Source organism: Hibiscus syriacus, unplaced genomic scaffold (assembly GCF_006381635.1).
Source record: "Hibiscus syriacus cultivar Baekdansim isolate YM2019G1 unplaced genomic scaffold, ASM638163v2 tig00005377_pilon, whole genome shotgun sequence".
Classification (NCBI taxonomy): domain Eukaryota; kingdom Viridiplantae; phylum Streptophyta; class Magnoliopsida; order Malvales; family Malvaceae; genus Hibiscus; species Hibiscus syriacus.
In genome coordinates this window covers 939,326-1,011,414 of record NW_024062054.1, presented here as the reverse complement: position 1 = coordinate 1,011,414, position 72,089 = coordinate 939,326, and the positions used below count along the sequence as shown (strand labels likewise).

Below are 72,089 nucleotides of genomic sequence, written 5' to 3'. Positions count from 1 at the left end.
AAATTTAAATTATTAAGTAATTGAAATTTTGGAGACCTGTTTAAAAGATCCTAAAATTTTAGGGTAGTTTTCAAATTTCCAAGCAGTTTAAGGACTTAACACCAAAATTTCCCATCATTTTCAAGTAAATAAAAAAAAGGAAATTGTGGTTATAGTGTTTGAACCTGTGTCAAAAGAATGGTGCCTTATACCCCTTCCATCTAAGCTAGGGCATTGTTTGTGCCTTAAAATAATAAAAAAAATCTTTTGAACTATTTAAGATTAGATTTTTGAATCACCAAAGATCCTACTAGTTGGAAATCAAATCAAACCCTAAATTAAAATCCCCAAATTATGTTCAAGCTTTTCCATCCACCATTGAACCACCACCGTCTAGCCAACCATGATCGACACCGCTATCATCGGAGGGTTTGCCGTCGTCTACCGACCAAAACCCTACCGAGAGTTAATTGAGAATCGATGTCGTTAACAGTGAAATGCTACTCGAAGCCTTGCGCAATGTCTAATTGATCTTGATGACCTTGGGTCTAATTGTAATCATTGTTAGAGTCCTCACATCGTTTCGATCAAAACACAACGGAACACGTCGCCTCGTCATTACTGCTCTATCATCCATTGCTGAGGTAAGCTTCTAGCTACTTTTTTCGATCATTTTCGTGATTTGGCTAGTTATTTGAGCTATTTAATGTTATTTGTGTTGAATTATTGGCTGAGATACAACCAACTTACTCTCATTATCTGTAAGGAAACAACACGGTCCTCTACACGTTGCCCTGTACGTGGGGCTTCTCGGCTGACAAGAAATATTCTAGAACTGGTTGGACCAGTATGAACAACCTGAGCCATCAGGAGCCAGTCCGAGCCAAGCCATCCAAGCCGAGCCGTTGACTGAAAATTGACTTTTTTTTAGACCACCTATCCTAATATTTTTCAACATTTTAAGTTCATTTTTGGGATTCGTTTTGCGAAATCCGAACTCAATAAGTTATTTTTAGCATTTTATCTTTCGATTTGATCTAATTTTTGTGTTTAAATCCAGTTTCTGATGTAATTCGTTTTGCTATGTATCTGAGATACTATTGGACATTGAATTCAAGTCAATCGTGATTGAATGTATTTGAAATTATCGACCAATATAGCTTAAAAATTGAGGTAATACTCTACTACCTTTTGTATGCTTTATGGAACTAGTTGGCAATTGGTAAATTCAAGAATAAAAATGTTTAATCATGTGCTTATCGTTGATTATTCTAAAACTAGTACTGAGTATGGAAAAATGGTAATATATTGGATACTACTCGAATGACTCAGATAGGAAATTAGATGACCAATAGGAAATCCCAAAACCAGTGATTCGTTGATGAATCAGTTAACCTCAAAATTATCATCTATGATTATTATTGTAGGAAGATTTAATTCTAGAAATAAATGGGTATGCAATTGCAAAAATACTCGTGTAGTGTAAAAATGACAAGAATTTCTTAGATATTGAAATTTACTTGAGAACTCAAAATTGATCCGATAAGACTATTGATTCACTTGTTAAATTCTTGATATGTTTGGTAAGATTTTAATAATCGGTTTCTAACCTCTAAGATAGTGAAAGTCTTAGAATTTTTAATTTCCTAAACAACATCTGAAGACCAATTTATCAGACGTGATGCATATGAATGAGTTGAAAGAAATGACCAAAATACCTCGTACTCCAAAATGACCAAAATATCCTCAGGTTTTAGAATAGCTTAAAAACTCTCTTAACTAAGATTAAGTGAATGTCTTTGGATAAGTTATGAAATACTGATAAAGATTAAATGTTTTAATGTCTCTAAAGATTTTGGTACATAGACCAAATATGTCAGTTATCCTTAATTTTTGTACAATACAAGAATAATATCACCTGAATATTTGTTCATCTTCTTAAGTTGTGTTTAGTGATGATTCTAAAGGTTTATTATACAAGGCAGTCAATATTAAGAAATATATATACATGAGGTTTATTGCTTTTATACTTTGTAAGTATCTCAGTGTTGGGATATTTTCAATTTGATTAGACTCGAAAGCCTGAAAGCCATATGGAATTCAGAGTACTATAAATCTCTATTTACCCTCGTTATATTGAATTGCCAAATTTCCTAAGAATCATATGCCTATAATGTCCTTATAAGTTTGATTGATGGAATCACTCAAGGATTATTCGAATTCATAAATAACTCCAATATAAAGGTTCTTGAATACCTTGAGATATATTTTAATCCTAAATGATCTTAAGGTACATATTTTTAGAATCCCTGATTAGTTCCATCAGATAATGTATCCCTTTCAATATGGATTTCATTTCTGAAAGTAGTCCAATACTATCTAGAATTTGGTGTTTCCTTCTTGGTAATTATCAAATACCCCTGATATATATATTAGATCCTATAGTGTGTTCTATATTTATCTAGGTATTTTTTAGGATTCAAAACTGTGAATATTACTGTGATTTAAAATTATGACTTTGTTATCGAAAATGACTGTATGTTATATGATTTCTATTTCCTATACAAAAATATATATGATTCATGATTCTTGATATTACCGATGTTCGTTTGAAAGTTGATTTTACTTAGGGAACTTTCTAGGATGCGATATGGATTTCTGCATGTTCAGCTCCTATCAAGCTGGTAATTTCTTATAGACCTAAGACTATCCTTGGATGGGCTCTTGGGCCAATGGGCCTTGGGTAAGTCCTTATGGATCCTAAGGTACTCCCTTAAGATGGTCGCTTTGCTTTGTTCTTAGGGAAAGTCTTTATGAAACCTAAGGCACCCCATCAAGTGGCTTCTATGCCTCGGCTAAGGTAAGTCCTTATGGATACAGAATTATGGAATTGTATATCGATGTTAGAGTGGAGGGTACTACAGTGATTTTAAAATTTGTTTTCGTAAAATAAACTACTATTATTTTAAACTATATGCGCACTTATTTCTAGTTTTGTGAGAACACAATAGACATTCATTTTCCATCTCCTGGATTTGTCTCTCCGAATGCTTCCTCTAAACTATATATTCTTGATTATTACTTGAAGATTTAATTAATGAACCATAACTCACCACTATAACATGTATAAGCTTGGATCGATAAGAAAGTTTAATGCTTTTCCAAATATCTACTTGTCAGTTAGTATCATCTCATAGTTCTGTATTACTGAGTTTTACAAAAGCTCACTTTGTTACTCACTATTTCATGTTAAAATAATTGATCTTGTGCAGTATCGACACTAGCTTTGGGAGTTTTTATGGTGTTGCTCACAGAGTACGGTACATGTGTGTAATTAAGGAACTTGTAGGTCACATTTGTTTTTATATTAAGTTTGTAACCTATTTCGGTATTTGACATTTTTGAATTCTTTTTTAACATTAGAACGATTCTTGAACTTATGTCTTTATGCATAAACCATTTTACAATTTTAAATGATATAATAAGAAATTTTATTTTCCCTAAGTATTTTGTGGGGGTCACTCCAGTGGCCCTAATATGACAAATCAAATTGGATTGGGTTACCTGTATCAATATAAGGTTGTTACATTTAGTGGTATTAGAGATTAAGAAGCGTCTTTTTGGGTATATTGATCGATCGACTATCCTAGGATGTCTGGTGAGTACATGCCCCTAGATTATAATCGTACTCCTCTAAGCCATAACTCTGAGGTCAAGTACCTTCTTTATAATAAGCTACCAAATGAATATGTCTATAAGGTCTCGACCTCCACAAGAAATCAATATCATTAACATTTGTCCAGACTCTTGAAAATCACATTGTGAGTAATGTAAAAGTTGCTTGTTCGAGAATTCTATGTCGGATCTCAACATGAATTTGTGTTTTTACCCCAAATGTTCTACGATGATAAGTTCATAGCTAAACTTTATAAGTAATATTTTGAGATTAATAACTGCTACCCAAGTGGATTGAAGAGCAACATACTTTGTTTAAGTTTTGACATGGTGATCCCCCTAAAGTTCTGCATCGATGAACCAAATTGAAGAATTTTTAGAATCATACTGATTTGATTAGTATGAGATTCAAGGGAAGTGCCCATATACTTAGTAAAACTGTAAATATCGACGTGGTTTTTTATTTCTGAAAGAAAGAATTAGGTTCATATGTTGCACTAAAGGTAAGAAAGCATCATCTGGCCAAAACTCCAGTTAAATATTTTGATACTCATGAATGATAACTTTGCATTGCAAAATGAAGTTTATAATTCATTTTCTGTAAATGTATTCATGGGTAGAAGAGTAACTCTTTTCTTTCTATCTAAATGGAAGTTTTAATGGTGATGGTACAAGTGAGGCTTTGAACGAACAAGAATCTCAGGTTAATCTGAAAGATTATGGTATCAAGGTTTTACGTTGAATATTAGATTTTATCCAAGTATATTTGTGGAAGAAAGTGGTGAGATTTAGAGAATATGGGCAAACTGGGTCATGGATTCTCTAAAATATGTTAGATACTTAAGATAATATGATTAGTTGCATACCACCTTAAGTTAACTCTGAAACTTGAATGCATCATGAATGTCTTCTATGTGATTACGAAATGGTACGATTCCGAACCCCTCCTCACTCATGTTATTATGATTAAGGATATTGAATTAAGATCGGTTTTTTTTTGTGAATACCGTTTAGATTATGAAACTGTAGTGAACCTATTCTGATGGTTAAGGTTCGATGGAAGAATCATGGTCATGTAAAAGCTACACGAGGGACTGGAGAATTGATGAAAGCTCAGTTTTTTCATTTCTTTGAATTGGGTAAATTTCAAGGATGAAATTTCTTTTAAGGAAGAGAGAGTTGTAACACCTTGCTTTTATTTATTTTTAGCTTTAATTTAAATTATTAATTCATTAGGATTTCGAGGACCTTTTTGCATAATTCTAAAATTTTATGACAAATTCCAATGTTGTTCAAAGACTTAATCCCAAAATTTCCCATCACTTTCAGGCAAAAAAAAGGAAATTATGGTTGTGGTAATTGAACCCACATCACAAGCATGGTGCCCCATGCCTTAACCATTTAGGCAAGGCATTGTTTGTGCCTTAAAATAATAAAAATATCCTTTAAACCTTTTAAGATCAGTTTTTTAAATCCTCAAAGGCCTTTTCAGTTGGAAATCAAATTCAACCATAAAATTTAAAATCTCCAAATTATATTAAATCTCGTCGTCTCCTTCCACAAATAAACAACCGTCGTCCAACGAATTGTGATCGTCATTACTGCCACTAGAGGGTCCCTCGTCATCTCCCAACAAAAGCCCTATTGAGATTTCATCAAGAATTAGTACTATTAGTCCTGGAAAGCTACTCAAAGCCTCGTCGGAGTTCTAAGTCATCACATCAATTTTTAGTGATTTTTAACCGACCCCGATAACCTTGGGCCTCAATGATAACCCCATAAAAGGCTATGTTTTATTCCTTTTTTACTTAGGTCATTGATTGTCTGAAAGCACATTTAGTTACATGTAGTTGCATTTAGGCTCATATAGTTGTATATGGTGGTATGTTTTGCTACAATATTTTTTATTTGAAAAATTGGAGCCACTTAATAGGAAAGGTTGTACTCGGGTGATGATGTGCAGGTGAATAAGGCTAAAGGAGAAGTGGTGAATTTCCATAGCATACTTGATGAGGAGACTTGCTGAAATGTTATAGCATTCTAGATGACATTTATGGGTAGAGAGAGACAGAATATATTTATATGAAAGTTGTCAGTTGTCCATGCTCACACGTGAATTCCTCTGCTACCTACCCTTGTAAGTCCCACTACCAGCCTAACCCTTCATGTGAAGGGAATGATATATAGGGTACAAAGGGAATTTCGGCTCAAAACCCTAGGGATTCCCTTAGTATAAATAGAAAAGGATGCCCTACATTTAAGAGAGTTTTTAGGAAAGAATGAGATGAAAGAGAGAGACAGAAAGGCAACTGTAAAAACTTTTCATTTTTCTTTTCTCTTCTTCTTCCTTTCATGGTGTCCTCCATATACAAGCTTTAAGGGGATAGCATATTAGGCCTTTGAGATAAGCTAGCTTGCTAAGGTGATTTACAATGGTTCAAGGAAGCGCACGGCAACACACTTGGGAGTTTTCTTCTCCTTATTGATTTTTAAACTTATTTATTTATAGCTTTTGTAATGGAACGAATGATATTCGTGGATGATTTGTATCTCACCATGAACTAACTTATTTTGTGTGGGTTTTCTTTGGATGATTATGTGTTTTTTTAAATGAATGTTTTTATGTTTTCATGTTATTTACTTGCTTTGTTCATTGTTTTTATTTACATATAATTGTAAGATCTTTCGATAGTTAGCCATTTTCTACGTTTGATGCCTAACATTGAGAGAGTTAGGTTAGATCAACATGAACAATGGGGTTGAGCTGGGAAGAAAAACCTTAATCTACCTTAGATACAAGGAAAAGATTTCAACAACTAAAAGAAGTATGACTTAGTCGATAGGATCTTGCAGTTGTTTACGCTGAGAGGTATTGCCGTAGAATTTCAATATCAGGTTCCTTACTAGAGATAACCTAGGAACGTTTTTAGCAACTTTTTCAAGCATTATATACATGGAAGACGTGAACCATTTTAGAATACAAGGCATATGATTCCTTAGTAAACCCTAACAGTTATCCATATTGTAGCTTGTTTGTGCGAGGTTGTCAGGTTATTTTATTTCATACCTAAATTCTCAATCATTTTGCCTTGGCATTCTTAACTTTACTTCACTATTTTCCACAACATTTCATCTTCATACTTGCTATTTTGATACAACATTCCCATCAAGTGTTCATACCACCATAAACCTATACATTAAAGTTTATAGTTTAAGGCATTAACTTAACTTGGAATCCCTCTAATCCATTTGGAAACGATACTCACTCATCATTATATTACTTGTTCGATGTGTATACTTGTACAATTTGCGTGCCATATTACAGTACACTTACACACGTATATAACTTTTTGGCTCCGTTGTCAGAGATTGGAAATTAATGATTTTACTTTTGGTTATTGCATAATTTTATTTTTTTTTTTGTCTATACCAACTTGTTATTTTTACTTTTTTGTATTGTTACATGGCCTATAACAGACTTGAGAAACCATTACTTCTTTTGGTACCTAAAATTGAAAGACATTTTTGACAAATAAATCATGTTTAACGTGTTCAAAGAACCATGTACGGAGTTCAAAATCCAACTAAAGATCCTACAGATGGAAATGTTGTAGCATTTCGTAATGATGGAGTTGTAGCTCACCTAGAGCTATTCAAGATCACTTAACTCCCATCTTGGATGATCTAAGCCCTGATATTGTAGCTCCCACCATTTAGGCAGTACACCTTGAGCTCAAACCGGTGATGTTTAACATGTTGAAATTTATTGGACAGTTTGGTGGCATACTTTATGAAAATGCAAGGCAACACATTCATGCTTTCTTGGAAGTTTGTGATTCATTTCAGCAGCAAAGAATGCATAAAGATGTATTGAAGCTCAAGTTATTCCCATATTCTTTACATGATCAAACAAGAGCTTGGTTTAATGGGGTTCCATCCGGCTCGATAAATTCATGGTTAAACTTATGCAAAAGTTTTTTTGCCGCTATATAATCCACCCAACATGAATACTCAACTAAGAAATGGCATTGCTTCCTTTCATCAAGATAATGATAAGTCTATGTATGAGTGTTGGGATAGGTACAAGGGATTTCTATGTAAGTGCGCGAACCATGGATTTGGACACAATAAGTAATATTCTACAATAGTCTCAATGCTCCCACAAGGATGATGCTAGATGCTTCAACAAATAAAAATTTCCTAGATAAGTCACCTGAAGAAGCCTTTGATATCCTAGATAGGATAGTTAATAATGATTATCAATTCTTTTCTTTGAGGCTAGGAACGGGGAAGAGAATTCAAGGAACCTTTGAGTTTGATTCTAAAGACTCAGTTTTATCCCAACTCTCTGCCATTACCAACATGCTTAAGAATCTCCGTCCTAGTGAGGTTAATGAGGTCAAGGCTGTAAGCGCTTCAAGTGAGTCTACCAACTACGTAAGGAACTTCAATTGAGGCAATAATAACTCCTACTCAAATACATATAACCTAGTATGGAGTCATCATCCTAATTTCTCTTAGGGTAATCAAAGAGCTAACAATACCAACAGCTTGACCCAACAACAGAATCTGACTAAACCCCCCAAGTTTTCAAGCTAATATGCCATGCAAAAAAACCAACAAGGGTTTTAAATTTTCATCTAATACCAATTCTTTTGAAGTTACTCTCCAAAATTTTATGGCAACTACGAAGGCCTTGTTGCAAGATCACCTCACATCTATTAAGAGACAAGGTACATTACTAGAAAGTCATAGCTGATCTTTGAGATATTTGGAAAATCAAGATGGACAAGTAGCTACAGCGTTACATGCCGCTCACAAAGTAGTTTATCTAGCGATACTAAAGTCACCAAGGCTCATGGAAAAGAGTAATGCAATGCACTCACGTTAAGGAGTGGCACCCGACTTAACCAAAGAGATAAATTTAGGGGAAGAAAATATATGATTCTAACCACAAGATTATATAATAAGAACCTCAATTGATAGTAGATATACCTATGGAGAAGGATGAGGATGAGGACTCAACAAGTGATGCTACTGATTGACGTCAGAAGAATGCTACAGCAAAAGTTAGACCACCAACAGTAGAAGACGAAGTCAGACCCTTACCACAATCCCCAGCAACAGCGCCAAAAACTTGATCGCTTGTAAATGTATATGTCAAGGCAAGAAAATTTGTGCAAGTATACACAATCGATTCAAGTAATATAAGGTAAGTGAGTATCGTCTCCTCAGGGATTGGATTGGAAATATATTTTCACCCCAACGAGAACAGTGTCATGAACTAATTCCTACTAGTGTCAGCTTAAGAACTAATATTAATAAAATGAAGAAGTGATTTAATTATTGCATAAAAGTTTGGTCGAGGAAAAATAAGTATGCGAAATGTTGGAATAAAATAAGACAAGTATTGGTTTAAATATAATGCAAACAACCTCACATATTTAGACGTATCACAGAGCACTTATGCTAAACTTTTGTCTTGACAACAATTATTCTAAGTTTAGAATGAATTACTATGACTTGCTAAAGCTGCCCGACATGATTACTAGGTATTCTTAGACGGTTGCTAAGACAATACTCCTCAGCATTAACTACAATTCTTGGTTTGTCAAACTGTTATTGTAGCAATACCTCTTAGCGTGAACTATAGGCGTTGTCTATCCTACTCTAGCATCTACCCATTTTATTCATTTGAAACTCACTTCTTATCTCTAAGGAAAACAAGTTAGATTTTCACCATCTCGGATTCATTCCATTGCTCACATGGATCTAACTTAATTCTCTCGAATCTAAGAATCACCATCTAGAAAAAAAGGCTATCTCTCGATGCTCTTACATTGCCAAGACATGTTTTACCAAAACCACAGGCGATCTCTCGATGCTCTTACAGTGTAAGGTAAAATATTTAAACGATGAGCAAAACAGTCATAAGCAAAACATAATTTATCATTCATAAAACATAAAAATATTGTTCAGGCAAAAAAAACGTTTAACACCAAGTAAGTCAATCATGGTGCTATAAAAGATCATCCAAGATTCAACGTTTAATACAACCCCAAATAGATAAATAGCTAAAAATAAAGGAAGAACGACTCCCAAAACCGGGGGCTCTATCACGACAATTTTGATCAGCACTGCGCCTGTCTTGGTGATCATCCTCTCTCGAGACCTGATCACCGCTCTGCTAAAGTCTGATTATGGAGGACACCAAGAAAGATTGGTTGATGGTGGGAAAGTACTGCAGTTGCTTGCTCACGCCTTGGATAAATCTCTTCTCTCCTCTTCCTTGCCTCATTCTCTTTGGTGGCAACAACTGGTTATTTATAAGGAAAGATCTCCTAGGGCTTTGCATGCTTTTGGAGTTTCCTTTAATAAACGTTATTAAATGCCTAGACTTAAAAAGGAAAGGCAGTTGGTGACTATCAGAATAATTAAGGCTTGCTTGTACGTGAAGTAAGTCATCCAGCTGGCGTGTGACATAGGCGGTTTCATCACACATGCTTCAGACTTCTTCAGATAAACCTAGCCTCGGTGAGATAAATCTGCTCCTCCCGTTCTTATTTGTTCCATTGGCCTTTGTAAATTTACGTTGTCACAACTGAAATGTTTTTCCTCTGTAAGTTTCTTGCACAAACACAATCCAAACAACCCTTTCTCCTCAGCAGCATCAGTCAGACCAAATAAATCTTGCCTAAGCAAAACTTATCCACCACAAGCTAATATAACCTATATGCAACTAAATGCAACTAAAATGATGTGCATACGTTGTTTAGACGAGCAATAACTTAAGTGAAAATACTAAAAATTGAGTCTTTTTATAGAGTTATCAAATGCTACAGCAAAATTTAGACCACCACCAGTAGAAGACAAAGTCAGACCCCTTACCACACTTCCTTTAAAGATTGAAGAAGCACAACCATGACCATTAATTCAAGAAATTTATAAATAACCTTGACCAGTTGCAAATCATTGTCTCATTCCTAAAGGTCATTGATCAAATGCTTACATATGTTCAGTTTCTCAAGGATATTGTCACTAAGAAGAGGAAGGTTGAGAAGTATGAGACTGTTGCTATAGTAAAAGAGTGTTGTTTTTTGTTGAGCAAGCTATCACAAAAGGAAAAAGATCCTAGTAACTTTATCATTCCCTACTCTATAAGAGATAATTGTGTAGGAAAAGCCCTATGTGATATTGGATCGACTGTGAATTTAATGTCCAAGTCAATGTTTCTGAAGCTTGGGATGGGAAATGCAAGACCGACCAATGCTATTTTATAATTGGCTTACTGATCTCATGTTGATCTAAATGAAGGATTAAAGATGTGATAGTTAAGGTGGACAAGTTCATTTTCCTAATTGATTTCCTCATCATTGATTGTGAAGCTGATGAAAATGCACCTATAATTTTGGGGTGACCTTTTCTAGCCACCAGTCGAATTTTAATTGATTGTGAGATAAGTGAATTTACTATACGAGTGGTTGATCAAAGTGTGACCATAAATGTTGTCAACACCCTCAAACATGTGGATGATTCCAAGGAGTTCCAATGTGCTCTAAGCATAGAGTCTAGGGTGGAAGAGGAAGTTACAAAATTTTTCTACATCAATTTCTTGTATATTGAGGATTACTTGAAGCTCAACAAAGATGAAGGTGAGGAGCTTGAGGAATTCCCATTAGAGATGAATCAATGTAGCTTGCTCGTAGCTAGACCATGTACACAATTTGAACCTCTAGAATTTACTGAATTTATTCCTCCAAATCCTTCACTTAAGCACGCACCTACCTTAGAGCTACAACCTTTGCCATCTCACCTTAAATATGCTTATTTCAGCATTAATGAAACTTTACATGTGATAATCACTTCTAGTCTTACACTTGAGCAAGAACATAGCTTGATAAATGTCTTATCACAACATAAGAAAGCTTTTGGTTGGACTATAACTGACTTGAAGGGTATAACCCTACTATTTGCATGCACAAAATTATGCTTGATGATTGCCATAATAATTCCATTAAAGCTAAAAGAAGGCTCAACCCTATTATGAAGAAGGTAGTAATAAAATAGATCATTAAATGGATTGACGCTGGAGTTATCTACCCAATATCCAATAGTTTATGGGTCACCTGGTGCAATTTGTCCCCAAGAAAGGAGACATGATTGTGGTGAGCAATGAAGACAATGAGATCCTTCTAACATAAACTGTCACCAGATGGGGGATTTGTATTGACTATCGTAAGCTCAACAAGGTAACAAAGAATGACTATTTCCCTCTATTTCATCGATCAAATGTTGGCGATTGGCGGACAAGGCTTATTATTACTTCCTAGATTGATATTTTGGGTACAACCAGATTGTTATAGCGCTAGAGGACCAAGAGAAGACAACCTTCACGTGCCTCTATGGTACATACGCCTTTAGGAGGGAGCCTTTTAGACTTTGCAATGCTCCAACAACTTTTCAAAGATGCATGATGGTCATTTTCCTGGACATGCTTAAGGAGTTTTTGGAGATCTTCATGGATGACTGCTCTGTATATTTGAAGAAGCAACTTTGTCTAGCAATATATGCAAGGAAGCCATGAACCATTCTAGAAGACAAGGCATATGATTCCTTACTAAACCCTACCAGTTATCCCTATTGTAGCTTGTTTATGCAAGGTTGTCATGCTATCTTATTTCATACCCAAATTCTCAATTATTTTGCCTTAGTATTCTTAACTTTACTTCACTGTTTTCCATAACATTCCACCTTCATACTTACTATTTTTCCACAGCATTCTTGTTCATACTTGTTATTTTGCCACAATATTCCCATAAATTGTTCATACCACCTTAAACCTATACATTAAAGTTTATAGTTTTAGTGCATTAACTTAACTTGGAAATCCCTCCAATCCATGTAGAGACGATACTCACTCATCATTATATTACTTGTTTGCGTGTATACCAGTACAGTTTACATGCATAATATAGTACACTCACACACACATACATTCATCATCACCACCATTAAAGTCCTCTCATCGTTTTGGTAAAAATCTAGTTGAACACATTACCTCGCCGTTATTGCTTCATTGTTCATCATTGGGGTAAGTTTTCATTCACCTTTTTTGTTTTTTCGTTGTGATTTGCCTAGTAATAGAAGCTATTTTGGGTTAATTATGTTGAATGAATGCTTAAGGTACAACCGACTTGCTCTCACTATCTATTACGACACCGCATGTGCCTTCACACGTTGTCCTTGGCTTGGGACTTCTCAGCTAGTAGGAAATCTTCTAAAATCAGTTGGACCGATCTGAAAAAGCCTGAATATTTTTTAACCGTCCGATCCATCTTGATCTGTTCAAAGCTGATCCATCCAAGCCTTCCGAATTGTCTGAGTCGTTTAAGCTGAGTTGTGAGCTGAGTTGAATCGTTTAGCTGAGCAAAGCCTTGGACTTCCATTGACTGATCGTTGACCGTCCATTGATAAGTCATTTCTTTTTTCAATACCACCTATCCTGATTTTTTTGAGGTCTTGAGTCCATTTTTGGAGATCGTTTTGTCAAATTCAAACTCAGTAAGTTTTTTTTTGCGTTTTATCTTCTTATTTGATTCAATTTTCACGTCTAAATCTTGTTTATGATGTAATTCATTTTTCTATGTTTCTAATATACTATTAGAAGCTGAATTCAAGTCGATGGTGATTAAATTAGAGTTGGTAATTGGTAAATGCATGAATAAAATTATTTATTCGTGTACTTATAATTGATTATTCTGAAACTAGTACAAAATATGGAAAATACTAGTATATTGGACACGACTCAAATAACTCGAATATTAAAATAAAAGAGTAATAGAAAATCACAAAATCAGTGATTAATTGATGAACAAGTTAACCTCAAAATTCTCAACTCTAATAATTCCTTTAGAAAGATTTAATGCTAGAAATAATTGGATATGAAATTGCAAAAATACCATTGTAGCATGAAAATTACAAAGATTGCCCCCAATATTGAAATTAACTTGAGAAATCAAACTTGACCCTCTAAGATATTGAAAGTCTTTAGAATTTCTAATTTCCTAAAAAAACACCTAAAGACCAATTTACTAGACGTGATGCATATGATTGATATAAAGGAAATGACTAAAACACCTTATGCTCCATAATGACTAAAATACCGTCAGGTTTTAGAATGGCTTAAATTCCTTCTTAACTCGGATTAAGTGAATGTCTTTGGCTAAGTTCTGAAATACTTATAAAGCTTTAACGTTTTAATGTCCCTAATGATTTCGGTACATGACCCAAATATGTAAGTCATCCTCGATTTTTATACAATACAAGAATAAAATAAATATCGTCTGAATATCTTTTTGTCCCTTTAGGCTGTGTTTAGTGATGATTCCAAAGGTGATCAGTTAAATTATATAAGGCAGACAGTATTAAGAAATGAATATTTGTGAAGTTTCTTGCATGCATAGCTGGAAAATATCACATTGTTGGGATCTATTCAGTTCAAATTGACTCTGAAGCCCAATAAGCCAAATGGAATCTGGAATAATTTAGTCTCTGTTTACCCTCATTACATTGAATTACCAAATTCCATAAGAATCATATGACTAAAATGTCCTTATAAGTTCGATTGATGGAATCACTCCAGGATCATCTGAATTCTTAAATAACTCTGATGTAAAGGCTCTTGAATACCTTCAGATATATCTAAATCCTAAATGTTCCTGTGGTACATATTTTTGGAATGCTTGATTAGGTCTGTTAGATAACGTACCCCTTTGAATATGGATCTAATTTCTAAAAGTAGTCCAATACTATTTGGAATTTTGTTTTTCCTTCCTGGATATTATCTAATACATCTACAGAATAAATTAGACCCTATAGAGTGTTCCGTATATATCTGGGTATTTTATACGATTCAAAACTATGATTATTATCTAATTTAAAAGTACGACTCTGTTGTCTGAAAAGACAATATGATCTCTATTTTCTATTTTCGGATACAAAAATAAATATGATTCATGATTCCTGATATTAGTGATGATCATTCGAAAATTAATTTTATTTGGGGTACTTTATGGAATATGATATATTTCTTATGGACCTAAGGCGACCCTTAGGTGGGCTCTTAGGCCAATGGGCTTAGGGTAAGACCTTATGGATCCTAAGGCACTCCTTTAGGATGGCTTTTTTGCATTGTGTTTAGGTTAAGTCCTTATGGAGCATGAGGCATCCCATCATGTGGTTCCTACGCTTCGGCTAGGGTAAGTCCTTATGAACGCAAGGTGCTCCCTTAGCTTAGCTCTTACGCCCAATGGGCATAAGGTAAGCCCTTATGGATGTAGTTTTGGGGAACTGCATATCGATGTTTAGGTGGATGGTATTACAATGATTTTAAAACCTATTTTCTTGAAATAAACTACTAATATTGTTTTTAAACTATATGTACACTTATTTCTAGTTTTGTGGGAGCACACTAGACACTTATTTTCAATCTCCTGAATCTGTCTCTCTGAATGCTTCATTTGAACTATAGGTTCCTGACTGTTACATGACGATTTAATTAATGAACCTATACTGACCACTAGAACATGTATAAGCTTGTATCAATAATAAAGTTTTATGATTTGCCATATATCTACTTGTCATTTAGTATCATCTGATAGTTTTATATTATTGAGCTTTCTCAAAGCTCACTCAGTTACTCACAATTTCAGATTAAAAAAATAATCATGTGTAGCATGGACATCAATTTTGGGAGTTCTTTCGACATTGCTTGCATAATACGACATTGGTGTAATTAGGGGGCATGTAGGTAAAAATTTTATTTATATTGAACCTATAACTTGTTTTGGTATTTGATATTATTAAATTTTGTTTTAAAGTTAGAATGATTCTTGAACTTATGTTTTTATGTATAAATCATTTTAGAATTTTAAATGGTTTAATAAAAAAATTTATTTTCCCCAATTTTTTGTAGGGTCATTCCGGTGGACCTAATGTGACACCTCAGATTGGGTCACCCGTATCCGTCTAAGGGTGTTACATTAGGCATGGTCGAGACCCAATCCTACTTGGTTCTATCATTATGAACCTAATTGGATGAAAAACGATATACTCCTTGATGCAATTAGTATCAAATGAAGTTACATTTTCCTATAAAAAATAATATAGTTTTGTAACATGAGGACATTCATTTTTTACAAGCAATACATATATTTAGATTATTTTACCAGAAATTACAGATGTTAGCATAGAATGCTAAATGAGTAGGAAAAATCAGAACATTTTACCATGAAGTGGAGCCTCTCTTATAAATATTAATTTCTTAAGAACTAGTATTGAGCCTATAACCATGGTTCTTCAACATGCATATAATTAGGGATGTGAAATCAATTAATCATTTTATCACCCTAAAATAAGGGTTATATGTTAAACATTTAAAATTTTAGTGTCATTTTCTGAGTTCTCTAAATGTCAAGGAACTCCTGCTGTAACTAGCCCCTAGTTTAGGATATTCAAATACCCTTTTTTTTTTTTTTAGCTTTCTTAAACCCTCTCATTTTAAAATTTTAGTATTTTGTCTCTCCCTCTTGCCCTTTGGGTTTTTTTTTTTTCATTTTGTCGTCATCTAGGCCATCGTATGTATCACCATCGACACCATGTGGTTCTCATTGTCGTGCCCTATCGGCTGGTACTCTTGCTTTTTCCTTCATGGCTGCCATCGCCGATTGGGAAGAAGGTTTTGTTTTGGGTTTTTCGAAAAACTCATCTCCACTGTCCATCATTGCAAACTAACTTCGATAAGGAATTCCTCATCCCTTAAATTGCAAAACTGGAATCTTCTACATTTTTTTTATCATAGAAAGGACTTGTATGCATAGTCTTCACATGTGTGGAAGTGATTCCAAAAACCCAGATAAGTTTAAAACTGATTAAACTGGATTTAAACTAGTCTGACCGAACCAAACATGAACTAGCCTGACTAAAGCAGACTTGAATCAGACTGAATCAAACTTGACCAGAATCGTTTTGGCCGTTAACCTTTCTAACCATTGAACATTGACTTTGACCTTTAATTATATACTTAGACTGATGAGTTTTACCGTTAACACGTTTTAATTGACCCTTATATCTATGTTTTTCGACATCCAGAGATTATTTTTGCTCAATTCTGACCCCAAAGTCCTATTTTATATCTCTCATTACATTATGTGGTATGTATGCTTAGTAAATTATGGAATTAATTATCTCACTCTCTGGTATTATGTTTTGAAGGTGATCACATGTCTCTATAGTAATCTTTAGTAGATCTACAACATCTCCATTCGGCTCAGCTCGACTCTACATGTCTGACTCAAAATATGCATGTGTATTGTTAAATGAATTACAAGTTGTTTTAATTTATGCATGTGTTGCTTTAGTACACTCATAGTAATACATTATTATTAGATTCTCATATCGCATGATATAATACTATCGAAACGTGTAAAGCATACAAATTATATGATATCATTTAGCTGGTATAGGTGTGTTCTTTGACAAGTACTGCATGTTTGTTTTTCCATGCCATGGGTTGTTTTTCTATATTTATATATATGGCACTAGCATATCTAATTTTTTATTAGTGTGTATTTTGCATGATCTATTAGTTGGTATAAATTTCTATTTCGAGACTATATACAGGATTCTTGGGTTCTTCTTCGAAGGGTAACAAGCCCATCTTGTTTCTTGATTTATGTCTGGGATCCTCTTTGAATGGAAACATCTCCATCCTGATTTATGTTATTGTATGGGATCATCTTTGGAGGGACACATCCCTATCCTCATTTCTGTTTTTGTCTAGGATCCTATTCGGAGGGTAACATCTTCATCCTGATTTTTATTTCTGTTTGGGATCCTCTTTAGGGAACAATATCCTCGTTCTGTTAGTTTGGAATGAAAGGTAAGGTTGTGAATATTTGTTATGATATATTGGTGGTAAATAGTTGGTTTTACTATTGTTTGATTATTATAATGCTTATTACATCATGCTTGAATTATCTATGTTTTAGTATTATTATTTGTTTGCACTTAGGTGAGACATCGAACGATGAAGCTGTAACCCCTATTCCATATCAGTATCCAAATACAATTTAGAGATGTTACGTCAATCATTTAAAAACATTTCCTTATTCAAAAACTGGTAAAATCATAATATAATATTTTGACATCCAATTCAAGTTCGATTTCAACACCCAATAATGTTTCTTTTGAAATTGTCAAATTTATTATTTATAACAAACTAGTCAATAGCGTAAAATCATAATATAATATTTCAACATCTAATTCAAGTTTGATTTCAGGAAGCAACTAAGCAGTCAATGTTGTTTCGTAACAAAAACGAAACTACCTAATTTAAAATCCAACCAACTAGCATTTAAAACATAATTTAGTAAAATACTAATCATTCAAGCTATTAATTATGTCTAATATTAATCATATTGAGACAAAATTATTTTTGTATTACAAAATCGTTATATATATATATATGACATATCAAAGCCAACAAAACACATAATAATATACATGTCAACTATATAATATCAAAAACATTGGTAGAAGTCATACTGATACTGGAAGTGGATCTGAATCTTTCAAAAAGTGATGCCCACTAAGCTCCTCACTCCGCAAAATTTTCCTTTCCTTTACCTACGCGTGAAACAATCACACGCTAAGTATGTACTTAGTGAGACATTAAAATAATTAAAGGCATAATAATATACAAAATATCATATAAATCACAACATAGAAAATGTCATATGATATTAAAGCAGATGAAATAGATGTCACAAAGTCGTTTCTTTCATCACATATCATGTAAAACACATTTTCACATATAAGGCATATAATGCCAAATCAAATACTCGTAGACACCAACATCATGTACTCATTCATATATCAAAAGTACCCATAGATACTAATATATCAAAATATCATATAAAGGTACGTTGGACAGTTCATACAGGAAATCATCCATAAACCATGTAGTAAATATTGTATAAACATTTATAGGGTAATTAATACCCAAAATATCTACATACCATTTTGTAAAGTAGTATAAAAATAATTTAAATACAAATTAATTTTTTTCTTTTCAATTCATTCGAGGTTGACTCGTCGCAAGACTTCCTAAAAGCATCACTATCAACTTTTAAAGTCGATTACATTCATTCTTTTACTTTTTCCTTCTCTTTTGACTTATTTTGATCTCGATTATCGTCACGATCTACATGAGAGTAGATTACACAAAATACACATTTCAAAGCACATGTTAGTATCTCCACTAACACGAAAGGTGCATATTAGCATAAAATTGCTAAATATGCAATTAATGCATATTCGATACTAATTCTCTTTCACATGATCAATGCTAAGTTTAACTCTTTCAGAATTACATTTCAAGTCCCTGAAATAATCATCTTTTAACAATAGTTCACAAGACTTTTCAGAATATCACACTTAACCACCAATCTAATCCTTTAGAATTTATCCCAATATTTCAAATTTATTGAAAATGGTCCCTTGACTTTTCACATTAAACTAAATACCAATCACCAATCTAAAACATTCCAACAACGTATTCAAACTAGTATATAAACATTTACATAATTTCCATTTAATTCCCCAATTTTCTAATATTTATGATTTGGTCCCCTATCTTATAAGAACTTTCAAATTGGTCCAAAGCATATTTCAAAGCATGTATAATAATTCATACACTATTTATAGCCTTATGGAAATTTTTACATATTTTTGCCCTAATTTTTCTCTTTAGTTGAATCTAACCTATGCTCTTAGGCATGGTTTTGAACTTGGTTCAAGCACAAATTTTAGCCCCTACCATCAATTCCATGCAATTCCAATCAATCCCATATAAAAAACAATCCAAATTCAAAATTTTTACATGATCCCTAATCATAGTCGAACACTTCGAATAATTTTTAATCAAAATTCATACTTGGAAATGATTCTACAACATCCATAACATCATAAACTAACTTTAAATCATTGAAATTCAATTTCCCCTTTATCCACCCTTTTCAAGAAATCAATGCTCCATGCAAGAAAAACATGAACTAAATACACCAATTGATAGAGAATTTGATCATATACTATAAACGTGACGATTGTTTGTTTTCGTCATATTTAGTGATAAGGATATATCATTTATGACAATTTAAAAAAATGTCATTAATTTTTGTCACTATATGTTTGGAGCCAAATTTTACCTCCAAAAATAATTTGGTGGGAAACTTTTTAATGACGTTTGGATAAAATGGTGACATTGTAAAATCGTCGCCAATGGAATAGAAGTTTTAGTGACGATCTATTATTATATTTCAATTAGTGACATTACAAATTTGTTACCAAAGAATTTTATTCATGATAATTTGATTTGTCATATTTTATAAGAAACTAAAGCTGACGTTTTATTCTTGTCACAAAATATAAGTTTAACATGATTAATGCAATTTTTTTATTCATTGTTATATGTCTTGTTTTTATATGACGATTTGAAAATACATAATATGATTTTAATTAATTTTTAGTGCCAATAATTAACATAAAAAATTTGTCAAAAGTTTTTAGTGACAATTTGGATTTGTCACTAATTCAAAATTTTATTAGTGGCAAAATTTAAAATATTTTTAGATTTTAAACTCATAATTTTAATCGCTCCTATTAATTTTTTAAAAAATTTTGTGCTCCATAAATATTTTATACATGTATATAGATTTAAGCATTTTTTATAGGTATATGTTAAATTAAATAAATAAGCCATTAAGCTGTAAAAGTATATTAAAGAAAGCTTTTTTGATCAATTTTGACCTTTAAATCTTAATATTTTTAGGTTATTTTCGATGTGAACACACCAAAGTGAATCATATGCCACACTTTGGTGATGACATGTGGTGTTTTTAGATTTTTTTAAAATTAATTTTAAACATATTTAAAATAAAAAATTATGAAAAGATTTTAAATAATATTTTAAAAGAATAAAAAGTAAATTATTTATTTTTTCTAAAGATGTCAATATTTATTTAAAAAATAAATCATTAAATGTTATTAAAATTATGATAAATATTAAAAATTTAAGAAATATGAAAAAATTTTGAAAAATATTTTAAAGCTATCTAAAATATGAATTATTTTTTTAAAATTTTGAAATTTATTAAAAAATAAAAAAAATATTATTAAAATTATAAAAAAGTGATTTATTTTTTAAATATAAAATATCACATAATTATTTTAAAAATTATAAAATATTGAAAATTTATTATAAAATGTTAAATAATTATTTAATATTGTAAGATATATATAAGGAATGTTATGAATGTGAGATAACATTTAGGTATATTTTATATTGAAAAAATTAAATGATTTTGTAACTTAGTGTCCGAATTGGGAATATAGGGATTGTTTTGAATGTGGGCTAATATTTAGGTTCCATTTCATAAACCCTAGATCATTATAGGGTCATGCTCTGCAACATACTCATTAGGTATATGTTATATTTTTGAGCCCTTGTTTCGTTTAGATTTTCTTCGGCCGTTTCATCTCCCACATTTTCTGATGAAGCTCCATTTACCTTGCTCACGCCACTATCGATGAAATATTTATCTTCACGAGTTTTACATCATCCTAATTAGACTACGCAACTAGAACGAAGAACATCAATGTGGCATCGGTGTCTACTAACAATAAGTCGAGCATGGAATGGTGAGTCTGATGTCTTGGTCCCCAAGATTGTCTCTTTCCCCTCTTGTCTCTGTAACCTTCTCCTAGATGTGAATTGAATTTCATTTGGGTGTTTCAGATCCGTTTTTAACTGTAACTTGCATTTTGATGTAAGTTCCGAATATAGACATGTATTTAGTTTTAATATAATTAGTTTTTTTTTTAGTTTCATAAACATTTTAAAAATCTTTGGAATCATTTTTTTCATTCCTGGAAACAAATATTTTTTAAAAAAGATAAGAGTTCTGATAATATAATCTCATAATCTGCCCTTCACCAAAACCTACGACATTATCATATTTGGTTTGTAAGATTACATTTTACAACAAATATATAGTACAAACACGAGGATTATGTTTGAGATTGTACATCTTTTCTTGGTTTTTTATTAGTATGTTGTAAAGATCAACAATATCAAGCCCTATTTTTAACCAATTACTGTTGGAATCCGGTCTCTCTTGAACCAAAACACTAAAATATGCTTGAATATTTTGTTTGCTCATTCTTTTACAAGTATATGATTCTGTTGTGGTTTCAAATGTTCATTTCTCGGTGTCTTTCATACATATTCACATACAATTTAATTGTACAAGAATGCATCTCTATTACAAGTAATTTTGATGTTATTGAAACTTAATCTCTGATATCTTGAATTAGAAATTTAGATATTCTATCAATAGAATATTCTGTTTTCGATAGTTTTACAAGATACTATTAATTGCTACACTATGTATTATATTTTGATAAAATCATTGAAATGAAAATATGAGGAATTGGAATAATGGTTTTAATGAATAACGAATGAGGTGGAGGTTCTCATAGTGAGGTTTTCCTTTGTGTTAGCGTTGGACAATTTCCTATTTATTTCTCACGTTCTTTAGGTTATCAACTAGATAATGAAGACAAGATTGAGAGTGCAGATAGATTCAAGGCGACTAAAGTGTGGGAGAAGGAGAAGATTTAACTTATGCAAGCTGCGAAGCCATACATAGACAATTTTGGATACTTTTTATTTTAATCTGTAAAAAATATGGGTTATTATTGTAATTTCCAAAATGTAGACTTTTCATGTAATTTATAAAAGTTATAGTTAACGGAAGAAACAATTCCTAATATTATTTATAACTATTGATTATAATTAATAAATAAAATAAATAAGTATAGTGGAACCAATGATGTGTATGGCGCGATGGTTCAGGCATGTGCATTTCCGCTTCCTTGACTAAGGATCGATTCTCACCAGGTGCTTTTGTTTCAATACTTGTTTTCTCACTTAATACACCTTAGTGAAGGAAATATAAATTGAATTAAATAAATAAGTATGAAAATATCCTTCAATTAGATAGATAACAGCCAAATATGCAATATACCAAGATTTTAATTTGCCACATCACTTCTACCGTTAAAAGTTAATAGCCAACGCTTGATTAAATCATTTAAATAGTTAAATGATCTATTTGATCAAATTAAAATATCGATAGTTAAAATGATTTTTAACTATAGTTGAGTGGTCACCCGTGTAATTTTACCATTTTGAAAATCTCTAATTTGCTAAAACTCTCAAGGTTTTACAAAAGGTCATTGGATGATAAAATTTATTTTAAAAAACCAATGATTTGAAATTTGATTAATTTACATACTAAATTTTGTGTTATTTATATAGAAACTTATTCAAAATTTCGAATGATTAAAGGGTTATAAATTTTTTTAATTGATTCTGTTTCTTTTCTGAATTCTAAATGTGACAACTCTGAATTATGTAAGATTCTCAGACCGTACATTAAATGTTAGGACGTATGTTATTGCTGAAATCTACACTGAAAATGAGGATGCCAATTCTAAAGGTGTGGTTATTGAAGTGGCCACTAGGGCACCACTGATACAGAGGATATTACTAAGAATTATCACTGTCTTCGGAGTTTGAATGAATGAATCGTATGTTAAGTTAAATAAATGAGTAACAATATTTTTTATGTTTATTTAATAAACAAACGAATGTAAATAGAAGTATGCTCGATTCATTTACGTTCACAAACAAATTCGTTTATCAACTCGTTCGTTTATGTTCATGAATAAACTTGTTTAATGACTCGATTAGAAGCACGTTTATGTTTTATTCTTTTAAATTTAACCAACGTTATCCAACCTTCATAATTGTCTTTAACTTATGCCCACAATACCAAGATTCTTAGGCTTTGTCAAATCCCATTTTACCCATACATACTTAACTCAAATTGCAGTGAAGGTGGTACCACAATATTTACATGAAACGAGCCAACCAAGATATATTCTTCTTCTGTTTCTTCTATTTTCCACCCCTATCTCTCTGTTTATTACATTACAATATATCTTTACATGAAACAATCGAAGCAAGTATTGATTGGAATTTCTTTAGCAGAAGTGAGCTTGAAATATATATACATATCTTCAACTACAAACCATATGCAAGTCTAAGGCGCTCTTCCAGGTAGTCCGTGGATTTCATGGGTGGAAATCTGAATGAAAACATAAAAAAATATATAGAAAATTTAAACATAACGGTGTCACACGCACGGCCGAGCCTAAGCTATCCATATCTTGAAATATAAAAGAACAAGAGATGGTAGGTCTTATTTGTCTTCCAGTTGAATTTTAACAAAGACATAGTATAAAAAAGAGTACCCCTAACACTGGACAAAATAATCACTTTTACTCATTCTTTCGTTTTGGAGCACATTAAATCCCAAAGATTCATTTTAGGTCAAAAAGAGCTCCTCTATGGATACAAGTTGTCAGTCACTAATGGTCAATGCCCGAAATTGACTTGGCGAAAATATGTAGACGAACATGTTGAAGTGGCATGTACACGTCATAAAAAGTACTGACGTGATAGTCTACCACATCAACAATTTTTTTTAAAAAATAATTATAAATAATATTTCTATTAAATTATTTACCACCGCTTTTTGATTGGTTGTAAATAATTTAATAGAAATATTATTTATAATTATTTAAAAGAATTACAATTTCTATGACGTGGTTTGACCCAAAATGAAATGTTGGGGATTGATGTGTTCAAGAAAAAAGAATATGGGCTAAAGTTACTATTTTATCAGCGTAATTTTTTTTAAAATTTCTTCAACAGATGACAACCTCTTTTGTGATTTCAGTTAAGATGGGCTCATAAATAATAATTGAGCTGAACTGGTAAATGTTCCATTCAATAGTCTGTTTAAATTATAATCGAATCATAAACATTGATCTTTCGAGAAAAAAAAGAATCATAAACATTGAAAGTGGCGGTTGAATAAATACCTTGGTGGGCAAGCCTCACTGCAACAGCTTTCCAAACATCCCACAATACAGTCTTTGCTTGGATCCAAGAAGAATGCCACCTGAAATGTTTACAAAAATAATCATAAAAGAGAAAGGCCTTCCTCAAATGAAGAGGGATAGAATCAACCAATGACTGGTGATGATATTTCAATCTTCTGGCCCCTGTCAAATAATCAGATATGAACAGATAACACGGTCGATTCACGAAATTTGAAAGGACATTCAACAAACTGTTCCTAACATAAGTGAACTTTCCAGAAAATATGATGTCAAACCATCTGCTTAAACTGGAAAGGGTGAATCATTACAGAGTAGCGTTCTTGTCTCGGTGGCAGCACTCTATGCAGTGTTGACCTGCAAATGCATGTCACAGAATTAGAGGAGATACAAAGAAGATAACAGACAGCTGAAGCGGAAGTACCTGAACAAACAATTTGTCCACCTCTCCATCATGTCCCCAATATTGAAACGAATGCCCTACAAGTTCCGATCCAATGTTCAGAGGCCGATTTGATAAAGGCAATAACTATGTTGTGCACCATTCCTTTTTTCTTTGGGACCAGATTGAAATGTAGGAAACTAAGCACCGTAAACCAGTACTTTTGTTTAAATGATTACATGAACAATCAGCCGTCACTAATAGTACTCGCCCAGTCATGCTTGGCACATCCTCCCAAACCAGTGGTTGCTCGGATTTCTCTCTGCAAACCTGCTTTCACAAAGGTGAAACCGAGGTTCGGTTGAAATACAAAATGTAAGGTCTGCATAACAAGGAACGCACCTGAAGCCCCGTAACACCATCTGTCATCAAAAGAGTGATCATTCCATAATCTGAATGAGCAGAAGCACCATATATTTCTTCACTAGAAGAATCCAAGTCCCCTAACAGCAAAATTAAAAGGAATATTGTGATACTTTTAAGGTTTTATGGCTCTGAACTTCTAATCATCTTTTCTATCTATCCAGTCTTCACTCAAATGGAAAGATTTAGATAGAAGTGTAATGCAAACAAGATTAAGGAAGAAAAGGAGAAGGCATAATGAAAAACTTACCCCCAACGTTTCCACAAATGATCACTTTGTCCCAAATTATTTTTCTAGAACATTTTAACCCTAAACGTTTCAATTTTTTGTCAAAACAGTCCATGTTTGAGGGAAATCATTAGTTCACTAATGGTCAATACATATTATTGACATGGCATCTCCACACGTGTTCAATTGCTTACATGGCACATGCAATGTTATCACTTTGGGATGACATGGCACATGCCACATCAACAATTGATCGAGTGTGAAAATGCATGTCAGTAACATATGTTGATCATTAGTCAATAAACGATTTCCATCCAAAAGGGTTTGTTTTGACCAAAAATTAAAATGTTGGAGGGTAAAATACTCTAAGAAAAAGAATAAAAAAACAAAGTGATCATTTGTGCACAGGGGTAATTTTATCATTATGCCAAGGTGGAAAGTGCTCCATAAGACCTTCAGAACAATCAATGGCTTCAACAAATATAAACAAGCCAGGTAGTAGCAGCATACCTGGATAACGTAATAAACGAATGAATGCATATGGTTCATTAAGGGCGCCAAGTTTTTCAAAGAAATCTTCATCTAACTTCAGGGACATGGCAATTAAAGAAAGTAATTTAGTCCCAGCAGACCTGAGGAAACAAATCTAGCACCATTTAAGTCTTGAAATCATTCTATTCTACAAGCTGGTATTCTGAAATATTCCTGCCAGTAGAACAATGTCCTATGGGAAAAGGCGGCCAAATCTCATAGTATATGTCGAAACGATGATATTTAAAAAAAAAACAAATTTAGTTTTTAATTAGGTGTGATTTAAAAAAAATATCATCTTGATTAATTTGGAGTTTCCTTCAAAATAAAACATGGTTCAAGGAGTCACCACCAATTTTGATTAGGGTGTGATTGGGCACCCAAAATGTTGTCATTTTAATAAAATTTAATTTAAAAATTATTAAAACAACATTTTAAGGTATGCGTACCAAAAATTGATTTCAACAGTCGATTACACATGGGGAAGGATTAGCACCCCATAGCGTCTTAAATCGGTACCTAGTCGATTAATTAGTTGTCATTGCAATGATTCTTACAAGTTCGATTTTAATTTAATTTAAGATCCCCTCAAATAATAGTTTTTTGAATTTTAGGATAAAAACAATGATATTTAATTATTTCATATTGAGAAGAAAATACCTCTCATGCCTTAAAGCAGTCAATTCTCACTCCAATCGAAATAAAGAAATATTACTATTTCATTCTAAAAATTCAATATTAATTCAAATTCATGAATGATAATAAAACACATTAAAATTAAAATTAAAATTACCAATCCTTTTAGAGAGAAGAAGGATATTTGATTATTTAAAGACATCAAGATCGGACCTTTTATAAGTTCTAACGATCTTTTCTCGACAAATTTGAATAGATGAACATTTTTTTTCCCTCGTTACCAAATTTTAGGTGTGATCAAATTTTAGCTTTCGCTTGATGGGATACACTTTCATTATAAGATTATCATAAATGACTTTCTTATACGTTAAGACATTCACTCTACGATGACCTTAAAATGAAAGGGTATTCCTTGTAGTCCAATTATTTGAATCGAGTAGGATGATGCTTACGAGTATATCATACATATTGTTTAAAATAAATCCTAGAGTTATATGTATAAACATATACACATGATATTTAGACAGTCAAAATAACACTGCAATATTCATAACTAACCTAATATAATATACTAATTAATATTCAGTAGTTAATTATAAAATACATACACATATATTTTAGTATCATCATAAGACAACTTAGATAGATTACAAAACAAAATTCCTATATATATATATATATATATATATATATATATCCTTACGACAAAATTGATAGATAATATGCATTACATACTAAAAATATGTGATAGTTAAAGCAATTGAACATTAACAAAATAATATACATATATTTTACACATATATACTAAAAGATTTATAAACTAATATATGTATAATACATTGTATAATAGATTTAATTTATAATATTAAAAAAAGTTAAAAATCTCTTTAAAAATGTATAACAAAAATATAAGGACTAAAATGATTTCTCTATATATATAATTAATCCGAATTTATGCAAACAACTATATTGACACATCACTGATACGCTAATAAAATATACATACATATACTAAACAAAAAAAAACCATCATATCCAGGATATAAAAAAAAACCTTACGACCATAACAACAAAAGCAGTAATGATCAAGGATTAACAATGCAAATAACACAAAATAGGGTACTGGAAACATAAATAACTCAAACATAACATCAAGGACTAAAATATAAACATGTAAAACTAAGCACAAAATATACAATAAATATAGAACCGAAATAATAAAGCACAAGGGACTAAAAAATAAGGTGCGTAAAATAAAAGGACAAATTTCAAAACTATAAAAAATCTTGTAATAATGAATAAATTGCATTAATTTATGAACTGATGCTCATGGGCAACAATTCCTTCTAAATCATAATTATTAAACACGTAGTGACTAAAATGTAAACGTAGAAAAATGTAAAGCTCAAAACATAAACTTGAAAACTCCCTGATTAGTGATTGAAAATAACTTTTTCAAAACAAGGATGACCCCTCACATGGTTTGACTATACACACACAAAAACCCTAACCCTTATACGACATCATTTTGAAGGGAACTTAAATACACCTTTTATGGGTTTTGATGAAACCCTAATTTCATTTTTTATTTCTAAATCACATACCCTCCCAAATTCTCCACTTTTTTATTTCTTAACCGAGAGGGAGAGGATGAAGGCCACCCATTTTCCAAACTTCGACGAGGGAGTCGGTGATCCCTATTAACCCTAAGGCCTCTCTTTTCAAATCTTAAACAAAATAGCTTAATATCCCCCTCAACCATTCATACCTTTTCAAGAAACACCAAACTCAAAAATTAAGAACTACCTTTGATTTCGAGCTTTGCTTTGCTCCAGTGGCACAAGTGTAATGCCCCAAATATTGAATTAAGGACTTCATTGAAAGGATTTAAAAATAGGAGGATATATTTGATTAAATGATAAAAGATGAGAATGATTAGGATTAACGGTTTAGACTAAATTGTGACAATGAATTATTAAGAGGGCATTTTAGTATTTTAAATGAAATAGAAATTAAAGTGTATTTTAAATTGGTATTAAAGATAAGGGGAAAAGGGAATTAGGTTGCTAAAAAGTTCTTTTCCTTCTTCTTCCTCTTTCCCCATAGCAAAGCTCTTTCGTAGCTCAGAGGTGAGTTTTCAATTTACTAGTTTATTCCTTCATTTTTGGTTGGTTATTGAAGCCATGTATATTATGGAAGCTTAATGAAGGTTTAGATGAGATTAAAACAATGAGATAAGGGAAATAAAGGAGATTTTATAAAATGGGTTTTATTATATGTTAGTATATGGGTAATTATTGACGATTAGTAGTAGTTTTGACTTGTCAAAGAGGTAAATGAAAGATTAGAGGCATTGGATGAGTGTAAAAACAAGTTATAAATTTTGGTGTGATTCTTAGAATCAAATGCTATTGAGGGATACTAGATGTTTTAAATGTCTAAATGAAGGAAAGTTAGTATGGTTAACTATAGAAGAGTTACATAGTATTGTTAGGGGTAAATGAGAAGAAAATTGGCCAAAATTGGGTATGTAGAAAACTGGAAAATCTGCGCATGGGTATCGGTACTGATAGAACAATACCGATACTATAGGCTAAAATGAGATGAATTAATTAAGTAGTATCGATATTGATTCAATCAGTATCGATACCGAATGGGGAGTATCAATACCGAATGGGGAGTATCAATACCGAAGGGGGAGTATCAATACCAAAGGGAAGGTATCGATACCATTTTGAAACCATTTTGAAACATAATACAAAAACGGTATCGATACCATATGAGGGTATTGGTACCATAGTATGGTAGTATCGATACCATGGTAAGGGTATCGATACCAGGTAACATCGAATCTAAAGTTGGTATCGACACCGGAAGGGGTATCGGTATTATAGTATAGTAGTATCGATACCATGGTAAGGGCATCGATAGTGAAGAACCAGAAGTTTTAAGTTATGCTGATATTGTTATAGAGAGGTTAATAATAAGTACTTTAGATTAATGATTAAGTTACAATTGTCAGGAAATACAGTAACAATTTATATTATACATGTATTTGATGAATATATATTAGATTGAAATCAAGCGCCCGAGTCGAGTAAGGCAAAAGGCAAGGGCCAAGTTTCGGAGTAATCATCTTCTCATTTTGGATATCTATGCAAGGCGAGCTAGGTGATTGCATTTATTTATGTACGTATATGGTATAATAGTCATAGTGGTAGGAATTATTGATGCATTTATGGCGATTACCAAATGGCACTAAGTGTGCTAAAATGTTAAGAAATTCATACTAAGGGTATGAATTTCCGTATTGGGCACTATGTGTGCTAAAATGTTAAGAAATTCATATTAATTATATGAATTTCCGTATTGGGAACTATGTGTGCTAAAATGTTAATAAATTCATACTAAGTATATGAATTTTCGTATTGGTCACTATGTGTGCTAAAATGTTAATAAATTCATACTAAGTGTATGAATTTTCGTATTGGGCACTATGTGTGCTAAAATGTTAAGAAATTCATACTAAGTGTATGAATTTCCGTATTGGGCACTATGTGTGCTAAAATGTTAAGAAATTCATACTGAGTGTATGAATTTCCGTATTGGGCACTATGTGTGCTAAAAGGTTAAGAAATTCATATCAAGTGTATGAATTTACGTATTGGACACTATGTGTGCTAAAATGTTAAGAAATTATACTAAGTGTATGAATTTCTGTATTGTGCACTTTGTGTGCAAACATGTTAAGAAATTCCTACTAGGTGTATGAATTTCCGTATGGGAAATATATGTGTATAAACATAAGAAATTCATAATAAGAAAATGAATTTTTATATTGTTAATGAGTATGCAAACCACACAGATTTTAGTAATGGTTGACAAATGATGATATTAGCACTAGTAATGTGTAATAAAATAACTTGTGTTTAGAATTTTACTTGTGATTAAGTATGCCTCACTAAGTAATACTTAACGTGTGTTTATTTCACGCGTAATACCAGCTGAGTAATGAGATCATCAGACATCAAGTCAGAGTCGCCTCATCAGTAACAGAATGACATACCTGTCTGTTTTTGATATATTTTAGTTGATATGTAATAGGTTTAGTAAAAACACTTTGAAAAGCTTTTGAATTAAACTACTGTAAAATGGTGAAATATGAAACATCTCTTTTTATTGTATATGTAAGTTTAATGCATGTTTTAATTATAAGTCAATTATAATGGTTTATAAAATGAAACAAAATTGTACGGATTTTCAAATGGGAAGCCATTTTAAAAGTGATGTGACATATGTATCTTGTATACATAAAGGTATACAGGAGATGGGTGTTACAACAAGGATGGTCCAATCCAAGAGGTAAAATTCCCTTCTTCTTTTTCTAGTTTTTCCTCTTTTTATTTTTTCCCTTTTTCTTGTTCCAACTGAACCCCCTTTTAAAAATCTCTCTTGCATGTTATATTTCCACGTTTTTGTTTTGGTGAGATTTAGTGAGGCTCATATTTGATGGGTAAGGAAAATCAGGACATTTAATGTCCCATATTTTTTGGTACTAGGTAGATATAGGTTTACTGACTTTTCCCCATTTTTTATTGTTGTAGACGAGATGGAGTGATTGGATGACTTCGACAAAAATGTCGTCAGTAATAAGTGCTCTGGCGATGATACTGAGAGGAGCTCTAGTGACGACGATGGTGACAAGAGATTAAGAAAGTTAGGTTTTCAATAAACCCTAATCTCAATGAGCTTGGGCCTACTATTTGGGTGATGGCTTGGGTCGGTTGGCCCCTTGTAATTGGTCCTAATTTAGGCTTGTAAGGCATGTAATAAAAAAATAAAAAAATAAAAGTAATAATAATAATAATAACAAAAATATTTAGGCAAAAAAATGTCTACAGCTGCCCCTCTTTGCTCATTATTGTGTGAACAATGATAGAGCAAAGACAAATAGACACAAATTTTCATTCGGTCGCATCCAACTCTGTACGAACACGACATTGTTAGTCCATTTCAGGGAGGTTAAATCGATATTGATTTGTTTCACTTCTCTTCAGGGGGATCAAATATGCTAAAAGGTATATGCTTTGATGTGTTCCAGGGTAGATCAGATCTAAAGACTTTGATTCACTTCGCTACTCTTCAGGGAAGGTTGAATCTGGGTTGATTTGTTTCACTGTTCTTCAAGGAAGATCAAATATGAGGAAAATGGATATGCTCCGCTGCGTTCCAGGGTAGATCAGATCTGGAGACTTTGATTCACTTCACTTCTCTTCAAGAAGATTAAATCGAGGTTGATTTGCTTTATTATTCTTCAGGGAAGATCAAATCTGAAAAAAGGGATATGCTCCACCACGTAGATTAGATATAGAGACTTTGATTCACTTCACTGCTATTCAAGGAAGATTGAATTGGGGTTGATTTGTTTCGCTATTCTTTATGGAAGATCAAATCTGAGAAAAATAGATCTTCTCCACTGTGTTTCAGGGTAGATCAGATATGGAAAGTTTGTGATTTTTAAATCCCTTAATCTTGGGATTTAGAACATATTGCTTTCCCTTTGAAGTTTTTAAGACTGTTGGTCTTCGACTTTCTTTCAAGAACTTGAGAATGCTTAATTATTATAATGCAATAAATGAATGTTATACTCCTACATATGCCTAACATATATGCAATAATGCAATTATTTAACGCTTTTAATCCTTGGAGGGGAAAACCTTTCTTCTGTTGATTGCTTCTTGAATTCATTTCTTGTTTCAGACTCTAGCACCACCATTGAATCACCCCAACTCACAATATTGATTAGCTAAATTCTCTGGTTAAAAGGATTTTCTCTTTTGAAATCAAACATTCTGCACGGTCAACTGACTACAAGGAGCTTTCTTTTTCAAGTGGCAAATTTAGGCATGTTTCTTGGATCCAGACACTTCCTCTAAGTGGTTGGAAACCCGAAGACATATTAATGTGTCAATCATCTGGCTAGTTGTCAGATAAGATCCATATTAAAACCTTTTGTCAACACACATTTTTCGTCCTACTAGGATTCAAACTCCTAAAAATAGGATAGAATTTTAGGATTCAAACTCCTAAAGATATGATAGAATTTTGCTAGGATTCAAAAAATAGGATAGAATTTTATGATTTAAACTCCTAAAGATAGGATCCACAAGCACTATAAATAGCCATTGTAACTCACCATTGTAGGACACGATTTACACACAAAACACATAGGAAAGCACGGGAAGATACAAAGGCAAAGCTATTGTAAAGGATTCGAAAAGGAAATAAAAGGTAGCATTTTCTTTTTTCTTTCTTTTGAATGTGCACGTTATTTTTCTTGAAATTTGGTTCGAATAACCCAAAACATGGGTTGCGCCGATGACCAAAATGGGTGGGGTTTCGATGTTTCGAACCTAGATCTACCCCGAGGCTTATTTTTAAAAACCGATTTGATTTTCGGTTAAAGGAGGGGAAGAGTTTTTTAAAAATCTATATTAGTCTCTTTATTTATTATATGGATATTTTATTCATTTTTTTATTATTCATGTTATTATTATTATATGTATATATATATATTAAATTATTTTCATTTGATTTTTTTACTATATTTTATTATTATTATTATATATATATTTCTTTAATATTTTATTTATAAGTCTAATATTACTATATATATATTATAATTATCTTTATCTAGTCGTATGTATTTTTTATACTTTTAATAGTTTATTTATATACATATTATTAAATATATATATTCTTAATTATTTTTATTTGATTATTTCTTTATTTATGTAATATATCTTATAACTTTATATATTTATTATTTTTTATTATTTTCGTTTTTTTATTCATTATTATTATATTTTTTTTTTTAAAAAAAACCTTGTGTCTTTATCATTATTATTATTAAACATTATTATTATACTACTAACCTAGAGGGCCCATTTTTTGTCTTATTTCTTACTAAAGCCCCCACTTTCGGTGAATTGGGAGGGTAACTTTTCTATTTTAAGTATTTGATGTACATATACAGCTTATTTATTTTATTAATACTTTGATATATATATATATATATATATTTATATTTCTTTTTCCTTTTTTCAAATATTACTATATATAATTATTACTTTACTATTTTTTTTCTTATCTTACTTATTATTTTATTTATTTTATTTTTCTCTTGTATCTTATTTGTTTTCTTTACCTTGTTTATCTAACACATTTCTCGATTTTTTTTTTAAATCAATCAAGGGTAAGTAATTAGGATCGAAACTTTACCTTTTAATTTAACTTGTTATTTTTCTTAATTAAGACTACTGGAAATTACGTAGTACCGAAAGGGCGGTTCAAGGGTGCTAATCCTTCCTTGACCGTAACCGACTCCCGAGCCCGACATATTTCTGGTAAGACGCAGATCAGGTAAGAAATTGGGTATCCGATCAACCCATTTATTTTTAAATAAATGATCGGTGGCGACTCCAATCCACATTTTTCAAGTCGAAGCCCAATTCCGGGGCCCAACCGAAAGACGGTTGCGACACCTTTGTAAGCTTCGAAACACATGCATTTTCCCAAAACTTTTTGCACAATAATACACATTGACCTTATGTTTTTAACTCGGTTAAACTACATGTATTTAATTTCAATATAAGATGCTTGTAAAAGGGTGTTAACAAGAAAAATACCTCTTTTATTGATATAAATGTAAAGAGTTTTTGGGTAAATACATGGTAAACTTTTAACTGAAAAAAGTAAAATATAATGATATAGGTGTCCCCAGATATCAATAGTACGAATGCTTTTGAACTAGCACGCCGCAGAGTGACTCAAGTGTAACTTCAGTTAAAGGGATCTCGAGAATTGTGATAATGCATAAAGTTGTGAAGTTCCCTCTATACTACCAAATCTCTAGACATTGGATGCTATAAACCAGTATTGAATCTAATACGCATTCAATTTCTTTTCTGGTTCTTTTAATCAAGCCTTTTTCAATCTCTAGTCCTAACCCTGATCACCATTTGATGTTACTGCTCAAATCAGGATTCCTTTCAACTTCAAAATCAATTCAGGACCTCCACTATGCAATAATCCCAAATTTAAATGACACTCAAGTAACCCTTTGCGGGTTTTTAACTTGAGACATCATTTGGTTTCAAGACGCCCTTTACATATTTTTATATTGAACCTCATTTTATTTATATTTATTTATTTATTTATTTATTTTCTTTTTCTTCAGGCAAAATACTTATTGACCTCATCGGAGTTCACTGGGTTGTGTAATTCTTGTCCATCCATCTCAGTAAGGATTAAAGCTCCTTTAGAAAAGGCTTTCTTTACAACATAAGGTCCCTCCCAATTTTCCATCCATTTACCTCGAAAAATCTTTTTGAATTGGCATAATCATTTTAAGTACCAGATCTCCTTCATGAAACTCTTATGGGCAAACCTTCTTATCATATGCCCTCATCATATGCTTCTAATACATCTGACCATGAAAGATAGATTTTAATATTTTATCCTCAATCAGATTCAACTGGTCATACCTAGCTTGTACCCATTCTGCTTCATATAGCTTCACCTCTGATAGAACTTGAAGTGACAAATTTTTTACCTCAACGGGTAACACAACTTCCACCTCATAGGCTAAAGAAAATGGAGTTGCCCTAGTTGATTTCTATACCAAAGTTCGATAATCAAATAGAGTAAATGGTAACTTCTCATGCTAGTCTTTATAAGTCTCAGTCATCTTATCTATAAGCCTCTTGATGTTCTTATTAGCTGCCTCTACTTCCCCATTCTTCTTCGGGCGATAAATGGTGGAATTATGATGTTTTATCTTGAACTACTTACAAACTAATTCCATCATCTTATTGTTTAAGTTCAAGGCATTGTCAGATATGATACTTTTTGGTAAACCCTATCAATAGATGATATTTTTCATTAAGAACTTGCATACTGTAGACTAAGTGACATTTCCATAGGAAGTCACTTCTACCCACTTGGTGAAGTAGTTTATTACCACTAAAATAAAATGATGACCATTTAAAGCCTTGGGCGTAATTTGTCCACATCCATGCCCCATATAGAGAATGGCCACGAAGCTATCATCACGTTCAATGGATGAGGAGGGGTATGGATCTTATCTCCAAAAATTTGGTACTTATGACATTTTCTGGCATAATTGATGCAATCAGTCTCCAATGGAACTTTTCTTGTCAATCCAACATTGCTCTGAATACCGCTTGATATAAGATGAATCTGCACTCTTCAACAGAAGTGAGTAGATAGCCTTATTGTTGTCCCGATCTAGGAGTGATAAAAAGTAATGCCCTTGAATTATAAGTATGGTTGCAACAAAGAATATAAATATATAGTATTAGTAATGATATAAGGGAATGGATAAGTAAATAAGGAATAGAATAAGGAAAAGAAAGCGTTGGCTGCGGAATTGAAGATGATGATGTTGGTGGTTGATGGTGTTAAAGTTGAATGGTTAATGGTGATGAAAGTGTATCTCAAACACGTTAAAGAAAAAGCTATGCTAGGGAGCACAACCCCAGTCTTTACAAACTTGCTTGAGAGAGGGTATTGGTGTCTTTAACCCACTAGATATAAAATCTAGGAATTATAAGAATCAAGGTGAAAGGTTTGATGTCACAAGTATAGAAAAATACTTGCTTAATCGATAAAGTTCTCAAAGAACTTGAAGAGAGAATTAACTCGCAAAGAAGTTGTTTATAATAAGAATGAAATGAGTACAAATGAAAGCAATCCTCTCAATTTATAGAAAATGAGAGGGCTTGGCCGAATAGGCACCTTATCTTTCGGTTAAGTACATAACTTAAATGAAAGTACATAATGCTTTAAGTAAAAGGATGAGTCCCTTGGCATGATATGGTTTGGTTATCTCTTCAAATGAGTCATGATGTTTCGGCTCAGATAAAGATACATCTCCCTTGGCTGAATGGTGATATGCTCGTTCATCTTGGTGCTATAGTTATCTTCTTTGGCCGAATGATGATGTGTTGGTTCATCTTGGCGCCAAAGTTTTCATATGTAAGGCATGTGTGTGGTGGTCGAATAGGCATGGTTCTTGCCTCATGTCTCTTCATGATTTAAGGCTCCATTTGATGTTATCTCTTTACCAACGTGCACCTTGATGAAAGGGCATCTTCATGGACAACAACATTCATGAAAGGTCACAATTGTTGGAAGGTAACCTTTCATGTTTGAGCTAGTTATAAGGTGAATGAGTTGGAGGTGAGCTGGCCATAGGTGAGTTGCAACATGATGAACGTTATGACAGCTCCTTGTGGAAAGGCACCTCTTGGAATGGCAACTATTCATGAAAAGGTACGATTTCACAAAATTTGACTTAGGACATATTTGAAGTGTCATGTGTGGTGATTATGATGGTACAACTCCCCAGCTGAATTGAAGTCATCTTGTAGCTCAAATCTTCAGCTCAACCCAGCTATGAGCTCACTGGTTTTCGAACAACTTTTCACCAAATGTTCCTTATGCTCTCCTAAGCGTCCCCATATAAGTTTCCTTGATGTTGTTATCAGCATTTAGCTTGAAATATCTCCAATAGTTGTGGTCGAATATACCTACATTCAAAACATAAAAACTAAGTTAAGTATATGAATTATTATAAAGTAATAAGGATGTGTATATGATAAACATGTGGACTATAGTATATAATGATAACTTATGCCTCACATGGTAATGAATAAGTTATTATCATTATAACTATAGATGTAATATGTATGTATATAAATATATATATAAATATAGATATGTTATAATAAACGAAATATGAATCATTGTGTAGAAAAATAGAAAGTTTTCCCTTTTACAGGTTGGAAATGCAAAGTTAAATATGATGTTGAATTTGATCACATCATTGATGATGTGATCATAGCCAAGCCAACGGATCCTGAAGTCGTGCCTAAAAGACCTATCACTCGTGCAAGGGAAAAACAATTCAAGGAAGTACTTTCTCATAAGTGCATTCATGCTTTTAAATCCTTTAATGAGAAAGAACCTTTAAATAATAGGTTGCTTAATATATTGCAAGTTGATTATTAAAATAACCTATAGTGCACAACTATAGGAGCTATTTTGAGCTAAATGGTGATAACAACATTAAGGAAACTTATATAGGGACGCTTAGGAGAGCATAAGGAATATTTGGTGAAAAGTTTTCTAGAGGCCAATGAGCTCATAACTGGGTTGAGCTGAAGATTTGAGCTATAAGATGACTTTAATTCAGCTGGGAAGCTGCACCTTCATTATCACCACTCAGGACACTTCAAATATGTCCTAAGTCAATTTTTGTGAAATTATACCTTTTCGTGAATAGTTATCATTCAAAGAGGTGCCTTTCCATAAGGAGTTGTCATAACATTCATCATGTTGCTACTCACCTATGGCCAGCTCACCTCCAACTCATTCACCTTATAACTAGCTCAAACATGAAAGGTTACCTTCCAACAATTGTGACCTTTCATGAATGTTTTTGTCCATGAAGAATCCCTTTCATCAAGGTGTACATTGGTGAAGAGACAACATCAAATGGAGGCTTAAATCATGACGAGAAATGAGGCAATAACCATGCCTATTCGACCTCCATGCACATGAAGACTTTGGCGCCAAGATGAACCAACACATCATCATTTGGCCAAAGAAGATAACTTTGGCACCAAGATGAACAAACATATCATCATTCGGCCAAGGGAGATGTATCTTCATCCTAGCCGAAACATCATGACTCCTTTGAAGAGATAACCGAACCATCATCATGCCAAGGGACTCATCCTTTCACTTAAAGCATTATGTACTTTCATTATGTTATGTACTTAACCGAAATATAAGGTGCCTATTCGGCCAAGCCCTCTCATTTCCTATAAATTGAGAGGATTGCTTTCTTTTGTACTCATCTCATTTATATTATAAACAACTTCTTTGTGAGTTAATTCTCCCTTCAAAGTTCTTTGAGAACTTTATCGATTAAGCAAGTATATTTCTATACTTGTGGCATCAAACCTATCACCTTGATTCTTATAATTCCTAGATTTCATATCTAGTGGGTTAAAGACATCATTACCATCCCTCAAGCAAGTTTGTGAAGACCGGGGTTGTGCTATCTAGCATAGCTTCTTCATTGGCGTGTTTGAGATACACTTTCATCAACATCAACCATTCAACATCAACACCATCAACCATCTTCCATTGAAGAATATCATCATTATCATATTCAATTCTGCAGCCAACTATTTCTTATCTTTTCATCCTTTTTTTTTACTTATCCATTCCCTTATATCATTACTAAACTATCTATTTATATTCTTTGTTGCAACCATACTTATAATTCAAGAACATTACTTTTTGTCATTCCAAGATCGGGACAACAATAAGGCTATCTATTCACTTCCCTTGAAGAGTGTAGATTCATCTTATATCAAGCGGTATTCAGAGCATAGTTTGATTGACACAAAAGTGTCATTGGCATGTAACAAACAAAAAAATAAAAGAGAAAGAAGTTCCATAGGAAATCAAAACTCCTACATCAAATAAAGGAGTTCAAAAACAAAAAAATATCAAAAGGAAGAAAAGAGATTTCCAGCAAAAAGAAAGTCAAAGCCGAGGAAAGTGCATTACCATTTCAAGTCAATCAAGGAGGCATATCTACACCAAGGAAGATAACCTTATTGTGTATCGTGAAAGGGTATAGTAAGTGTTGTTCTTGGGTTGTAAGTCACCTATTCCTTCTTTGCTCTCATTTCCTTATTCTTAAATCATTTCCTTATTTTCATTTCCTTAAATCTTTCTTCTATCTTTCCATTTCTTTTTTTCCTTTCTACCCTAACCTATATTTCAGCCGACACACACAAGAGAGAAATAACTTGTTATAATCTTGAGTTAGTTCTTAAAAGGACCTAACAAGAGAGATAGATTGGAAAAAAGCATAGTGAGTGAGTGAGATTAGAAGGGGAATCGTTAAAAGCCAAATTATATTCCCGAGTGTAAACATGAGTGTTGAGTAGAGTGACTTCTTATCTTTTATTTGGAGTGAAGATTGTAAGGCTTTGTGAGTGTGTTGGTAAGGTTTACTTTATTTTATTTGTTTACTAACTATGTCTCAAGTTTCAGGACAAGTTTTGGTTGTTAAAAGAGCTTTAAATATTCAATCCATGGAAGATAATCAAAGAGAGAATATTTTTCACACTCGTTGTCATGTTAACAACAAAGTTTCTTTCATGATTATCTATGGAGCAAGCTGTACAAATGTTGTAAGTATTTTAATGGTAGCAAAGATCAGACTCAAGATGATTAAACATCCTACACCATACAAGTTAGAATGGATAAATTATGGAGGAGAAGTCAAGGTCACCAAGCAAGTCACCATTCCATTTTCAATTGGAAAATACCAAGATGAAGTTATTTGTGATGTTGTACCAATGAATTCGTGCCATATACTCCTAGGGAGGCCTTGGCAATTTGATAAGAAGGTTGTTCATGATGGCTTCACAAACTGATACTCTTTCTTTCACGATGAAAGGATAGTCATTTTGACTCCACTTTCACCAAGTCGAGTATTTGAAGATCAAGACATTTTGAAAATGAGCATTGAAGCTTCCAAATCCATTAAAGAGGATGAACCAACAAAGATAAACATCTATGCTGGAGGGAAGGACATTAGGAAACACTTTTTATCCCACAAAGCTCTAATTGTACTTAGGTACAAGGAAAGCTTTATTTTTACTAACATTCCAGAAGGCTTGTTTTTTTCCATTTCATCTTTATTGCAGGAATTCGAAGAGTTATTCCAAGAAGACATCCCTAGTCGATTACCACCCATTAGAGGAATAACATCAAATTGATTTCATCCTCGATGCATCCATTCCAAACCGACCAGCATATAGAAGCAATCCAGAAGATACCAAAGAACTTCAAAGACAAGTTGAACAATTGGTGGATAAGGGATACATACGAGAAAGCTTAAGTCCGTATGTTGTTCCAGTGTTACTTGTGCCCAAAAAGGACAATTCATGGAGAATGTGAGTAGACTGCCATGCTATTAATCAAATTATCATCAAGTATCGACACCCTATATCGAGACTTGATGATATGTTGGATGAATTGAGTGGAGCCACTATGTTCTCCAAGATTGATCTAAAGAGCGGATATTATCAAATCAAAATGCAAGAAGGAAATGAATGGAATGCCACATTCAAGATAAAACAAGGCTTGTACAAATGGATGGTGATGCCTTTCGGCTTAACCAATGCTCCTAGCACTTTCATGAGGTTAATGAACCATGTACTCCAGCCATTCATCGGTAAGTTTTGTTTTGTTTACTTTGATGATATTCTGATTTATAGCCATAATTTGGAAACACATGTGCAACATTTGAGGTATGTTCTTGAGACCTGTCAAAAAGAAAAAAAACTTTATGTTGATATGAAGAAATATGTCTTTTGCACTAACAGTTTATCCTTCTTAGGCTTCATTGTAAGTTCACAGGGACTGGAAGTTGATCCTGAAAAGATTAAAGCCATCCAAGAGTGGCCAACGCCCACTTCAATCAATCAATTCAAAAGTTTTCGTGGTCTTGCAAGTTTACATAAATAATAAAGAATGAATAAATGCATGGGATAATGATTGCCACTTTGTGACTTAATAGAAGTACATCTTTTATTGAAAATTAAAATAGATGGATTAACCCTTTATAAAATATCACCTACTGCCCCGGGTTTAAGCAACAGGGAAGTTTTCATGTGTTATTATGAAAAAGTTTTGTAAATTATAGGTAACTCATCTGCAATCCAATTGTTAAACACGAAGCCTGGTGGTGCGAGATCAATTCCTACAACTCTTCCTTCCTCAGCCTCATCATCAGTATCACATTAATGCTCAGGCCTCCCAAGGCATCTTCAATAATCGGTCTATTGACTTGTTGGATTACTTGAAACATATGACCTCCAGATAAAAAGGTATCACGCAGTGGCGAGAAAGTCATTGGCTCTCACTTAAGATCCTCTTCAGCTAACCTTGTTCTTTTCATTTCCTAGCTCTTTTGAATCACCTTCAATTTTTCCCTCAAGGTTGGCTGATATCCCAAGCCAAAGCGATATCTTTTGGTAGTAGGAAAAATGGGATTAATAGATCCCTGTAGGAAGCTCCTTAGCCCTCTTCCAACCTTGGCTCCCCTTCCCAATGTTAGCTTAGTTCCATCCGGGTACAGTCGGACAGTCTAGGCTTTGATATCTCTCTTCCCTCAGCCACGAATGTGGCATTGACAAATTCCATAGATTTGAAGGAACATTCCACACTTCTTCATCTACCTCCATATAAGGGGAAGTAGTGGACACAGAAGCAATAATGTCTCCCTCAGTATTGATGCATATCAATCTCCCTTAAATCACAAATTTGAGCTTCTGATGCAGTGTGGATGGAACTACCCTCGCCTAATGGATCCAAGGCCTTAATAATAGGAAATAGTAGGTAGACATGATGTCCATGAAAATGAACTCGACCTCATAAGTAGATGGACTAATAATTAGAGGGATGTCAATTTTCCCTAGCACTTCTCTTTTCATTCCATCAAATGCTTGAACGATGCTCTGGCAATTTCTCATATTTGAACTATCGACAGATAACTTTATCAGAGTTACCAATGGCATTACATTCAGTGCAGAGCCATTTCCAATTAGTACTCGAGACAAAACACGCTCATTGCACTAATAGTGATATGTAGAGCTTTGTGGCTACCAATCATCCTAGACGGTATCTCGACATCGGAATAGAAAATAAAATTATCAGCTTGAATATTCGCAAGTAATCTATCTAGATTTTCCACAGTTAAATCCATTGGCATGCAAACATGATTCAAGACCTTCAACAGAGCATCTCGATGTGCCTCAAGCTTAATAGAAGAGCGATTATCGAGATACGAGCAGGTAACTTGTGCAACTATTCAACGATGTTATATTCATTGTGTTTTGAGAATTTTAAAAACTCCATAGCCTTATTTTTTTCATAGTTTCGTTGATGGTTAGCTCATTATCTTTTAGCAGTAATTCAACACTCTTTCCTGTAAGCACCAATATTTTATCCCAAAAAAATGTGTTATCACATAAATTAATAAAATGGGAGCCATGCCCTGCATTACTACTTGCACCTTTGCCCCATATTTTGCCCATTGACTCCCCCACGTGAAGAACACCAACATCAACCTAAACACCATTTTTATTTTATTATATTATACCCTAAAACACTATACCTACTCCACCACCCCACTATTCTCGTGTCCCATGCTCCACTTAAGTTATCCACCCATATTCCCACTCATCTACAAATAAAACCTAACACACTAAATATTAAACCTAACCCACTAAAAACCAAGGCCAATCAAATACCTAACTCACCATTAAACCCACATGGAGACAACCATAAAATGGGAAGGAAGGCACGGTTTTTGAGAGAGGAGGGAGGCAAGTAGAAAAAAGGCAGAAAATCAGTGTACACGGAGGGGGGCTCGGTGATGAAAAAATGAGTGCAAAGAAAATTTAAAGAGATCACTTGTAACAGTTTACTCGGCTTCCATTGAAGAAAAGCATAATTGTTGTAATAGATAAATCTCATGCAAAAATAGAATACTGAACATAGTTTTTCTTTAAAGGTATATATCATTTTCTTTATTTATTGTTTTCTTTTATTTAAACCGAAATCGACAGTAGAACCAGAGGTTAATTAAGTGTCTAACATTTTCTTTAAAGCAAGCAACCATATACGAAAATCATAAAAAAAATCTGTAGATTTCAATATAAAAATATTAGGTAAAAGAAAAGAGATAGGGGAAATTTAAAAGAGGAATCAAACAATACCTTGGGGGTAGTCGGCGTGAGCGTGAGCTTTTGTGGCTCTCGGTCGAACCAGAAGTGAAGAAGAAGATGAGAACGGGGCATAGGGTGGAGAGTAGAAAAGAGGCATGCGGCTGAGAGTTTAGTTTACAAATTAGGTTAAGTTTATTTTTTAGTTTAGGTTTTATATTAAAGCTTTAGGGCTTATTAGGGTTAATTATTTTAAGGTCACTATAATTTCACCACGTTTTTACTTTAGTCACTAATAAGATTTGTTTTAGAAATTAGGTTTTTGTATTGTCCTGATTTTGTCATTTTTAATATTTGTGTATCAGTTATAGTGTTTGGGCTATTTAGTCTTCGAGTCTTTCATGATTTGTTTATAATTTGTTTTAGTACTAAATTCTAGTTTTTTATGTTTTAATTTGACCGTCATATTTTATGCACATTTTAACTTGGTTCATGAATCAATGTTCATATGGTTTCAATTTTGTCTCCATATTTTATTTGAATTTAATTTCAACCATGAGTGGTAATGTATTTAATTTTTGTTATTTAGACATTTAACCTCTAAATTGTTGCATGTTTCTTTTTAGTCCAACTTATGTGTTTAGGGTTTATTTCAATATTAATCCTTTATGATGACGATTTGTTTTATTTCAGTCACATTGTTTATTATAGTATAATATTAGTATTTTTACCCTAATTTTATTTGTAATTAAGGTGCTCAAGTTTCTGTCCATATTTATTTTAGTCACCATCTTTAGTATTTTAGTGTTTGGGATTTACTATCCATTAGATTATCGATGTTCTGTTTCTTTTTATTTATAATCCCTGAAGTTGTTACATAATATGTTTAAGTGTTTTATTTTCTTTAGTCTTATATATATGTGTGTGTGTGTGTTTATATGTGTTTATCACTATTTATATTTTATGTATGAACGTCTTGTATTTTAAATATTTATTTTATGTTAGTATTATAATATATTATCATTGATATGTGTTTAATTAATATTTTACGACTATGGTGTATACTTATATATATATATATAAATATATATTATACACTTAATTATATCTACACTACAAGCATATTTCATGTTTTATATATGTTGGCTTGATATGCTTCGGTTCTAAATAATATATATATCATTATTTCAAAATATAAAATTTCATACTCTTTATTTATTAATATATATATATATTATTAATTAAATATTTTTTTGTGAATGAGTCAATGTGGTTCTATTAATGTAAAGTAGTCAATTTTAAATTTATAGTCGATTTGCGTTTTATCACTGAGAAGGAATATTCTTGACTAATGAAAAATAGTTGAAATAGCTTTACCGATGGAGGATAGCAAATTTCAAGATTTCTTATCGAGTTAAAGGATTTTATTTAAATTACTAATTCAAAATAAATTAATTAAATTTCAGTAAACGGATCATAATTTAACTTTGTATGTGAATTCATAATTTCTACCATTACGACAACGTGTAAGTGAAACAGTACCAATTTTGGGCGTTGTGGGGGTGTTAATCCTTCCCCACGCGTAATCGACTCCTGAACCCGTTTTAATAGAATATTTGGTAAACGCATACCAACTTTTGTCTTAAAAAAATATTTTTCTTAAAATTGTTTTTAAAAGACGTTTTTACATATTCGACCTACATAACCCAAAGGTCGATGGTGACTCGTTTCAACTTTATCCAAATTGATCCAAAATCACCGAATTTTCCAAAATAAAAAGTCGTAACTGGTTTTTAAAACAATTAAATGATTGTCCCCGCCAAAAAACGGTTACGACAGCTTGGTGACTCCGCTGGGGACTTTTTTAGAGAGTTAGGCTATAAGTCGCTTACTCATTGTTGTTGTGGTGAAAATTATGAGTTCAAGTTTTTAGTTAATTTATGATTCATTTATTGAAGTTTGTAATTGCTTCATTTTTTGTTATAATAACATTTTGATTTTTGCTTTTAGATATGTCCAAGTTTTTGTCGTAGTTTCATTTTCCTTTTGAGTTAAAGGGTTGAATGTTCCTCCTCACACACATCACGTTCATTTGCATACCATAAGCTCACTTACGAACTTTGTCCCTTTTAAGTTGAGATGAAAGCTTAACCTACGTGAGATAATTTGTTTCTCTGCACGGGTTTTAGCAAGTAATCTTTGGGGTTCATATACCTTATGTCTACATGAGATAAATTATTTCTCTGCATGGACATAAGGGAATGTATCCTCTGGAATTGAACTCGATCCGTACGAGCCTGTAATGGGCCAGGATGAGGGTTTGGTAGCCCAAGGGGGCACCAACATTAAGGACAATTCGAGTACCTTTTTCCCGTTAGAGCAAAACCATGCATATATTGAACCGTAGAACTATTACCCTAGGTATAGACATACCGAACCTCTGACCATCAGTAAGTACCCAAATTAAGTATACACAAAGGAGAAGCGTTTCAGAATCTTTCTTTTTTCTTTAAATTTTCTTTTCAAATAAAAGCATGAGAACTAGATATCATGCGGTTAGGATCATTTCATTGAAAATAATCATTTTTGGGGTAGAAACCATGTTCGGGTATGATTGTTATCTATTTAAAGCATGCTCGGATAGATATCATGATTGGTTAGGTGTTATATTTATTTGTAGATAGCATCTTTTAATTCTATTGATTATCTTGCTAGTACTAATTCATTTTGTTCCTCTTTTGTTTGTAATCCTAACTTATTTTGTTTTCTTGTATTTGCATTTTTGCATCTTTGAATAATTATCATGAATAAAAGAAAGGTATTGATTAAACCAAGTAATCATAAAATTAGAAGAGCGATCATTGAAATGAAAAAGAGTTTTCATAACAAGGAATAACTCAATCCAGCAGTACGATCTTGGTCGGAGGAACCGCAAAAAGTAAAAGGAGATAGTTTGCCTGAAGGTTATGTATCGCAATTATCCACGGATGCCAATATTAATTTCAAGTAGAACGATTTACCAAAATTGATAGAGATCTGAGAAAGATGAAGAAAACCAACCAAAGAGAGGTTCTACAAGAAATATGGTGACATAGCCCAGCTCCTTTATGTAAAGATAGAAGAACCATTGCTCAAAGCTCTAGTCCGATTATGGAATCCTACATACAACCATTTCACTTTTAACAGACAGGATTTGACACTAACAATCGAGGAGTATACATCTCTATTTAATTTCGAAAACATCCAGGTGGATAAAGTTTATTCCAGACCTCCAAAAGTTCAATTCTTTAAGAATAAACTCATAAAGATTACCAGTACAGGTGAAAATTAGATAGTACAACATTCAACAAAAAGTATAAAGTAAATGTTTTCCATGGCATTGTCTCAAGAAGGTGATACTCGAACATATAGATGAAGATAAGAGATTAGACATATTTGCTCTTGTCATGAATGGTCTAGTGATATTTCCAAAGACTTTGTTCCATGTTGAGGCTACTGTTGTAGATCTTTTGGATAGATTAGAGAAAGGTATAAGTCTTAAACTGACTATCTTGGCAGAGACTTTTTGATTCCTAAATGATTTCCATAGATTTGAGGGAAGGCGATTCAGAAGTTGCACTTAACTACTCACCATCTAGATTCAGAATCATTTCTGGAAAGAGGAGAAAATTATTAGGATCATGACTGAGATCATGAAGCTAAATAAAAAGGCCAAACCACATTAATAGATTGATCTTTCTTGTAAAGATGAAAGTTTTTTTGGAAGAATGAAACTCTTTCTAAGAATGATTACTTTTGGAAATCGATACCTTTTGCATTTGCATTCGTATATTTGCATTTTTACATTTGTATTTACATTTTCATTTTTGCATTTACATCTTTGCATAGTTATATTTATAGTTTCAATTTTACATCATGCATTTGCATTTTGTTTCAAACTATTTTTACATGTATTAAATCATGAAAATATGGGAATAATTTATGGAGGATTCCATGACAGAATTTCAAAATCAAATTGGAGCTAACTTGGTCTTCCTAGAGAAGGATAAGAACCATGAATGAGAGTTTAGCAAGGGTTGGTAGAATCGAGAAACTCCAAGAACAACTCATAAGGACCCAACACGAAATGATTGATGAAGCAAGGAAGTTCCAAGTTGAATCCAGGGAACAAATGTCCAAGTTGATGAGCATGATTGTTACTTTAATATATGGGGAGAAATCATAAGAGGACCCTATTATACAAGAAAAGATGAAGACTTCGAATGATAATCTGAATGATAGTGGTGCAGCCAATGCGATGGCAGAAAATGATCAAGAACCTGTTAAGGGATATGGTAATTCAAGTCAACTCCAAAAATCAAGTATGATTCCAGAAAATGCTACAAAGATCATACTGGGAAAAGTAGAAGTTAAAGGTGAAAATTCTAATACAAAAGTGGAGCTGGACTCAAAGAAGAGAGGCATAGAGGAGGTTCAAATGCCAGTAAAGATGGTCAAAAAGAGCAAGAAGGAAAACAAGAGGACACATCTCATTCCAAACTCATATTCAGACTTGTTACCCTTTCTCTTTGAAAGTGGTCTTGTAACACCCATTTCTCCTAGTACTTATCTACTTCCAAATTGGCAAAATGTCAAAAATGCATGCGGCTATCATTATGGAGATTTCAGTCACTCTACAAAAAATTGCATAATTCTGAGATCAAAAGTCCAAGATCTTATAACAGAAGGGTTGCTATGTTTTGAAGATGGGAAACCTAGGCTCCTCAAAAACTCAAAACTGGTCGAGAAAGATAAATTTTTGAATTATTGTCTTTCTCATGATGTTGGTTAAGGATCAAACATTCAAAGAAAACATTTTGGTCATCAGTCACAAGGTCTTCAAGAAAGCAAAGTAAACGATTGTAAGGAGACATTGATGCCAAAGGAAATTCTACCTAAATTTCCTTCAATTTTGTGCAGCAAGTTATATTATGAGTTATTAAAAGCCCAACTTATTACCCCATGTCAGGCTAAGCCTTTATTGCCTCCTTACCCGAGATGGTATAATGAGAAATTCTTTTGTGAATATCATGTTGGAATTCGAGGACACTCCATCGAGAATTGCGGTAACTTCAAACGACGAGTTCAAGACCTTTTGGTTCATAAGTTCATAGAAGTGGATGTTAACAGTCAATCTCTGTTGATCAGACAATTAGGATTCAAACCCCAAAATTAAGTTGATAATGTCAAAACAAGTGAAGTTCATACATCAGAGGACACTGAAAAGAAAAAAAGCAAAACTAATGAATGTGAAGTATGTATGGCAGATTTAATTCTCGATACTCCTCTGATGCTAAAGAATGAGAAAGAGATGAGAAATGAAGAAATAAGAGGAAAGGTAATTTGAGATTGGCCCATAGGTCTAAGAAGGAATGGGGCAGATGTAACCCAGAAGACACCTCAGACACCTATATCAGATTTTCTGAAAACAAGTGAGGTAGGGGCAATTTAAGGATTCTGGTGAATACTACCCCAATCATAGCTGCAATGAGAATTCAGGACCAAGACAAAACTGCTATCACCAAGGAAATTTGTTCTGGATCTAAAATTAAGCCCAATTTCAAGTCGGGGAAGAAAAAGATGATGATGGAGACTGCTCAGGGGGAAGCAAAGATTTGTGCATTTAAAGAAGTTGACATAAAAGATGATCAAGAAATGGGGGCAAATGAGGACAAGAACCCTGGTCCAATTACACACCCAATATTCTAGGAGCAATGTGGCATGATAGATAAATAGGTGGAAGTTGTTATCTACCACTGTAGTACTTTCTATTTTCAGCATCTTGTTTGAACTTGTTTTTTTCCTTTTGTGCAATAAATAAATTTTTGTTGTTTTTAAGGTTATGAGCATTGAATCAATTTTGCAATCTTGCAGTTCTTTGAATATCAACAGGATTAAAAACTCTTTATGATTAGAGTTACACATCTTTGACAAATTATCAAGATTAAAAACTGGTAAAACAATGACCTTGACTTGACTTCAGATGAAATATACCCAAACATTGTACCCTTCTACAAATATAAGATAGCCTTCTCCAGTGCAAGGAATTAGATAAAAGGCTTGGTATTTACATATAGGAGCGTACAACATGGGGCATCTTTTGTGTGACTTTGCGAAATTGTCTAGATTACTTTCTATTGATGACGTTCGATGATGAAATCTTCATAATTAGGTAAAGTCAGTTGCTTGGGAATTGAACTCTAACGATGAGATTTTCTGATTTCCACCAAACCACCTAGGCTATAACAGATTTTTCTTAAGAGTTATATATCCATGTTATATTATTATATATACAATAAAGCTTGAGTTGTCCCTCTAGAGAAATTGGTTAATAGCCTCGACTTAATGGATAATATTCAACTAGCTTATTATATTATATGTATACAATAAAGCTGAGCTATTCCGCAAAGGCAATTGGTTATAGAGGAAACTCGAAAGCCCTGGCTTTATGAATAGATTATATTCAAACCATGACCTTGATCGGGTACTTGGCAATTCGGTGTATGCTCCATTGTGATTGTCAAGTCAAAGACTTTGTGATGAGATGAACTCTTCAGCTAGCCTGATAAAGGAAAATTACAATAAAGTTGATTTCAGCTAGCCAGACCATGGCAAATTTTATAAATAAAGAGTTTCGGTAAAGATGGACTAAGGGAGTTAAGGAATACCTGTTATAGTCACCTACACACGAGCACACAGAAATTTCATTTTTAGATCGATATTTTCGCATTGCTTTGGTTAAAGGGAAGATTTCAGATAAGTGAAATACATGTATTCCAGATGGTCTAGTAATTGGCTATGCTAGTTGCGTCATTTTGTCCGCATCCGGTTAAAATACCAAGTCATAAAAGTGAGGTATGTGGCAGTGTTCACAAAGAGTGAGAGAGGAGTGACATCTTCAATAGATGTAACCATAGAAAATAGGAAAGCCAACCTGAAACTCACTTATAAATATTGATACTTGACAAAGAACTATAACTTTAAAACATTAAAGAGTTGTTAATTCTTTTGATATTCTTTAAACTCATGCTTATGATTTGATTCTATTGTGAACCTGTAAGAAACAATACTTTACAAAATTCTTTCATTCTTTGATAAAGAAAGGAGGAAAAAAATTTCAAACAGGATAGTCTCAAATGAGAAAAGTTCTTGAAGCAAGTTGAGGACTCTTATGACTCTATTTGAGAAAAAAGAATGAGCGATGCCAAAATGAAGAAGAAATTCACATTCTTGAAAGAAAGTGGTCAGGAAGATCAGGAGGTTTGGATGAGAGAACTTCTAACACTCTCTTGTGACATTATCAAGCAACCTGATAAGAAGACGGTGATTGTCTCATTCAAAAGGAGCACATATCCCAGTGCATAACAAAAAGGCAAGAATGCAATCAGTCAAGCAGAAGATGACCACCTTATTCAAAAGATGCATATATCTCAGACATTTTATTAGAAGGATTGATCACTTGAAGACATTCTCTCAGGTTACTTGACAACACTGATGTTTAGTAACACCGTAACGAGAGTATTCAAAATAAAAACATTTGAGAACGAATAAAGCAATAATGATCCATAAATGGGGTATTATCAAAGTTGACTTGAAGGTTGAAGGTCCATATTATCCATTTGGGGCATCATGAAGGTTCACATCAGCATGAAAAAGATAGAAATAATCCATGTGGGGTATCTTGAAGGCTCACACCAACATGAAAAGGTTGTGATATTTTGAAAGTCTATTTCAATTAGAAATAGAATGTTGGGGCTTTTTGAAGGCCCATTTCAGACAAAAATGATTCATGTAGGGCATTTTGGAAGTTCATCAGTAAGAAGTAATGTTGAACGCATCAGCAAATGATGGGGTATACTAAAGTCCCATATCATCATGTGTCAAGATTATTGATTTGAGCAAATATTTTCAACGAGACAGGCAATTAAAGTATCCCACTTGCAGTCTCACTGAGCTTTGTTCTTAAGTGACGTCCTATAAAAGCTCCAAACACTATGCAAAGAGCATCACTAATTGAGAAATCTAAGCAGAAGCTACAGGAAATGATGAATGTGTGTCAAATACTTTACAAACCAGTGATTATGGTGTTGAACAAATGTTACGATCATATGGTGTTTCTATTTATGAAGTTTGTCTTCTTCAACCCCAAGGTTAGAAGTGAGAAATGATGAAGATTTATTTCCACGAAAGAGGTGATAAAATCTTAACAACAAGAGATTAGTGGTATCAACTAAGGCTGAAAGATGGGTTGTTGTTAAAAATGAGCCTCATTTGATGTGTGACTAGATATGGTGACATGAAAATTTGGATAGGTCATCCTGATGTCGAGTTTCAAAACTCAAATCAGAATTGACGCAACTCTCCCTTTGATCTTTACGGAGTTTGGCATAGTCATACGCATAGTCTCTGAAAATAGGGCAACACAGTCATATTTCTGATCATAGCAAGAAGTTGAAAAAGAAAATGTTTTCTCCGAAATGAAGACAAAAAATGAAGATGACAATAAGAGAGAAGAAGATTAAATGGATCTTCAAAAATGCAAGTTGGAAATTATGAGTTCCTACATGAATATTTGAGTAGACTCTGGGAAGAAGAGATCAAGTAGAAGAATATCGAGATGACCACTTTGAAGTTAAATGAAGATTGCATCAACATTATTTGCATTCATAAGAACATCATTTGCATATTAAAAAGGCATGCATTACACCTACATGAATTTGCATCTTTGCATCAAACATTCATTCATAATAGTTGCATTCAGCTACATTTTTGCAGATCTTTCAGGAAAAAATAAGAGTAAAAGACAAGACATCCTCAGCAAGAGGGAGCAATCATCGTCAGATTCAACATTTTTAAACAAATTTTGTCTCGCTTGAGATAGTCTCATTTAATACAAAAGATTTTATCTCATTCAAGATTGTTTTCCATGAAACGTAAGATTTTATCTCATTCAAGATTGTTTTTCCTTGAAACAGAAGATTTTATCTCAATCAAGATTGTTTTTCCTTGAAACAGAAGATTTTATCTCATTGAAGATTGTTTTTCCTTGAAACAGAAGATTTTATCTCATTCATGATTGTTTTTTCCTCGAAACATAAGATTTTATCTCGCTTGAGATAGTTTCTCTCAAAACAAATTTTGTCTCCCTTGAGACGGTTTCCCATGAAACAAATTTTGTCTCCCTTCAGACAGTCTCCCTTGAGACAGTTTCCCTTGAAACAAATTTAGTCTCCCTTGTGACAATTTCACTTGAAACAGAAGATTTTATCTCGCTTGAGATAGTTTCGCTCGAAACAATATTTTTAGAAACTATTGTGATATGTAGAGGTTTCTTGATGAAAAACTTGAGATACTATCCTGATCTTCAGGGGTTTTCTTGAAAAAAAAACTTAAGAGGCCATCGTGATATGTAGGGGTTTCTTGATGATAAGATTTGAGGACCATCGTGATATGTAGGGGTTCCTTGATGACAAGCTTGAAGGACCATCGTGATATGTAGGAGTTCTTTGATGATAAGCTTGAGAAACCATCGTGATATGTAGGGGTTTCTTGATGAAAAGCTTGAGGGACCATCGTGATATGTAGGGGCTCCTTGGTGACAATTAACAAACTGAGCCTTCGGGAGTTTCTTGATTTTTTTTAAGTCCTTCGGGCCATCCATAAGACCTTCAGTGCAGGATGTTTTCAAATGAAATTTTAGAAACTAAGCCTTCGGGGGTTTTTTGATTTCTAAGTCCTTCGGGCCATCCATAAGACCTTCAGTGCAGGATGTTTTCAAATGAAATTTTAGAAACTAAGCCTTCAGGGGTATCTTGATTTTTAAATCATTCGGGTCATCTGTAAGCCTTTTGAGCAAGATGATAAAACCTTTGGGCCAATACCTTTGGGTACTTCAAACACAATTATTACTGACACATGATAATCTTTTGCAGTTCTAAAAATTTTCAAAGAGAAGATAAAGAGATCAACATTTACAGTACAGAGTTCATAATGAGAAGAACTCATCCAACAATGGGAGAAAGTTCATAATAAGAAGATCTTGTTCGACCTATCACTCAATTCACGGCATTTCGAATCAGTGAAGCTTCACTTGAGGGATTGAATTTTCCAGAAGAGTTCATAATGAGAAGAACTCATCCTAAAGGAGAAAGATAGTAATGAGAAGAACTCATAACCTGAGGAACTGAAGATAAAGACTCGGCCAAGAGAATGAAGCAAAGTACGACATCATTTGCGACAAGGACCCGACGAATTTAGCAGAAGAAGAAGAATTGACATTCCCAATGAAGAGTTCGCAGTATGACAAGAAGAGACCAGGATAAAATTGGTGCTTTATATCTTTGCTCTATTCTCGTTTCACAGTAATGAGCAAAGAGGGACAGCTGTAAGCACCAATATTTTATCCCAAAAAAATGTGTTATCACATAAATTAATAAAATGGGAGCCATGCCTTGCATTACTACTTGCACCATTTGCCCCATCTTTTGCCCATTGTCTCCCCCACGTGAAGAACACCAACATCAACCTAGTCACCATTTTTATTTTATTATATTATACCCCAAAACACTATACCTACTCCATCACCCCACCATTCTCGTGTCCCATGCTCCACTTAAGTCACCCACCCATATTCCCACTCATCTACAAATAAAACCTAACACACTAAATATTAAATCTAACCCACTAAAAACCAAGGCCAATCAAATACCTAACTCACCATTAAACCCACATGGAGACAACCATAAAATGGGGAGGAAGGCACGGTTTTTGAGAGAGGATGGAGGCAAGCAGAAAAAAAGGCAGAAAATCAATGTACACAGAGGGGGGCTCTGTGATGAAAAAATGAGTGCAAAGAAAATTTAGAGAGATCACTTGTAACAGTTTACTCGGCTTCCATTGAAGAAGAGCATAATTGTTGTAATAGATAAATCTCATGCAAAAATAGAATACTGAACAGAGTTTTTCTTTAAAGGTATATATCATTTTCTTTAATTATTGTTTTCTTTTATTTAAACCGAAATCAGCAGTAAAACCAGAGGTTAATTAAGTGCCTAACATTTTCTTTAAAGCAAGCAACCATATACGAAAATCATAAACAAAATCTGTAGATTTCAATATAAAAATATTAGGTAAAAGAAAAGAGATACGGGAAATTTAAAAGAGGAATCAAACAATACCTTGGGGGCAGTCGACGTGAGCGTGAGCCTTTGTGGCTCTCGGTCGAACCAAAAGTGAAGAGGAATATGAGAACGACGCATGGGGTGGAGAGTAGAAAACAGGCATGCGGCTGAGAGTTTAGTTTACAAATTAGGTTAAGTTTATTTTTTAGTTTAGGTTTTATATTAAAGCTTTAGGGCTTATTAGGGTTAATTCTTTTAAGGTCACTATAATTTCACCACGTTTTTACTTTAGTCACTAATAAGATTTGTTTTAGAAATTAGGTTTTTGTATTGTCATGATTTTGTCATTTTTAATATTTTTGTATCAGTTATAGTGTTTGGGCTATTTAGTCTTCGAGTCTTTCATTATTTGTTTATAATTTGTTTTAGTCCTAAATTCTAGTTTTTTATGTTTTAATTTGACCGTCAGATTTTATGCGCATTTTAACTTGGTTCATGAATCAATGTTCGTATGGTTCCAATTTTGTCTCCATATTTTATCCGAATTTAATTTCAACCATGAGTGGTAATGTATTTAATTTTTGTTATTTAGACATTTAACCTATAAATTGTTGCGTGTTTCTTTTTAGTCCAACTTATGCGTTTAGGGTTTATTTCAATATTAATCCTTTATGATGATGATTTGTTTTATTTCAGTCACATTGTTTATTATAGTATAACATTAGTATTTTTACCCTAATTTTATTTGTAATTAAGGTGCTCAAGTTTCTGTCCATATTTATTTTAGTCACCATCTTTAGTATTTTAGTGTTTGGGGTTTACTGCCCATTATATTATCGATGTTCTGTTTCTTCTTATTTATAATCCCTGAAGTTGTTACATAATATGTTTAAGTGTTTTATTTTCTTTAGTCTTTTATATATATATATATATATATATCTGTGTGTGTGTTTATCTATATATATGTGTGTGTTTATATGTGTTTATCACCATTTATATTTTATGTATGAACGTCTTGTATTTTAAATATTTATTTTATGTTAGTATTATAATATATTATCATTGATATGTGTTTAATTAATATTTTACGACTATGGTGTCTACTTTTATATATATATATATATATATATATATATATATATATATATATAAATATATTATGCACTTAATTATATCTACACTACAAGCATATTTCATTTTTATATATGTTGGCTTGATATGTTTCGGTTCTAAATATATATATATATATATATATATATATATATATATATATATATATATATATATCATTATTTCAAAATATAAAATTTCATACTCTTTATTCATTAATATATATATATATTATTAAATAAATATTTTTATGTGAATGAGTCAATGTGGTTCTATTAATGTAAAGTGTCAATTTTAAATTTATACTCGATTTGCGTTTTATCACTAAGAAGGAATATTCTTGGCTAATGAAAAATAGTTGAAATAGCTTTACGAATGGAGGATAGCAAATTTTAAGATTTCTTATCGAGTTAAAGGATTTCTTTAAATTACAAATTCGAAATAAATTAATTAAATTTCAGTAAACGGATCATAATTTAACTTTGTATGTGAATTCATAATTTCTACCATTACGACAACGTGTAAGCGAAATAGTACCAATTTTGAGCGTTGTGGGGGTGTTAATTCTTCCCCACGCGTAATCGACTCTCGAACCCGTTTTAATAGAATATTTGGTAAACGCAGATCAGCTTTTGTCTTAAAAATTGATTTTTTTAAAAATTGATTTTAAAAGACGTTTTTAGATATTCGACCTACCTAACCCAAAGGTCGATGGCAACTCGTTTCAACTTTATCCAAATTGATCCAAAATCACCGAATTTTCCAAAATAAAAAGTCGTAACTGGTTTTTAAAACAATTAAACGATTGTCCCTGCCAAAAAACGGTTACGACATTTCCCTTATCAGTGGTAGATCGTTTCTCAAGTTCTTTGGGCTAATTGGGAAAGTAGCATCTCCCACTCCTGGTGCAATGGCCTACTTCACCTACTTTTTCATTCTTTTTCTCCACATCGCCCATCTTGCACTAATACTTCCAAGGAACTTGTTTATTGTCCATGTAAGGGAATGGGATAAGGATTTGATTACCACCTTAGGAGTTATTTTTCTACCAAACACATTTATTTTTTCTACCACAAATGTTTTTGGTATGATGACTAGAGGACAATTCGTGTTGTAAACTCCTATAAAAGAGCCTTTAGATGCACAAACCTCTGCCTCTTCTTCTTCAATAGCTTATTTGTAAAATTCCAACTCCTTGTCGTCCATCATTTTTTGCACCAAAGCTCATAATTCAGAAGTGTCTTGTATGGTGTCCCTAACAATTATGATATTAGAATGCATGCTTGCCCTTAACTTGTTTAACTACCACGTTAGAAACCAACATGCCTGCCTTGATCATCTAACCCCATATCTAGCGCATGGGTGATTTTACCTCACTCACCCTTGTTATGATCTTTTTTTCCTTTTTCCTCAACAATTGCATTAACCCATGTACCCGCATAATTTGGTAATGGGTTCTGAGCCACATTTGGTTGCTCACTATCATCAAAGTTGATGACGTTCTTTTTCCTTAACCTTTGGACAGTCTTCTTAAAGGCAATGTGGTTCTCGATTGAATGTCCAGGAACCCCTGCTTGATACTCGCATTGGACATTAGCATCGTACCATTTAGGGTATGGAGGTTGTAGAGGTGACACATGGTAAGGTGACACCACATGTCTATCATATAAGATCTGAAATAATTTCTTCTAGGACATAGGGATCAGGTCAAACTAAGGCTCCCTTGTCCCATGCCTGGTAGAATTCTGTGTGGATGATCTTGTGGCTTGAGGTCGAGACACATTGATATTATTAGACTCATACTTCCTCGCGTTATTAACTTTGTTATTCTTTTTTCTCGCAATCAGTTTCTTGCTAGATTCACCTCCATCACACCTCCCACTCTTGATAGACATTTCGATCATTTCCTCTTCTATAACCAAGTCAAAAAAAACTCTTGGATGAGTTTCCTATGAGTAGCCAATCAAAAGAGCTCTTAAAGTGTTTATAAAGAGCAAGTTGGTTTCCTCTTCCTTAAGTGGTGGATGAACTTGTACAACCACATCCCTCCACCTCTGAGCATACTGTCTGAAGCTCTCATTGGATCTTTTCTTCATTCCTTGCAGCATGATTCGATTAGGCCTCACATCTTTCATATGCTTATATTGCTCTATAAAAGCTTTAGCCAAATCTTCTATGACTGAATGTGAACTCTGTTCAACTGATTATACCATAAAATGGTTAAACCTTATAAGCTCTCCTGAAAGAAATAGATCAACAGTTGATTATCCCCTATGTAGCCAGTCATTTCCTGCAGAACATAGTGATGTGATGTGATGTAATACCCTAAAAATTTATATAATGACCAAAATACAAATTTTGAAAGCTTGATGGTCAAAGTAGAAAATTGGGAAAATTTTAAGGAATTAAGTGTTTATTTTCCCAAAAAGAATATTATTCCATAAATGGATTTATTTAGTAACCAAATTATAAATTTGGTAAAGTTTGGTGACTAGAGTATAAACTTTGAAAAGTTTAAGGACCAAAATGTAATTTTGGAAAAATTACAAATATGTCACGAAAATAAGAAAATAAAAATATTATTTTCACATTTTTAAAATCTTGGAAAATAATATTTAATGGTTTAATTCCATGTTTAATTTGGACCGTTGGATTATGGTGACTAAATTATAATTTTTGGAAATTGCAAGGGTAAAACAGTAAAGTGGAAAACTATTTTGTTCATCTTTGACTATTGGAAGATGATAATGCTGAGATGATATGATTTGAATGATGATAAGGATAAGTATATCGGTTTTATTATAATTATGAAGTTATATTAAGGGTAAATTGGTAATTTATCATTTAATGAATTTTAAATTCATTATATGATAAATAAAGATGAAGAATTATCAAGGATATTTCTTCATTTCAGCAGCTTGGACGTGGGATAGCTTCCAAGGTAAGAAAATATTTTATTTTCAATTTTTGAGCCAATTCCTTTGGAATTGGAGTTATGCTGTGAAATAGGAAAGTGATCTACGCGAAAAACGCTACCATTCTGTACCAATATTTCTTTCTTATCTTGTTGGATTTTAAAGAACCCAAATCTAAGGGTTTATGTTCATGATAGGGATCATGAAATTGATGATCAATCTTGATGTTTTTGAGGTTTTATATTCATTTTCAAGCTTGATTCATGGTTATAACATGTTCAATCTTCCTAGAAATAATTCTATGAAATTCGGCCAAATTATAAGTTGGAGAACTTTATGTTCTGATGATAATTGATAAGGGATTTGATTGTAGAGGTGTTATAAGGTTGATTGAAAGTTGATTTCATGCTTGAATTGAATCAAAATCGAGAAAAATCATGAAAATGTAGTTTAAAGGATAAAGTATTTGATCATGATGTATCTAAGTGATAAAATGGTGAAGAAACATTTTATGTAATTGGAAAAGTTTATTTCATTGTTAAAAGGAATTATTAAGTGTTAAAAATTTGGTAGAAAATGAGTTCCAAGAATATTATGGAATTGTTATGGGATCTGGTTATGTTAGTACAATACTAACATAAGAATTGTTATGAATTTATGATTTTATACAGATTGTGATTTAAGTGTGATTGAAGCAAATCAAGTATAAAAGAGTTATTGTGGACCGTAGTGAGACATACATATTGTGGATTATATAAAGTGTCAAGGTGAGTACAATACATGTATGATATGGTATATAGATGTTTTATACATCGTGTACATAGATGTTTTATACATCATCTGGAAGACTTGCGATAAGTCGACCTTGTTTTATTAACATGAGATTTGATATGGAAGTTATTTTGGGTATGAACTACCCTAATGTTTATACATGGTTATACGTTTTCCATGGATGATTTAATTGATGAATATATGCCCAAATATGTTATTGAGGTTCAGTGGTATTAATGGCATGCCATAGAGTCTAGCAGCTGTAGAAATAAGTAGTACTATAGTGTCAAATAAGATACATAGTACAAGTCAGGTGGGTAAAACCTGACCTCAGCACTACGATGCATTATTAGGTAAGCAATGCTCGACCTCAGCACTTTTGTGCAATATTTGACTCATATACCGGGTTCATCATAGATTGTGAATTGTGGGCAATATTTATGGATAAAAATGATTTTATTTATATTATGTTGTTTTGATTTTGACATGGAAATTCATGCATGAATTGTATTGCAATGTTTATTGTTTTAATTGCCTCACTAAGTATATACTTAGCGTGTGATGATTTTCACGCGTAGGTAAAAATCCAGTAGTGGAATAAAGAGTTCAAGTTGATATCAAGTATCGAGGAGTGTATATTAATATCAGTAAGACATCCTAAGATGTAATGTTGACTTTACTACTGGCATGTAATTATTAATGTTTTATTTGCTTTGTTAAACAAATTTAGAAACAAATGGTAATTTTATGAGTTTTATATATATTGTTGAATTTACTGTAGTAATGAACAGTACCCACATTTTAAGAAAATTTCCAGAATGCTTCAAGGGTACCTATACCCTGCTACAGGTACCGATACCCTCACTGTTCATAAAAAATCTTTTGGATTAAATTTGTTATAACGAATTATAAATTATATGATATGATATTTTTATAATATCAGTTACCATTTTAAAGAAAGTAAATTTTAAATCTCTTTTGAATTAGAAAATGTGGTTAGAAATTAGAGTGACATATATAATCTGTATAGGTATAATTGTACGGGTTATGGGTGTTACATGTGAGCAAAGGGATATCTCGTTCCATCAAATTTTTCAAAATATGGGACCTTGAACTTGGGAGGTAACACCAAATCAGGAACCAACCTTAGCTCTTTGGAATCGATCCCATACATGCTAGTGTCCTCTTTCATAGTCTTGATTTTCTCTTCCAATTGTTTCAATTTTTCTTCTAACTGTTTGTTTTGCTCTTTTCTGCCCTCCTCATCAAAATCTAGGACGTCTTCAAGTTGGTGTGGGTTTACGAAAGTGCTAGGTAAGTTTATGTATACTCTTCCTAGCTGAGTAGTTTCTCCTTATTGTGCTCTGACATGTGGTGTAAAGTCTGAAGGGTACAGGGGTTCTTCGGTAGTAACACCAATAGTAGGAGCCTTTCCACGATCCACTTGTGGTACAAAACCCGGGGGGTACAAAGGTTCTTCGACAGTAACACTGACAGTTGGAGTCTCTTATCGGTCTGTAATTCTTCCCTATAACATGCTTACAAGTATCTCCATCATATCATTCTGGGATTTCAGCATTTGTTCACGCATCTCTTCTTGAGTTTTCCTTATAATATCCTGTATTTCTAGCTAGGTTTTCTAAATTTGGGTGATTCTCTCGTCCATTGCCTTTTTCTAGTATTATACAGATGCTTAGAAGTTTTCAGTATTCTACCATACAATCTTTTATTAATGTCTATATTTTATTAATGAATATGAAAAATACGACTATTAATGAATAAAATGCAATGCAAAAAGTAAAGTGTAGATGCAAAATGCAAGGTGTTGATTCTGGAATGATTTCTTAGAATAACTTTTTATATTAGAAACAATGTTTGATTACATGGCTTAAACATATCACAGACAGATCTGAGCTATCCGCCTAATTATTGTATATGCCCAAGTAATTTCAAAATCCTTTGAGCTTCTTCAGTCTCAGGTTCCAATCCTTCACCTACAGTAGTAGCTTCATGTGCTAAGTCAACCAAGTACTGAACCACTCCTTGACCATGTTCCAGGTAACTTGTGATGAGGTCATACCTTTGTTTAACTCTCCATTAAGTCTGTTCTCAATGATAGTGCCACTGTATAGCTCCTTCATAAGGGACTATTGATAGTTCACTTGCCCTTTTCTGAAAATTTTGAACCATAGCCTCAAGTTCATTCAAATGTTTCCTAAAGTTTTCAACTTCCACATGACTTAAACTGCCTTATTGACTTCGATATTGTCGTAAATATGCCTTTAAACTCAAGACCATGTCTTTCAGTTTATTGTTTTGGGCTCGACTCTCTTGTAGTTGTTGCTCCAATGCATTATTTCCTTTGAAAGTAATTTTGCCTGATGTCTGCTTTGCTTGAGCTCTTTTTTGCTTTACCTAGCTTCTCTCTTTAAACTTGCCACTTTTTACCTCCATTCAACAGATGATTTACATGCGCTAGCGGCCATCTGAGCTTTTACTATTCATTTGTATGATAACTGGAGATCATCAAAATCTAATCGGAGTTTCTTTTCTAATTTTTTGATTCGGTCAGCTTGACTTTTATAGATATCAATCTCTAATCATTTTTGGTGCACATCGTCTTCCACATTTTGTAAGGTTTCTTTTCACTGCTCTCTTTTAGCCTCAAAATCACGTTTAAGTAGTTCTAACGGAGATGGTACAACTTTAAGATGTTCTTTCATGGGCTGGGTATTTTTGGGATTGTTCATCAGGATGTTATCATTAACTCGATTACTTCTCCACTCCTCATATTCTTGTGAAAGCTTCAAGTTGAAGGTGAAAAGATTTACTCAACGAGTCTGTTTCCATGCGTCAGCAACCCCTTTGACTTTACTCTTATACTGCTATCATTTGAATGCAAACTCTGACCTAGATAAATCCCAAGTTGCGGGAATGAATTATGTTGGCCCATATTGTTTGGAAACTAGTAAAGGAGCGTATCCAACGAAACTCCATATGCTTGGCAAATGAACTCAATCTCACTCTCCACACCTATAGAGTAAGTCCGAAGAGATATTCCACAAAGCACTCTACAATATGTCTCCATCTTGAATATCTTTGAAAATGAGCATCCATTTTTCCTTTGTGAAACCCCAAGGCCATTCTCGAGAAAAAAAATCTTTCAAAGGAAAAAACCCTTCTAAAAACACTCGACCAAGAGCCCTTTCAACATGTTTGAAATGATTAAGGATCCAAACCAGTAAAAGTGGTGCACACCCTATAAAGCGTCATTCTCCCTCTCGTCTGCAAGAATTTAAAGAACGAAACGTTTATGCTGAAATAGTTGGAACGGGGTCCGTATGTCTGTCAAATCTCTCAAATAAATCTACCTGTGACACATCAACATGCCCTAGAACCTTCGGGAATATGACTAGCACATAAATACCCAAAATAAACAGTGTCTATCTTCTTTCTCTTATCAGGATTATGATCAATTACCTCTCGAAGAGAAGTCCATGTGATGCATTCACTATCTACTCTTTTCTTTATGCTTTTTACGACCCATTATTCACTCATCCCAGTCATCATAAGTTGTTTATTTTTGAAATATGGGGTGTTTGGCGATTTGGTGTACACCTTGTCCACTTGGAATCTTGGATAACGAATCAAGGCATGATACTCCTCTATCATAGGTGTAAGATCCACTCGCCCAAAAGTAAAGCAGTTATAGGTGTGGTTCTAGAATTGCTCAAGAGCTCTAAACAAATTTCGGTCAATCTAGACGTCTAGGAGATAGAAAATGTCACTATATAACTGATAGAACAATTGCTTATCAACTCCTTCCCATTTTCCCAATATCTCTTTCAACTCGCTCAAATCATTTTGAAGGACATTGATTTGGGTTAACCAATCAAATTTGACACGTATCCAGGCTGTAAGCTGTCTCAATTGGTAAGTTGGGACTGCTCAGACCATCTCATAAAATTTACATTGTCTTCTACCTCTTTTTCGATCCTTCATTCCATATTACTAGCCTTCTATATAGACATCGATCATGAATCAACACCATGGAATGAATAGTACAATGCAAAAATAAAAAAAGTAAAAAAGGCAAAAGAAAATTAGTCAGTAATCATAAAGAAATCAATCGGGCATAATATAGTTTGTCAATAAAACCTACTCTCACATGCTGGCTACCCAATCATATTTTAGCAAATCCTACCCAAACATGATTTCTACCCACATGATTTGTTTAACATATATATCCTAACCTCATGCCATCTAGTTTGCATCCTTGTTCAGAAAAATAAACCTAGCCACATGATCTCTAGTTCTCATACATTTATTCGAAAAGCAAAATTATACCATCAAAGTTAAAAGACTCAAAAGAGCTTTTCCTTGTGTACTCTCCTCACGGGATTCTTAAGGCTTGGTTAAGCTTTTCCTAGGTTTGGGTTCTAGGTTCACTATATGATGGGTTCGGCTCTAAAGTAAAAGGTTCTCGAATTGTCGTTGTCAGTGCCTGCTTGGGCTGTCAGACCCTCAATCCTGGCCCATCACATGCTTTCAGATCGAGTTCAATTCGACGAAACACACCTCCTTATGTCCATATAGAGGTGAAAACCATCATGAGGACCATAAGGCGTGAGCCCCAGGCGCGATCCACTATCCCATACGGAGGCGAAAACCACACGATGAAGTAGTTTCTCACTCCTACTTAAATTGGACAAAACGGGGTTTTAGCTCATTTATGTAAATGCAGTTGTGCAGTGTGTGAGGAAAAATGAAAACAATACAAACAACACAAAACAGAGTTCTCAACATCTTGAACATTTATTTAATATGAAAACATTAGTAAACAAATAAGTACAACTATTTAGTGGTTAATCAAATTATAAACATAAAATTTATTTAAACAAAACAAGGGATGAAAAACTTAATTAGAACGAACTTGTAATTTTCATTGCAATGACAATTAATTAATTGACTAACGGGTTGACTCTCTAAAAAAATCCACAACGGAGTCGTCAAGCTGTCGAACGATTTCTTAAAAAACACAAATTTAGTTTTTAATTAAGTGTGATTTAAAAAAAAATATCGTCATAATTAATTTAGGGTTTTCGTTTAAAAATCAAAATAAAATTTGGTTCACGAATTGCTACCAACCTTTTGATTAGGGTGTGATTGGGCACCCAAAATGTTTTTTCATTTTAATAAAATTTAATTTAAAAATTATTAAAAGAACATTTTAAGGTCTGCGTACCAAAAATTGAGTTCAGGGTTGATTACGCATGGGGAAGGATAAGCACCCCCACAGCGCCCTAAATCAGTACCTAGTCGATTAATTAGTTTTCGTTACAATGAATATTACAAGTTTGAATTTAATTTAATTTAAGATACCATCAAATAATATTATTTTGAATTTTAGGACAGAAAAACGATGATATTTAATTATTTCCTATCGAGAAGAAAAGACTTCTCATACTTTAAAGTTGTCAATTATCACTCCAATCGAAATAAAGAAATATTACTATTCCATTCTAAAAATTCAATATTAATTCAAATACATGAATGATAATAAAACAAATTAAATTTAAAATTATCTATCCTTTTAGAGAGAAGAAGGATATTCGATTATTTAAAGACATTGAGATCGGACCTTTTATAAGTTCTAAGGATCTTTTCTCGAAGAATTTAAATAGACGAACATTTCTTTTTCCCTCGTTCCCAAATTTTTGGTGTAATCAAATTTTAAGGTTTCGCTTGATGGGATACACTTTCATTCTAAGATTATCATAAATTACTTTATTATACGTTAAGACAGTCACTCCATGATGACCTTAAAATGACAGGGTACTCCCTTTAGTCCAATTATTTGAATCGAGTCGAATGATGCCTTCAAGTATATCATACATATTGTTTAAAATAAATCCTAGAGCTATATGTATAAACATATACACAAGATATATAGACAATTAAAATAACACTATAATATTCATAAATAACCTAATATAATATACTACTTAATATTCAATAGTTAATTATAAAATACATACACATATATTTTAATACCAACGTAAGACAACTTATATATATTATAATAAACAAAATTCCTATATATCTATATATCCTTAGGAAGTTAAAATCAAAATATACAGTAGATTGTGAAATATGATAAATATGTGATAATTAAAGCAATTGAACATTAACAAAATAATATAAATATATTTTACACATATATACTAAAAGCTTTATAAACTAATATATGTATACTACACTGTATAATATATTTAATATATAATATTTAAAAAAGTTAAAAAATCTCGTTAAAAATATATAACAAAAATATAAAGATTAAAATGATTTATATATATATAAAATATAATTAATCCAAATTTATGCAAACAAATATATTGACGCTAATAAAATATACATACATATACTAACAAAAGAGACCATTATATCCAAGATATAAAAAAGTAACCTTATGATCATAACAACAAAAGCAATAAAGATCAAGGATTAACAATGCAAATAACACAAAATATGGTACTAGAAACGTAAATAACTCAAACATAACATCAAGGACTAAAATATAAACATGTAAAACTAGGCACAAAACATACAACAAATATAGAATCGGAATAACAAAGAACAAGGGACCAAAAAATAAGGTGCGTAAAATAAAATGAAAATTTCAAAACTCTAAAAAAGCCTCGTAATGATGACTAAATTGCATTAATTTATGAACTGACGGCCATGGGTAACAATTCCTCCCAAATCATAAACATTAAACACGTGGTGACTAAAATGTAAATAATACAAAATATAAAGCTCAAAACATAAACTTGAAAACTCCATGTTTAATGATTGAAAAGAACGTTTTCAGAATAAAGATGACCCCTCACGTGGTTTGACCAATCTCTACACACACAGAAACCCTAACCCTTATACGATGTCGTTTCGAAGGAAACTTAAATACATCTTTTATGGGTTTGATGAAACCCCTAATTTCATTTTTATTTTCTTTCTTGGCCGCATACCTCCCAAATTCTCCCTTTTTTTTATTTAATAACCAAGAGGGAGAGGATGAAGGCCACCCATTTTCTGAACTACAACGAGGGAGCCGGTGATCCCTATTAACCCTAAGGCCTCTCCTTTCAAATTTTGAAGCAAATAGTTTAATATCACCCTCAATCCTTCCTACCCTTTCAAGAAACACCAAACTCGAAAATTAGGAACTACCTTTGATTTCGAGCTTTGCTCTACTCCGGTGGCACAAGGATGTTCCAATCCAAGAGGTAAAATTTCCTTCCATTTTTTTCTAGTTTTCCTCTCTTTTTTCCTTCCATTTTTCTTGTTCCAACTGAACCCCCTTTTAAAAATCTCTCTTGCATGTTATATTTCCACATTTTTGTTTTGGTGAGATTTGATGAGGCCCATCTTCGGTCGGTGATGAAAATCGGGTAATGTTCCAAATTTTTCGGTACTAGGTAGATTTAGGTTTGCTGACTTTTCCCCTTTTTTTATTGTTGATGACGAGATGGAGCGATTGGATGGCTTCGGGAATAGCGCCATCGACAATGAGTGCTCTCGCGGCGACGGCGGGAGGAGCTCTAGTGACGACGGCAACGGCAAGATACTAAGAAAACTAGGGTTTTAACAAACCCTAATCTCAGTGGGCTTGGGCCTGCTGTTTGGGTGATAGTTTGGGTCGATTGGCCCCTTATGGTTAGACCCGATTTGGGCTTGTAAGGTCTGTAATAAAAATAATAATAAAAATAAAAAATAATAGTAATAATAATAACAAAATATCCGGACGAAAACGATTTTCTAGATTATACATTCCCAAGCAATATTAAGTTGAGTTCAGAATACAATAAGTTTTTAACATGGAAAATGACAAGGAAAATTATCAAAATTATGTAAGAAGATGTTTGCGAAAAATGAAGTATAAAGAGACCAGAAATGTATGAAATCATTTGTAGCATCTAAGCTTGTATCATAACAAAGAATAACTCGAATCTCAAATAAGAGTTCGGGTCTTCTTTTCTAGAATAACTCAATTAAACTTCTTATATGAAGAAACTAACTTTACAAGGTGAAATTTAGTACAAGATGTTTGAGACAACTAGTGCAAGATCAAAGATGGACGGAGGGGGATGATGGGGTAGTCGCCCCTGAAAATTCAAATTCTCGTATAATTTAAATATTTTTTGGTATTTTTTGTTGATAATTTATTTTCATCTCTAAAAGATAGAAGTTCACCCGTAACATACAATCATTTTCCGGTAATGTCCAAGATGCCTGTTTTGTATAAGATAATCATACATACCTTCTAAGGGCCATCGGTTAAGGTCATCCGCAAGTGGACCAATATAGAAACTTTCTTTAGAGTCACCTGTTTTCCAAGCAGTGGAAAAAGTGATCAATCTGAGCTTAAATAAACTTTTACAGTAAACCAGAAAGAAATTAATTAAAACAAATAAAAATTACCTTTGGTACTTAAATTAGGATCAAGCTTTTCAGCATAAAGTGGTGTATAACCTCTGTGATTGTTTCTAGCCAACTTTATTTTAGCTTCAATTGGGAGTGAAAAGAAGCTGCTACTCTGCTCAAATACCATCTTAACCAATTGTTCATCAACCCCATGATTCACAAGGTAAAAGAAACCATGCTCAATGCATGCCTGCTCAAAAACCCATGAGTTTTTAAAAAATATATATATATTTATCTATTTGGGGGAAAGAGTAACAAATCTTATGCAGAGAGAGGAAGGAAAGCAAGATTTTATATAAGAGAACAAATTTATTGAATTCATAAAATTACAAAGACCAAAACATATTTTTAATAAAAAATACAAAAGAATATCTAAAAAAACAAAAGACTCGAACTGCACCCACATACAGATTAATATGGGCAATGCAAACGGAAAAAGATGGAAAAAAAATTCCTGACGAATGGAGTTGGCGGTGTCGAAGCGATCCGGTGAGGACAAGTCAATGATGGGAAGTTCAGCCATTGTTTTCCTCTTCTTTTTCGTGGTTTCTGTTGTTGCTTTCTTTATTTTGATTTTGAAATATTATCAAATAGGTTAAACTATCCAAATAGTTCCTTTACCACGCAGTCGTTGATAATTTAATCCCTACATTCCAAATTGACTTAAATAATAATATACATTCACATGAATGTTTATGAATATATATATATATATATATATATATATATATATATATATATATATATATGAAAATAAAAACGTAAAAAATCTGTAATTAAGGTTTTACCTTTTCTATTACTATTTTGTTTTTCCTTCAAAATATAAAAAGTAAACCCTCCACTCTTTCTTATTTATCTTAACTTTTATTGTAAGGGTGATGTTGGCAGTCGACTTTGGATGGCTAATTAATTTTAGTGTAAACTATGTAAAATATCAGTTTTGATCCGTTTTACAACATAACTTTTTTAATTTTTTTTCAAAATCATGCCTAACATTTAATTTTTATTCATTTTAGTATCCTTTCATTAAAAACTTAACGCGTTTAGCACCTAAACTATCAGTTTTGATCCGTTTTAGTATCTAAACTTTCAATTTTTTGAACGGTAGTACTAAAATGAAACCAAAACTAAACTTTAGGTATTATTTTGAAAAATTGGAAGTAAAGATGCTAAAATAAATCAAAATCGATAATTTAGGTACTAAACGTGTAATTTGCTCATAATTTTATTAAGAAAAGTATATCATGTAATATGTATCTACAAAACAAAATGCTGACTAATTTTTTGTTTCGTGGTGATTTTCAGTAAAAGAAACTCTTAAGAGGTTGAACAAATTAATATGAATTTGCATCTGTTACACATTATATAAAATGGTAATTACCTTCATACCATTCCATTTTTGCAAGAGTTTCTCATTTAACAATTGATTTTATCATTTTTGACCCATCAATTTTGAATTTATTCAATTAAGTCCCTAAAATATTAATTAGTGATATTCATTTTTGTTTTGTGAATTTCGAGGATCCAAATCAAGTATGCAGGGACGTGAAAAGGGCTTATAAGCTAAATTATTATACTTGAGGTTGGAATTTTGAATTGAGTACGATCCCAACTTGACTATATTATCTTACAAATTCATATCACTAGACTAGTTAGCTAAAAGTAAGGTTTAAAGGCATCAGAGGCCCTCGAACTTGAAAAAAAAACAATGTGACCCCTATTATTTTTTGGGTCAATGTGGCCCTTTGACCAATATTTTTCCGTTATTGTCCAACGACGCCGTTAAATTATGTTGATATGGCACGTTTTTGTCTATTTAATGCTGAAAAAAGAAAAAAGTGCGAAATCAGAACCCAATCGCAGGTGACCGCCGAAGCTGCCTCCTCCGGTGGTTATCGCGAACAAAGGAGCAAGGTTGGACCATTTGGTCCATCGAAGTCGAACTTGTCGTCCTTTTTCCCTAAAATTTTCCAGGTCATCACAAATCTACGAAAATAATCTTCGATCGTCACGAGTTTCATCTCTCTTATCCCTGTTGTCCGCTGTTGGATAAAGCTACCTCCACAGAATGTTATCGCATTGTCATGAGTAACCTATTCACCGTTGGGATTTACCAACGGTTGCTGGGAAAGTCATGAATAGAGAGGCGAAATTTCACCTATAGTGCGAAATTTTGCGTCTCGACGGTCGTTAGTAAATCCCAACGGTGAACATGTTACCCACGATAATGCGACCAATATACGGTGGAGACATCTTCATCCAACGGCGGACGACGAAGATCAGAGATATGAAACTCGTGACAACCGAAGAATGTTTTTGTAGATTTATGATAATCGGGACAGTTTTTGGGAAAACGGATGACGAATTCGACTTCAGAAGACCAAAACTGTTCGACCTTGCTCCTTTGTTCGCGATGACTACCGGAGGAGGCGGCGGCAGTGTCACCGAGGATTGGTTTCCAGTTTGACATTATTATTCTTTTTTTTAGCATTAAATGGACGAAAAATGTGTCACGTCAGCCGAAAGTAACGATTCTATTGGTCGACATTGGTCAAATAGTCACATTGGGGTTTTTTTAGTTGAAGGGCCACATTGATAAAAAAAAACGATAGGGGCCACATTGATTTTTTTTCCTAAAAGTTCGAGGGCCTCTAATACCTTTAATCCTAAAAGTAATAACTAGATTTTGTAAGCTCGACACAAAATCATTTGGATCCATTTTTTTGTGTGCATTTCAATGTGTATCTATGTTAGATTTTATTTTCAAGTTTATAACTAACTCTAATTGCATTGTGTGTGTTAGCAACTATGTTCATTCATAAATTTTAGCAACAAGAGTACGATCATAACATGCTTGACTTGATTATTTATAATACTTTAGATTTGTAAAAATCAATGATATTTTATGTGCACATATGAATCGATAATAAATTATAATCTAAGGTGCCTTGATTTCAATTCGACAAAGGTGTGAATTATTTTTGTCATTTATCAACACGAATAAAATGATGCACTTGTTCTACGAAAATGGTTTAAAAAATTCTTATTCAACTCCTAATAGATAAAAATTGTTTAAAAAATGATTTGAAAGATAATAAAAGAATGATTTTGAAAACAAATAATAAAATGTCTTCTGAAAATTTATCCTTTGGGAATTTTAAATGTTTAGCATTGATAATAAAAGTTGTTTTGAAAGGTAGTGATATAAGGCGTTTTTCCTGATATATCACCTTTTGTAATAAGGCGCGTCCCCTGAAGCGCGTTTTACGTTGATCTGGCGCCACGTGAGGTAAGGCGCGCCTCCTGAAAAGTGCCTTATGTTGACTGGATACACGTGTGTAAAGCGTGGTGCAGGCGCCGCGCCTTACTTGCAAATCTGACACGCGTCAGAAAGGCGCGCCCCTTAGGTTTAATTACCTACCTACCCCAACCGTTCACACCCCATCCCACCCTATAAATACCCCCATCCTCAATCACTTTCATCACATCAAATCCTCTCAACTTCCCTCAACTTCTCTAAACCTCTCTCAAATACTTTTATATTCTCTGTTTAAGGTATATTTTATTATATTTAATATTTAATATTTAATTTATTTAACTATTTAAATTATTTAATATTGTATTTAATTAATTTATTTTACAGATATAAAATGGAAGGCAGTCTGCTTCGCTTGGATGGAAATCATATATCTCGACATTTTGCTGATACGATAACATTTTAACGTTTTAATATAATTTAAATTAATAGTAATAATTTATTTATTTTTTTAATGCATGATTATTAGTTTAAAAAATAAATTTTGTAATTATTTATATTTTAGGAGAGAGACCATATATTAGATCCTTTTATTAGGAACCTTAAGTTAGTGA

General features: G+C 32.8%; 1 protein-coding gene across 1 annotated transcript; it reads right to left on the bottom strand.

The window, feature by feature from the left end:
- Positions 1-23,816: 23,816 nt before the first annotated feature.
- On the bottom strand, positions 23,817-68,742 carry LOC120199159 (2-oxoglutarate-Fe(II) type oxidoreductase hxnY-like). The gene is made up of 12 exons (XM_039200343.1): positions 68,682-68,742; positions 68,217-68,417; positions 68,056-68,121; positions 63,449-63,477; positions 56,807-56,829; positions 26,286-26,407; positions 25,526-25,626; positions 25,382-25,453; positions 25,166-25,221; positions 25,053-25,098; positions 24,724-24,803; positions 23,817-23,924 (listed from the first exon to the last, which is right to left on the bottom strand). The coding sequence occupies exons 1-12, from the start codon at positions 68,740-68,742 to the stop codon at positions 23,861-23,863; spliced, it is 921 nt and encodes a 306-aa protein (XP_039056274.1). The 3' UTR covers positions 23,817-23,860.
- Between the last annotated feature and the right edge of the window lie 3,347 nt (positions 68,743-72,089).

What these genes read in the sequence shown, in the direction of transcription:
- LOC120199159 (XM_039200343.1), bottom strand. Translation starts at nt 68,742, where the DNA reads ATGGCTGAACTTCCCATCATTGACTTGTCCTCACCGGATCGCTTCGAC. An exon ending in CTTCGACACCGCCAACTCCA is followed by an intron (nt 68,418 to 68,681) that starts TTCGTCAGGAAT and finishes ACTCATGGGTTT; the next exon opens with TTGAGCAGGCATGCATTGAG. An exon ending in GCAATTCTAGAACCACACCT is followed by an intron (nt 56,830 to 63,448) that starts ATAACTGCTTTA and finishes AAAACCAGTTAC; the next exon opens with GACTTTTTATTTTGGAAAAT.